The sequence below is a fragment of the Dendropsophus ebraccatus genome, chromosome 4 (genome assembly GCF_027789765.1).
Source record: "Dendropsophus ebraccatus isolate aDenEbr1 chromosome 4, aDenEbr1.pat, whole genome shotgun sequence".
NCBI lineage: Eukaryota > Metazoa > Chordata > Amphibia > Anura > Hylidae > Dendropsophus > Dendropsophus ebraccatus.
Window position 1 is genome coordinate 153,040,708 of NC_091457.1, and position 72,089 is coordinate 153,112,796.

A 72,089-nucleotide genomic window follows, 5' to 3' on the forward strand; every position below is an offset into this window, starting at 1 on the left:
GTTATCCAGGAAGTGACATCACTATGTTATCCAGGAAGTGACATCACCATGTTATCCAGGAATTGAAGCCTTGATGCAGTAGTAAGTGCAGAGAAAAAACGCACTTTATAAGCGTTTCCCGTAATAAGTGTATATTGGGGACTTGTATAACTTTTGGTGGGCAATACAATACTTAAAAAAAAATTTTCACTGGACTTCTCCTTTAATTGCAAACCACGCCTAAACTGGAGACAAGAGTCGTGCTGTCTCTGGAAGAAAGTGGCCATGTTTTTGTAGCGCCGGATAACCCCTTTAAAGTGATATTGTCACTCTGTTGTAACAGATGACGATCTCAGCAGCATGAGGCCCAGTGGCTGATGTACATAACACAGGTGTTGATGTGATGTCGCTAGAGGGAGGTCCAATCCTAATGATCTAATGAAGGAGAGGGGTCTCAATGGCTGAGAAGCCCCGCCTCTGTGACACTGTCCACCGATGATCAGAAGCATTTTTGCACATAACCCCCCCCCCCTCATCTATAACCAAAGTACTTGTGCAACATACAGCAGTCTCTGTGCCTCGTGCAGCTGAGATTGTCACCTGTTCCAACAAGGCTTGAAGAAAAGGGAGGTTCAGCACCACCAATGGTCCCTTAATTTACCAGTAGTGGATGGATACACTGGGGGAGATTTATCAAACATGGTGTAAAGTGAAACAGGCCCAGTTGCCCCTAGCAACCAATCAGATTCCACCTTTCATTCCTCACAGACTCTTTGGAAAATGAAAGGTGGAATCTGATTGGTTGCTAGGGGCAACTGGGCCTGTTTCACTTTACACCATGTTTGATAAATCTCCCCCTACTCTTTTTATCATTTGTTCATAGAACGGATACCTTAAACGGATAGCAAAATTGTGATATGAACCTAGCCTAACAAACAAAAAACATCATGTATGGCGTATAATATTATCCCTATTGACGCTTAGCTAACATCCGGACCCACCATTTCTGAGCCAATTTTGCCATTTATATTTATATATTGCCGTTTATAAAGGCCCCCCTTTCACTTGGTGGCCGAAACGCGTTGCGATTTATATAATAAATCTGTTTTATGGACTATACCACGTCAATCTGTGGTTTACTCTGCACCAGCGCCCGTTACAAGCCGGGATTTCCACGGTCCTTTACTACCTTCTTCTATATTACTGACTGCACAGTGTAGACCTCCTCCTAATATCTCCATTCTACTATATTACAGACTGCAGAGTGTGGACCTTCTCCTCACATCCCAACTGTACTATATTACTGACTGCAGAGTGTAGACCTCCCCCTAACATCTCCACTGTACTATGATACTGACTGCAGAGTGTAGACCTCCTCCTAACATCTCCACTGTACTATGATACTCACTGCAGAGTGTAGACCTCCTAACATCTCCATTCTTCTATATTACTGACTGCAGAGTGTAGACCTCCTCCTAACATCTCCCCTGTACTATATTACTGACTTCAGAGTGTAGACCTCCTCCTAACATCTCCATTCTTCTATATTACTGACTGCAGAGTGTAGACCTCCTCCTAAAATCTCCATTCTGCTGTATTACAGACTGCACAGTGTAGACCTCCTCCAAATATCTCCATTCTACTATATTACAGACTGCAGAGTGTGGACTTTCTCCTCACATCTCTACTGTACTATATTACTGATTGCAGAGTGTAGACCTCCTCCTAACATCTCCACTGTACTATATTACTCACTGCAGAGTGTAGACCTCCTCCTAACATCTCCATTCTTCTATATTACTGACTGCAGAGTGTGGACCTTCTCCTCACATCTCCACTGTACTATGTTACAGACTGCAGACCTCCTCCTAACATTTCCATTCTTCTATATTACTGACTGCAGAGTGTAGACCTCCTCCTAACATCTTCATTCTTTTATATTACTGACTGCAGAGTGTAGACCTCCTCCTAATATCTCCATTCTACTATATTACAGACTGCAGAGTGTAGACCTCCTCCTAAAATTTCCACTGTACTATGTTACAGACTGCAGAGTGCAGACCTCCTGCTAACATCTCCACTGTACTATATTACTGACTGCAGAGTGTAGACCTCCTCCTAACATCTCCATTCTTCTATATTACTGACTGCAGTGTAGATCTCCTCCTAACATTTTCATTCTACTATATTACAGACTGCAGATTGTAGACCTCCTCCTAAAATTTCCACTGTACTATGTTACAGACTGCAGAGTACAGACCTCCTCCTAAAATTTCCATTGTACTATATTACTGACTGCAGAGTGTAGACCTCCTCCTAACATCTCCATTCTTCTATATTACTGACTGCAGAGTGTGGACCTTCTCCTCACATCTCCACTGTACTATGTTACACACTGCAGACCTCCTCCTAACATCTCCATTCTTCTATATTACTGACAGCAGAGTGTGGACCTCCTCCTAACATCTCCACTGTACTATATTACTGACTGCAGAGTGTGGACCTCCTCCTAACATCTCAATTCTTCTATATTACTGACTGCAGAGTGTAGACCTCCTCCTAACATCTCCATTCTTCTATATTACTGACAGCAGAGTGTAGACCTCCTCCTAACATCTCCACTGTACTATATTACTGACTGCAGAGTGTGGACCTCCTCCTAACATCTCAATTCTTCTATATTACTGACTGCAGAGTGTAGACCTCCTCCTAACATCTCCATTCTTCTATATTACTGACAGCAGAGTGTAGACCTCCTCCTAACATCTCCACTGTACTATATTACTGACTGCATAGTGTAGACCTCCTCCTAACATCTCAATTCTTCTATATTACTGACTGCAGAGTGTAGACCTTCTCCTAACATCTCCATTCTACCTTGCTCTATACTGAACAGGCTAGAATACAGATTCCAGGCGAGGAATCTCCTTCTATCATCTCCATTCTAGTCCCCGCCCTACAGTTACTGAGACCCGGCCGCATGACGTACAGCCATGACGTCATTAGTGTGAGACGGAAGACTTGCCGACGCCCGCCCACCATGCTGAGTCTCTATAGTGATTGCTCTGCAGCACAGCGACCCCTGCTGACCGGAACCGGAGTTACTATAGAGGAATGACGGCGGATCACCGGGCGGCGGGGGAAGATGTTTGTACCGAGAGCGGTAAAGAGGCGACAGGAGAGCGGGGGAGCCGGGGGCAAGAGGAGGGGGACGGAGGCCGCGAGGTGTCAGTCTGCTGTCACTGATACTGCACCAGGGCCGCCATGTGCGGACTCCCGTGTGGCTCCTATGGTGCAGCCTGCTGTCACTAATGCCTCCCTGCCGGACCCCATCACTTCTCCACCCGGCTCCTGTCATGTCTCATCCCATCACCTGCCTGCAGCACAGGCCACCCCTCGTAATGCTGCAGCACAGGCCACCCCTCATAATGCTGCAGCACAGGCCACCCCTCATAATGCTGCAGCACATGCATCACCAGCTGAGTATGCAGCACATGCATCACCATCCGAGACTGCAGCACATGCATCACCATCTGTGACTGCAGCACGTGCATCACCATCTGTGACTGCAGCACGTGCATCACCATCTGTGACTGCAGCACGTGCATCACCATCTGTGACTGCAGCACGTGCATCACCATCTGTGACTGCAGCACGTGCATCACCAGCTGTGACTGCAGCACGTGCATCACCATCCGAGGCTGCAGCACGTGCATCACCATCCCAGGCTGCAGCAAATGCATCACCATCCGAGACTGCAGCACATGCATCGCCACCCGAGGCTCCAGAACATGCACCGCCATCTGAGTATGCAGCACAGGCATCGTCATCCGAGACTGCAGCAGATGCATCACCAGCTGAGTATGAAGCACATGCATCACCATCTGAGACTGCAGCACATGCATCGCCATCCGAGACTGCAGCACATGCATCATCAGCTGAGTATAAAGCACCTGCATCACCATCTGAGTATGCAGCACCATCCGAGACTGCATCACCAGCATCACTATCCGAGACTGCATCACCAGCATCACCATCCGAGTATGCAGCACATGCATCGCCATCCGAGATGGCAGCACCTGCATCACCACCAGAGACCGCAGCACATGCCTCACCATCTGCCTTAACAGAAGATGCAGAAATGCATGCATCATTGTCTTCTTCAGTGCAATCCAATCTTGCAACCCCATCTGGATGTACAGCATCATCTGCCCCTGTAGATGCATCATCTTTATCCTTATCTGCCCCAGCCTCTGCCTCTCCACCCCTCCTGCCTCATCCTGTACCTCCGCTTACTTCATCCCCACCACCTGCTTCTGATGAAGAGAATGAACCCATCAAATCCTACAGTAAACTCCAGCGCTGGCCCGTCCAGGGGGAACCGGCCTGTGTTATATGCGGGAGATATGGAGAATACATCTGTGACCGGACTGAGCATGATGTGTGTAGTCTGGAGTGTAAAGCCAAGGACATACTGCGGTGTACAGGGAAGACGTCTCCTGAGGATGCGGCGTCCTCTCAGCCATCAGTTACTATAACCTCAGGGAGCACGGCCGCAGATCTGTCACCTTATGCAGGGGACGTTGTGACGTTACCCCCTGTACATCATCCTATGACATCAGAGGCTTCACCCCCCAATGATACAACTTACACCTATAGAGAACACGAGTTCATCGCCCAGCTGGGACAGGATCAGATTAACCATTTGCGGCAGCAGCTCGGCCTCTCCGTCCAGGGTGGAGCGGTGTGCCGGCCCATTGTAGAGTTCGACCATTGTAACTTTCCTCCTACACTTTGCACAAACCTGAAGCGGTCGGGATACGAAGCTCCGACCCCCATCCAGATGCAGATGATCCCCGTGGGGCTGATGGGAAGAGACATCCTGGCAAGTGCCGACACTGGATCCGGGAAGACTGCGGCGTTCCTCCTTCCGGCTGTAGTCAGATGTATGGAACAGGTATTCCGTGTACACATGGGAATAAGACCACATGGAGACTAAGAGGGGATCTTCTCACATCATCTTACAGTCTATTGGTGTCTCCATTGTGTTTTATTCTTGGTTTTGCATGAAACTTTAAAGGGGTTGTCTAGGCCTAGAAGAACATGGCTGCTGGATTTCACAAACCGCACCACTCTTGTCCTTGGTTTGGGTGTGGGGTTTGTACCGCAGTTCCATTGAAGTGAATGGAGCCAAATTGTAATACCACACACAACCTGAAGACAGGGGTGGTGCTGTTTCTGCAAGAAAGTAGCAGTTTTTTTTTTCTAAAGATATAGTAGAACAAGATCCCCTCATCTGTGGGTGTAGGAGACAACTGATTTGTTCCCAACCTGTGACTCGAAAAATATTGCAATACTCCCAGCATTCCCCATTAGCAAGATACATTGGTGAAATTGTACTATTATAACGTATAGGACAATACATGTAGATACCAGGAAACTGGCCTCAACGTCTTGTATACATTATGTTTAGAAGGAAGCCCCGGCTGCACTTATTCTGACGCCCACGAGAGAGCTGGCCGTGCAGATCGAGAAACAGGCGCAGGAGCTGATGTTTAAGCTTCCCCAGATGAAGACGGCATTACTGGTAGGAGGGATGCCGCTCCCACCGCAACTGCATCGGCTGAGACAAAACGTGCAGGTAACCCAAGACCAGACCTGTGATCATACACCTGCCCTGTATCCTGTGCATAGGGGATAATTGTTATTAGACAACAAAGGGGCACTCTGACTCTGTTTAAAAATCTTGAGTCTTCCAGTACTTATCCCCTGTTGTATGTCCTGCAGGAAGTGGTGGATTCTTTCCAGTCTGACACAGTGCTCTCTGCTGCCACCTCTGTCCATGTCAGGAACTGTCCAGAACAGGAGAGGTTTTCTATGGGGATTTGCTACTGGTCTGGACAGTTCCTGACACGGACAGAGGTGGCAGCAGAGAGCACTGTGTCACACAGAATACACCACTTCCTGCAGGACATACATCAGCTAATAATTACTGGAAGACAAAAGAAAATGACAAATCTGTATAACTTACTGGCACCAGTTGATCTGAAAGAAAAAATAATCTGAGTACCCCTTTAAGCATAGGACGCAGTGATATTTAGTAAACTCTCCCCGGATTGAGTTGGATCTGTTATTCCATTGATTTTTGTGTAAGACTTTTTCTTCCTACAATCTTTTCAGCTTATTATTGCAACTCCTGGAAGACTTATAGAAATCATCAATCAGAATGCTGTAAACCTCAGAGAACTGAAGATCCTGATCCTGGACGAGGTAAGTGAATATCGGTACTCGCCCCACCGCCATCCGCCATATTTATTGTTCTGATATACACTCACCGGCCACTTTATTAGGTACATCTGTCCAACTGCACGTTACCACTTAATTTCTAATCAGCCAATCACATGGCGGCAACTCAGTGCATTTAGGCATGTACACATGGTCAAGACAATCTCCTGCAGTTCAAACCGAGCATCAGTATGGGGAAGAAAGGTGATTTGAGGGCCTTTGAACGTGGCATGGTTGTTGGTGCCAGAAGGGCTGGTCTGAGTATTTCAGAAACTGCTGATCTACTGGGATTTTCACGCACAACCATCTCTAGGGTTTACAGAGAATGGCCCGAAAAAGGAAAAACATCCAGTGAGCGGCAGTTCTGTGGGCGGAAATGCCTTGTTGATGCCAGAGGTCAGAGGAGAATGGGCAGACTGGTTCGAGCTGATAGAAAGGCAACAGTGACTCAAATAGCCAACCGTTACAACCAAGGTAGGCAGAAGAGCATCTCTCAACGCACAGTACGTCCAACTTTGAGGCAGATGGGCTACAGCAGCAGAAGACCACACCGGGTGCCACTCCGCTCAGCTAAGAACAGGGGTCATGGTGTGGGGAATATTTTCTTGGCACTCTTTGGGCCCCTTGGTACCAATTGAGCATCGTTGCATTGCCACAGCCTACCTGAGTACTGTTGCTGACCATGTCCATCCCTTTATGACCACAATGTACCCAACATCTGATGGCTACTTTCAGCAGGATAATGCGCCATGTCATAAAGCTAGAATCATCTCAGACCGTTTTCTTGAACATGACAATGAGTTCACTGTACTCAAATGGCCTCCACAGTCACCAGATCTCAATCCAATAGAGCATCTTTGGGATGTGGTGGAACGGGAGATTCGCATCATGGATGTGCAGCCAACAAATCTGCGGCAATTGTGTGATGCCATCATGTCAATATGGACCAAGATCTCTGAGGAAGCTTCCAGCACCTTGTTGAATCTATGCCAAGAAGAATTGAGGCAGTTCTGAAGGCAAAAGGGGGTCCAACCCGTTACTAGCATGGTGTACCTAATAAAGTGGCCGGTGAGTGTATATGAGCCACTCTTTCCTCCTCATAGGGATTTAGGGGGAGATTTATCAGACATGGTGTAAAGTGAAACTGGCTCAGTTGCCCCTAGCAACCAATCAGATTCCACCTTTCATTCCTCACAGACTCTTTGCAAAATGAAAGGTGGAATCTGATTGGTTGCTAGGGGCAACTGAGCCAGTCTCACTTTACACCATGTTTGATAAATCTCCCCCATAGAGTCTTATTGTGCAGAATGATGACGCTGATGTCAGACATACGTTCACTTTCTGCAGGCGGACACGATGCTGAAGATGGGGTTTCAGCAGCAAGTGCTTGAGGTTTTGGAACACACCCCGGTAGATCGCCAGACCGTGCTGGTGTCGGCCACCATTCCTGATGGTATTGAGAGGTTTTCCCAGCAGCTTCTGAGGGACCCGGTGCGGATAGCTGTCGGCGAGAAGAACCAGCCGTGCGCCAATGTCCGTCAGATTGTACTGTGGGTGGAGGAGCCGTCCAAGAAGAAGAAGCTATTTGAGATCCTGAATGTAAGTGTGCCCACTGTGCCTGGGCATTCTTCACATCTCGTAGGGTTATCTGTGTCTATGGATAGTATAGATAGGATAGCTAATAAGTAGTGTTGAGCAGATCTGTCAATCTGTTCGGGTTCGGCGATTTAAGGTGCTATTCCACGGGCCGATGGGGGCCTGATCAATAATGTAAATGAGCGCCGATCTGCTAGATCGGCGCTCGTTTACTGGGCCTATTCCACGTCCCAATAATCGTTTAGCAAGGGCTGCAGGGACATCCTTGCTGATGTCCTTGCAGCACTTGTTTTAAACACCATATATTACCTACACATGTTGCAGGTCTTCTCCTGCGCTCTTTCTTCCTCCCGGTCCCGTGTGCAGCAGCAGCTTCAGTGCGGCCTGCCTTAGCCGACAGACCTCTCAGCCAATCACAGGCTGCGGCGGTCCCAACCAGTGATTGCCTGAGCGGTCTGTCAGCTAAGACAGGCTGCACCGAAGCTGCTGCTGCACACGGGACCGGGAGGAAGAAGGAGAAGACCTGCAACATGCTTAGGTAATGTATGGTGCTTGTGAAATTGTCGGTCGCCGCTGCACATCGCTATTCCACACGGCGATGAGCGGTCGGTGTCTGATGATTTTAGCTTTGCACCTTAATAAACAATCAGCCGATGACACGATCATCAGCTGATCGTTGCCTCAATTCCATGGAACGATAATCGGCCGATTTAAACGATTATCGCTCCGTGGAATAGGCCCCTTACTCCAAGCCTGAACGCTCAGCATTTGATTCCCCGCCACTACAGAAGTTGGATGCTGCCAGGAAAACATCTAAACGGCTGTATCCATGTTTTCCAGGACTAGGGCGGTATCCAACAAATGTCAAATATTTTTCCCTTGCATTAGGGATGGGAAGGCTGCGGTCCTCCAGCTCTTGCAAAACTACAATTCCCATCATGCCTGGACAGCCAAAGCTAAAGCTTTGAGGCATGATGGGAATTGTAGTTTTGCAATAGCTGGAGGGTCGCAGCTTCCCCATCCCTTCCTTATGTGACACTTTTTCTCTCGATAGGACTCAAAGCTTTTCCAGCCTCCTATACTGGTGTTTGTGGATTGCCGTCTGGGTGCGGATTTACTCAGCGAAGCCATCCATAAGATTACTGAATTACAGTGTGTGGCAATTCATTCAGAAAAGTCCCAGTCAGAAAGGACTAAGATACTACAGGTAAAGTGATGGAGATGAACACTTACCATTGAATGGTGGAAGGTGACTTCTTTAAAGGGGGGAAAAGTTTTTACTTTAAAATCAACTGGTGTCAAAAAGGCATATAATATTTGTAATTTACTTATATTCAAAAATCTCCAGTCTTCCAGTACTTATCAGCTGCTGTATGTCCTGCGGGAAGTTGTGTATTCTTTTTAGTCTGACACAGTGCTCTCTGCTGCCACCTCTGTCCATGTTAGGAACTGTGCAGAGCAGGAGAGGTTTTCTATAGGGATTTGCTACTGCTCTGGACAGTTTGACATGGATAGAGATGGCAGCACTAGAAACAATACACCACTTTCTGCAGGACATACAGCAGCTAATAAGTACTGGAAGACTTGAGATTTTTGAAGAGAACATTTTCGCTGTAGAACTCCTTTAAGTACCATATGTCCCTCTCTTCCTAAAGGGATTACTGCAAGGGCGGTATGATGTTGTGGTCAGCACCGGAGTCCTGGGCAGAGGTCTGGACTTGGTTCATGTAAAGTTGGTTGTAAACTTTGACATGCCGTCAAGTATGGATGAATACGTCCACCAGGTGAGTACAGGGATGTTGGCAACATAGTAAAATACGCAGCTCGGTTCAGTTTCCATGTGGATATGATTTGCTGTGTAAGACTTCGCTGATCTCCTGTTTTCTTCCAAGATTGGCAGAGCAGGAAGGCTGGGTCACCGAGGAACGGCCATTACATTTATCAACAAAAACAACAAGCACCTCTTCTGGGATCTGGTGAAGCGAGTGCAGCCGACAGGGTCGCTGCTCCCCCCGCAGTTGCTGAACTCACCCTATGTCCAGGAGCAGAAGCGGCAGGAACAGAGGAAGCATCAGGACGACAACAAGATGGTGACCGGAGACCAGATCCTCAACCTCATCCGGAAACATGACAAAAAGAAACCGCGCAAGTGATGCACCTGCTCGCTATCCGGACACTGTGTGACTTCTATACAAAGGACTTCTTTCTGTTCCCCTGCATTTTGGGAAATTTTTGCAAATATTTTTCTCTCATTTTCGAGAGTTTTTCACTGATGTAATGAATAAAGCCTCAGGGTTCTTTGTTAGGGTTGTATATACTGGATGTAACACACATGCTTTGTCGCCATGGGGGATATTGTGCTGATAGGAGGCAGGTAGTGCATTGTCCTCCTCTTTTAATAGAAATTATTCATATGGCCAGGTGAGCACACGTATCGGTGGTCTGAGGGAGATCGTCTCTCTGACATGTGTGGAGACCTTTATATGTGTTTTTTTCTTCACATGCACTGAGGACTGGGAGCATGTAAGCAATGTGGAGTAGTCAGTGCCTGTATCAGTGTAGAGGGGAGGATGGGTAACACTTTATGACCACCTTCACTTCAATTCTTCACCTTCTTCCATGTCCCACAATGCAAGTTAAAAACATAGAAGATTGTTAGCAGAAAAAGCCCCCCCCCCCCCCCCCCCCCGCTCCATCTAGTCATCTGCTCTTTTAGTATTTTTGTTTTCTTATTATCTTAGCATAGATATATGTATATACCAGGCAGGTTACATTCAGTGATTGTAAATTTACCAACCACATCTGCTGGAAGTTTGTTCCAGGCATGTACTACTCTTTCAGTATAATAATATTTTCTCACGTTGCTTCTGATCTTTCCCCCAGTAACCTCTCACTGTTTCCTCTTGTTCTTGTGTTCATTTTCTTCCCCCTGTAACATATATAAAGGTTTCCATCATGTCCCCCCTTTCCCTTCTTCCCCCTGTAACATATATAAAGGTTTCCATCATGTCCCCCCTTTCCCTTCTTCCCCCTGTAACATATATAAAGGTTTCCATCATGTCCCCCCTTTCCCTTCTTCCCCCTGTAACATATATAAAGGTTTCCATCATGTCCCCCCTTTCCCTTCTTCCCCCTCTAACATATATAAAGGTTTCCATCATGTCCCCCCTTTCCCTTCTTCCCCCTCTAACATATATAAAGGTTTCCATCATGTCCCCCCTTTCCCTTCTTCCCCCTGTAACATATATAAAGGTTTCCATTATGTCCCCCCTTTCCCTTCTTCCTCCAGACTATACAGATTCAAGTCCTTAAGTCTTTAGGATTGAGGAATTGGACAGAGTAAAACATACAAGAAAGTCTCCTAATTTATATGCCAAGTGGCTGTCATCAAAAAACATGATAGAGATGTATAGAAATGTCATAGAGATGTATCAGTAGGTTTGCTCGGTTTGGGGTGAGCCATTGCTGGAATGAGCTGGCAGCAGTGTGAGCTTAGCGTCTTCATTCCCGGCTTCATGTCACATGTCTGAGGAGGTATCCGCTCACTCTTATAGACACAGTGGCATCTCACTTTTGGGAAATACACAGCTGTGGATCTCTCACTGCTGGAGTCTCAGCACCTGGACCCTTTTGATGTCTTTGTGATAAACCTAGTGCTTTACACAAAGTACCTTTTAAAAGGTGAAAAAAATGTATATATTCTTTTAATCAACAGGTTTGTAATTTACTTCTATATAAAAATCTCCAGTCTTCCAGTACTTATCAGCTGCTGTGTGTCCTGCAGGAAGTCGTGTATTCTCTCCATTCTGACACAGTGCTCGCTGCTGCCACCTCTGTCCATGTCAGGAACTGTCCAGAGCAGTAGCAAATGCCCATAGAAAACCTCTCCTGCTCTGGACAGTTCCTGACATGGACAGAGGTGGCAGCAGAGAGCACTGTGTCAGACCACTCCCTGCAGGACATACAGCAGCTGATAAGTACTGTAAGACTTGAGATTTTTCAATAGAAGTCAATTACAAATCTATATAACTTTCTGACACCAGTTGATTTAAAAGAAAAGTTTTTTCGTCAGAGTATCCCTTTAAATGTGTATGTCATATGGAATAAGAACAATATCAAAATCTTATAACTTTCAGTGAAAGGATACTTGTCATACACTCTTTTATGCTGATTTTGCGGGAAAAAAAGAGAACTTTTTTGAAGGACATAAGTTCAGGTATGGGGAGCAGAAGTGCATTATGGGAATTGTAGTTTTGCAGCAGCTGGAGCTCTATCCCATTAGCTCTGTGTGGATTTGTTGAGGCTTGAAGTAAATAATTGACTTTGAATGTTATATTTACACCAAATATACAGAGCAGTGTTGCAATGGAACATATAATGCAGACAATACACAGCTTATGTTCGCTATAAACGGAGTCTCAGCTGTGGCTGAATAACCACAGCCGTTTTGCCCTTAACAAAAATGGCCGACATCCGCTCCATTACCTGCGTGGTGCGTGTGACGTCAGCAGGAAGACGACAGCCATTCCACCAATCAGAATGTGTCTGAATAACCACAGCCGTTTTGCCCTTAACAAAAATGGCCGACATCCGCTCCATTACCTGCGTGGTGCGTGTGACGTCAGCAGGAAGACGTGACAGCCATTCCACCAATCAGAATGTGTCTGAATAACCACAGCCGTTTTGCCCTTAACAAAAGTGGCCGCCATCCGCTCCATTACCTGCGTGTTGCGTGTGACGTCAGCAGGAAGACGTGACAGCCATTCCACCAATCAGAATGAACGGAGGGGAATTCGAAATGAATCGCCAGCTGGCAAACGGAAGCGAGACGGGGGATGCAGCTACGGATAAATACAGGTACCCCCTCCCCGTGCTGGTGGTACAGTCTGCGCCTAGATCGGGCGCAATGCTTCCTGAGTCCGATCAGACCGCTCAGGATCAGTCAGTATAATGATACGCGCTGTTTCTGCGCCTGTTTCCTAGCCTGTAGCTATAGTATGGCAGTGCTCTCCTGCTGGGGAGCTCTTTCTCTTAAAGGGGTATAACACCTTTAAGGAGTTCAGCTCTGGAGAGCATACTATGATTATGTATCCATTAATAATTTAATTCAGCATGCTACAGGATGATTACAATGTGTTCCAGCAATAAACATGGAATCTGACAAGTGGGTCCCTGTATGTCAGGGATGGGGAACCTCCTGCTTTCCAGCTGTTGCAAAACTACAATTCCCATCATGCCTGGACAGCCTTTGGCTGTCCAGGCATGATGGGAATTGTAGTTTTGCAACTGTAGGGGTCCGGAGATTCCCGTTCCCTGCTGTATGTTATGTAGTGGAGGCTGCTGGGTAGATCACAGACCTGTTATGGCGCCCCCTGTTGTATTGTATAGTATTAATCTTTGATATTCTTGTCCAGACGCTGCAGAATAACCAAATGATCCCCTTATAAGTCCGTGGGATTCGTCGTCTGACAGGTCAGAGACTTAGAAACATAGAAAAAAAATTTCTTCCAGAAACAGCGCCCTCTGCTCTTCAGTTTAGGTGCGGTATTGCATCTCGGTTCCATTAAAGTGAATGGGGACCAGTTGTAATACCCCACACAACCTGAAGACCAATGGTGGCGCTGTTTTGGTAAGTTTTCCAGGTTGTAGTTTTGCACCAGGTCATAGGACACCGGTGTGATGATCACAGACCCCACAGTACCAATAAATCTTCCCTATCTAAGGGCCCTATAACACGGGATTAAGATCGTGCGAAAAATCGTTCGTATTTAAACTATAATCGTTCTGTGTAATTGCAGGCAACAATCTATAAAATCGTTTGTATGTCGCTGATCGTTGATTTAGATCTGAACCTAAAATTATCGTTACTCGTTCGCTGTAATTCCGCATTCGTTCACTAATCGTTTAGTGTAATTGCACATTGTCCATTGTTTTGCTGGGATCAGAAGGAATAAACGATTATAGTAACAATCGTAACTAACGATTATCGTTCTGTGTAATATGGTCGACGATTTCAGGTTAACAATAAACAATCTCGTTTATCGTTAGTCGTTAATCGTTAAAAATCGTTCCATGTAATTGGACCCTAAGTGTTGGCGACTTTCTCTCTTTCAGAATGATGGCGTCCTTGCTGTTCCCTCTCCATTCTAAGGAGATGTGATTTTATTTTTTTTTTTTTTTTCACTATTAAAAGTTACAGTAAAACTTTTTAAAGTGGTGATAAAACTTTTTGGGGAGATGTCGCACAGGACGCCCCATCTCGCTCCTATCAAGGAGATAAACAGAACGTACGTCGTTTCCGCCTGTAAGAACGTCCGGCCTCCTGCCAACCTGAAGCTGCAGAGGAGGGAGACGATGGCGAAGGGTTCTCCGCAGGTGGAGCAGCAGCCGGGTCAGGAGGAATCGGAGAAGCGTCTGACTTTACAGAGACGGCCCAGGACCGGATCCATAGAGAAGGACGAGGCCGAGAAGAACGCCAAGGAAGCCATGACGCCTAAAGAGACCGAGCCCAGGACTAGAGTGATTGGTGGACGGCCACTCCAGCCGAAACTTCTCATGGGACAGAGAGCGGGAAACCTGCAGGGGGGCGGATCAGCTGATCCCGGGAAGGGTCAAGGCTTAAAGAATGAATCGGATAAAAGTGGCCGCAGCTTGGGCCAAGAAGCCGCCAAGACACCGGGGGCCAAAAGCGGAACCTTGGAGAGGCAGAAGACACCCAAGAGCGGGACGGCTGGTCTGATGAGATCGGCCTCAACCCGGGAAATAAAGAGCCCAGTGGTCACCCCAAAACGTCCAGTCGGAACCCTGCCCGAGGCCTACAGGAAGGCGTCATCTCTGGTCGGTCAGGCTGACAAGAGTCGGGAATCCGGCAATCCAGCTGAGGATGAGACCAGCAGTTATCATGTGACCAACATGGACGACAGTCACAAGGCTCAGAACTGTGCGGTGACCGTAGCGGTGAGAGTCCGACCGTTCAGTGCCAGGTTAGTAGGACGCCCACCTCACATGGTAATGTTCTCCTGTTCTCCTCTTCAAGGGAATTTAAAGTGGTTTCTGGTATTTTTAAACTAAAATTGCACAGGGGCAGGGAATGGGGTGACCCAAAAAATTCCACTTGCCCCTATCCCAAATACCCCCCGATATTGCTTGTTGCTATTCTAGCGTCTCTGCTGCATTGGCGTCCCTGTACATGGATCATGTGACACTGCAGCCAATCACTGACCTCTGTGGTCATATGCAGAAAAAACATGGAGGTCTGAGATTGGTTGCAGTGTCACGTGATCCATGTACGGGCATGTACATCATTGCAGCAGTTGGAAATAGTAGTTTGTTTTTGTTTTGTAAACACAATAATGCCTCACTCTCATAAAAAACGTCCCACGGACATGTCCTGATTTGTCAGGGTTTAAGTGCAGAGACCATTCACCCTGTACCTGGGAGAAGAGCCTGAATATGTGCTTCTCTCCCTGGCTCACTGCTCCGTTTGATTCCTGGGGCTCACCATAGTACACTCATACAGCACAGCTGGGACAGAGCATATGGTATGGCAGCTTTTGGCCACCAGGGGGAGCTCACCACAGTACACTCGTACAGCACAGCAGGGACAGCGTACAGTATGGCAGCAGGTGACGGGATAACAGCAGTCTGTGTGCAGTTCTACATCTGGCAGTAGGGGACAATGGAGATGACGGCAGTCAACGGGCCTCTTGATGCTTTGCCTGCACATTTACAAGTGACAGCCGCGGAAGGGAACACCGGGGTTGGCGGCAGGTGGTGGTCTTCATGTCCTGCATGCAGCTGCTCTGCAACAGACAGTGAAGCTTTAGCTTTGGCTGTCCAGGCATGATGGGAGTTGTAGTTCTGCCACATTTCCCATGACAGGTGTGTGAGCTACACAAGGATAAGAAGCATCATGTTACTTTGCCATTGACTTGTCATCTTGTCGCTTTTTATGCTTTGATCGACCACAATGTGTTTTACTCTCCCAGGGAGATGAATGAGGAGGCGGCCCGGGTGGTCTTTATGAACGGACAGGAGACGGTGGTCCAGCATCCAGACTCCAGGCAGAACCACACCTTTCTCTATGACTTTTCTTTTTCATCGTTCGCCAAATCCGATCCCAACTACGCAAGTCAGGAAAAGGTGTACGAGAAGCTGGCGGCCCCCCTGCTGGACTGGTCACTGCTGGGATACAACACCTGCCTGTTCGCCTATGGTCAGACTGGATCTGGGAAGTCCTATACGTAGGTGTACAACCTCCTGTGGGGCAGGGTTATCATTGTGCTCAAATACAGAGGGCTAAGAATTTGTCTTAAAGGGATTATACAGGCTTAGAAAAACATGGCCACTTTCTTCTAGAAACAGCACCTCTCTTGTCCTCAGATTGGATATGGGTTTTGCAGCTCAGTTCCATTGAAGTGAATGGAGTTGAATTGGTGGTGCTGTTTGTGCAAGAGAATAGCGGTGTTTTTCTAATTCTTGATAACCCCTTTAAGCCGGCCATACACTTTAACCTGCCAAATGAATTGGAATTGACTAACTGTGTGATATGTATGGGGGTCTTTCTAATTCCCCCCTCCCCTCTCCTTTTGTCCTTGTTGAGATAAGCTGCTGATGGAGGAGTCTGGAATCGGATTTCTCTACTTAGGACACATGGACACTCCAGCAGTGGGCATGTCTATCAGGAAAGAGCCTAACAAGTGTTTAACTGACATATATCTTATCTGTATGGTCAGGGAACATCACCTGGGGTTGTAAATACATGAATATCTGCTTCTGTTGTCTGGTATGATTTTCTTTGGGGGGTCTGACCCCTGACACTTCCACTGATCACCTGATTGAGGAAGCTGTGGCTGCAGACCCCTCATTATTCACCAGGTACAGCTCCATACATTGTGGATTGGCTTCTCCTGGTACTGCAGCTCAGTATCATTGAGCTTATCTGCACTTAGTTGCAGAACCAGGTGCGGCCACTACACTGCGTATGGAGCTGTACCTCGTAAACAGTGGAGTGCCTGCAGCACTCATTAGGGTGCCGCTCCCCTTTAGTAAGCTAATCATCAGGGGTGCTTGGTATCAGATGCCCACCGATCTGGGGTTGATTGTCTATGCTAAGAATACTTTCTTTTCTCTTGCAGTATGATGGGTTTTGGTGAAGAGCCAGGAATTATCCCCAGATTTTGTGAGCGTCTGTTCTCCCAGATTCAGACCGTGAAACAGAAGGTACAGGAATCCATCTTACATTAGTTACTTTACTAACTTTACGGTGAGTTCCATAACTTAGGATGACTCTCCAGGTCCAGTGACATTGCTTTGCAGTCACTTTAAAGGGGTATTCCACATAAGCAACTTTTGATTTGTTGCTGCCCATGGTGAGACTAACAATTCCTTCCATACTAGTTATTACCTGTTCAGTCTCCTTCTCCCAGTTCTAAGCTGCTGCTTTCTGCTGAAGACACAAAAATCTGTGTGTGAGCTTTTCTCTCTGTCTCCCCCTCCCTTCTGAGACAGCTGATGTAAACAAGTCTCTGGCAGGCTTTATCTGTAACATTGTAGCTGCTTTGTAATGCTGGGAGGAATAATCACAGTGAGTTTATTAGCAACTTGACCTCAGAATAATCCTTCCAGCATTTCAAAGAAGCTAAAATGTTGCAGATAAAGCCTGCCGGGGACTTGTTTACATCAGCCGTCTCAGAAGGGAGGAGGGAGGAGGGGGAGATGAAGAGAAAAGCTCACACACAGGTTTTTGTGTCTTCAGCAGAAAGCAGCAGCTCAGAACTGGGGGAAGGAGACTGAAAAGATAATAACAAGTATAGAAGGAATTGTTAGGCAGCATAGGCAGCAACTTATCAAAAGTTATGTGTGAGTGGAATACCCCTTTAGGCTGGGTTCACACTACGTATATTTCAGTCAGTATTGTGGTCCTCATATTGCAACCAAAACCAGGAGTGGATTAAAAACACAGAAAGGATCTGTTCATACAATGCTGAAATTGAGTGGATGGCCGCCATATAACAGTAAATAACGGCCATTATTTCAATATAACAGCCGTTGTTTTAAAATAACAGCAAATATTTGCCATTAAATGGCGGCCATCCACTCAATCTTACCATTATGTGAACAGAGCCTTTCTGTGTTTTCAATCCACTCCTGGTTTTGGTTGCAATATGAGGACCACAATACTGACTGAAATATACGTAGTGTGAACCCAGCCTCAAGGATTTCAGTACTCAGCATTACTCATTGTAATCTATGATCCCCTGATGCTTTATTAGATGCCTTGATGTAGGTTATTATTACTGAGGATCTCTTATAATACTAATATATAGGACATCATTGTAATCTCTCTGTTCTGCACAGGTCTCCTTCCATTTGGAGATGAGCTACTTTGAGGTCTACAATGAGAAGATACACGACCTTCTGGTTTTTAAGGCCGATAATGGACAGAAGAAACAACCGGTAAGCGTCTTCCCGGTTCTGTCCACACCCCCTTCCGCTCTATTATATATCTGGATTCTTCTCATTCATGCCATTACTGATTCATCACATCATAATAATTCATAGCACATCAGTTCTGGTGCAGGATGACAATTACCGACAGCCGCCCTCCAGCAGTAATGGCCGGGATCAGAGAAAACTCCCAGCCATATATCCTGCAATTGAAGGGGCTATCCAGCGTTAGAAAAACATGGCCACTTTCTTCCAGAGACAGCACCACTCTTGTTTTCAGTTTGGTTGGGGTTTTGTAACTCAGTTCCACTGAAGTGAATGGAGATTAACTGCAAACCGCACCTGAACAGGAGACAAGAGCGGTGCTGTCTCTAGGAGAAAGTGGCCATATTTTTCTAACACTGGAGAACCCCTTTAAAGAATTTGCTAATATTTTAAACGTATTTAGTTTGCTTCAGAAAGTGAAAATATATATAAGTGTAGTCCTATCGCTTTAGGTTCACTTGTGTTTTACCTAATTTTAATATCATTATTATGTCTTTAACCATCGTTTTCTACTGACAGCTCAAAGTCCGGGAACATCCGCTGCTGGGCCCATATGTAGAAGAACTGTCTACGTAAGTAGTAGCTCACACGGTAGGAAGAGTCTTTTCTATTAAACTGTACCTGTCACCAAAAAAACAAACTTTGACATGTCAGAGAAACGTGTCAAAGGTTTTAATCTGTAGAAAAAAGTCTTTTAGGGTGGGTTCACACTGCGCTTTTGCAATCAGTTTAACCGATCAGTTTTTTTTTTTACGGTCAAAAAAGTAGTGTCAACAGTATTTTATTGTGCGTAAAAAAAAAAAAAAAAAACATCCATTTTGATCCGTTTTTTTATATAATGGAAGTCAATGGAAAAACCAGTCGAAAACGGATGCACTCAAATGCAAAAAACGGATCAGTTAAACGGATGCTGAAAACGCAGTGTGAACCTAGCCTAAGACGGCACATCTGTGTCTAGGGTGGTGCTCGCAGTAAGAAAAAATTCCAACAATATTTTAAAAGTTCATTCTCGGCACTCACCATAATGCTTCATAATTTTTATTGTAGAGAAAAGCCAATCAAAAAATATACAACGGCAACAGGACGTTTCGGCGTCAAGCCTTCCTCTACTGTTTTAATTGGTCCGGGTGTCAGTGTTCACACCCGTACCGATCGAAAGAACAAACCAGGAGAAGTCCCCACACAACCTATTCCTTTCCCGGCTCTGTGTCATGGGAGGAGATGGCTGCATAATGATAGTTTATGGGGCATGTCTCTTCACACTGTACCGTCCTCACCCCACTCATTCCTCTAATTGGTCCCAGTCTGAACACTCAGACCCTGACCGATAAAAACTTTTGACATGTCAAAAATATTTTCTGGTGACGTGTACATTTTCAATCCTGAGGTACTATCCTGGGTGCGTTACTAGTTCTAATTCTTTTTGTAAATTTAGCATTTTTCTTTTTCTTTTTCTTTTTTTTTTCAGGAATGTTGTTTCTTCTTTTCAAGACATTCAGGTAAGTGTTGCCGCTTTCTCAGGGATCAGCGTGTTTAGCTTATAGCAGGGCCCTAGCGGAATGCGATTCATTTATATTTGTCTGCCATATACTCCGTATAGTTACTAAATACAAATTTTTTTCAATTTCCATTTTGTTCATAGAATTTGTGTCCATTCATGTTCCCCTCTTGCTGTGTGTTTCAGGGTTGGCTGGAGCTGGGGAACAAGCAGAGGGCGACCGCCGCCACAGGGATGAATGATAAAAGCTCCAGATCCCACTCGGTGTTCACTCTCAATGTGACCCAGACCAAGGTAAAGACTGTTCTACTCTAACATCAGCGCTTACCCTAGACACCGATGTCTGCAGCTTAAAGGAGAAGCCCTGTGAAATTGGGGAAAATGCGTGAAAATAAGTAAATTTACCTATACTCGCCCTCATTAGCTCCGCTCCTGTTACCAGCTGACAGCCACCGGCCTCCTGCAGCTCTCCCAGCTGCAACGTCACATACCTGGCTGATTGATTGCCTGTTTAACCAATCAGTGACTGGGGTGGGACACTGCCCCAGTCACTCACTGGCTGAGCGGACAAACAGTCAGCTGGGCTATGATGTTGGCACCGGAAGAGCCGAAAATGACAGCCGGCGTCAGTCAGTGGGACCCAGGAGCGGCGCTACGGTGGTACAGATACCTGCGCCCCCGACCTTCCTCTTGTTTTTAAATTTCGTTGGACTTCTCCTTTAAGGAATGGTGGTGTAGAAATGTTACAATTTTTTCTTGTAATTAAAATTTTAAAGGGGTTATCCGAATTTGAAAAACTAAGCTTGTGTCTTCCAGAAACCGCGTCCCACTTTTCCTGTGTGTTGTATTAAAACTTGTCTCTGTTGACTTCAATAGAACCAAACTGCAGTACTGCACCCAAACTGAGGCCGGGAGAGGCGCTGTTTATACTGCACACATAGTTTGTTCAGCGAGATACGTAGCTCAGTTTTAGATATATAAATCATAATAAATAAATGTATCCAGCTGGTTGTTACGCTGGGATATTATGGCGCAGTTTTCCTGGGATAGGGCGCGGTTTTTATTTCACGATTTTTTTGCTCACAGACAGAGATTGTGGATGGGGATGAGCACGATCACCGGGTCACCAGCAGGATCAACCTTGTGGATCTGGCAGGGAGTGAGCGGTGTACTTCAGCAAAGACCAGCGGCGATCGGCTCAAGGTGCGACCCTCTACGTACGCACACAGTGGTATACAGAAATGTTTGGCCGTATATAGGATTATTATAAGGTCTCTAATCCTCGCAGGAAGGAGTCAGCATCAACAAATCCTTACTGACCCTAGGAAAAGTGATCTCTGCTTTATCAGAAAGCTCCCAGATGAAGAAGAAAGTCTTCATTCCCTACAGAGAGTCCGTCCTCACCTGGTGAGTAACACTGTGAACATGGTGGACAACCATCTAATGTATATAAGCCTTATATTTATGAGTAAGTAACAGTAATAATGGCGGATTATTCTCATGCATCTCCTTCTGATTCTATTAAGGTTGCTAAAAGAGAGTCTAGGAGGCAACTCAAAGACAGCGATGATCGCCACGGTCAGCCCCGCCATCAGCAATGTGGAGGAGACCCTGAGCACCCTGAGGTACGCGAAACAGGCGCGGCTTATCATCAACGTGGCGAAGGTGAACGAAGACATGAACGCCAAACTTATCCGAGGTGAGTTATACACAGCCCATTCTGTTTTCTGTTACACTAGCACCTGGCCATATAGGAATACACACACTCAATTACCACTTTATTACAAGTCACTCTATGGACACTAAAGAGAACGATGGTTGGCCTCAGGGAGATCAACCAAAATAGAACCATCACGTATCTCTTAGCGTCAGATAATCTAGGAAAATTGCACTCTGGGAAATATGCAAAAATACTGCGGAGACACTATAACTTTTTTCACAACATCAGTAAGCTAGCCAGACCTTCTACCGGGAAGGAAAAACCAAGCCGGGGGGGGGGGGGGGGTTTGTCATGGAAACCACCTTCCAATAAGCCACAGTCATGCATGACAGGACTTGGGAGCTACCCAAGCAAGGTATCCATCCACAGACAGCTGTTTTGGGGTATTTGCCCCTCATCAGTGTGGAGTAGGATTCTGGCTAGTGGGAGCCTAGTAAGTGCATTCAAGAGAATGATGGTTGACCATAAGATCAACCAAAACACTTCAGAAAAACCATCATGTGTTTCTCAAAGTCAGTAAGCTAGCTAGACCTTCTACCGGGAAGGGACAACCAAGCCCAGGCAGAATCCTACTCCACGCTGATGAGGGGCAAATATTCCAAAACAGCTGTCTGTGGATGGATACCTTGGTGAGGGATTTCCCAAGTCCAGTCCTTTTTGAATAAGAGTTACTGTTACTGAGCAGCAGGAAAACATGGCTGGTCAGATGGATCCAGATCTCTGAGGAGAAACATGGCCGGTCAGATGGATCCAGATCTCTATGGAAAAACATGGCTGGTCAGATGGATTCAGATCTTTGGGGAGAAACATGGCCGGTCAGATGGATGCAGATCTCTGTGAGGAAACATGGCTGGTCAGATGGATCCAGATCTTTGCGAGGAAACGTGGCCAATCAGATGAATCCAGGTTTCTGTGAGGAAACATGGCCGGTCAGATGGATCCAGATATCTGTGAGGAAACATGGCGGGTCAGATGGATCCAGATCTCTGAGCAGAAACATGGTCAGTCAGATGGATCCAGATCTCTGTGGAGAAACATGGCTGGTCAGATGGATTCAGATTCCTGAGGAGAAACAAGGCCGGTCAGATGGATCCAGATCTCTGTGAGGAAACATGGCCGGTCAGATGGATCCAGATCTCTGTGAGGAAACATGGCCTGGTCAGATGGATCCAGATCTCTGTGAGGAAACATGGCCGGTCAGATGGACCCAGATCTCTGTGGGCCACAATGAATGGTTTATTACACTACTCTTTGGGGGTCTCCTTCAGTATGTGTCTGTATTATATGACTGCTATATACTCACATACATTGATCTGTGAGGACCACCATCGCTGTCCTGGCTGCGGACCGGTCTCCACACTTCTTTGCTGCTCTGATCTTGTGTGAAGCGTCTGGTTATTTACAGCCTGGCGGCTTCTTCATTGTGGACGATCAATAATTCTTTAACGCCACAAGGACCGACTCCACCATCGATTTCTAATGAATAAATAGCTCTCACTGTACAAAGGGAAATAGATTTCTGTACACATTGATGCGAGACAATAAACTTCTGTCAGAGAATCATTCAATAGCTTATATGTGATTTCTTTATACATTGACGCTGTGTGAGCGATGGATCCTAGAGGCCGGGATCTGAGGATTATTTACTACAGGCTGTAAATACTTCATCCGGCCCGGCTATTGTCTGAGGGGATTTCTGTTACTATGTTTTTGGGTTGTTTTATGTTTCTGTGTTACTTATACTTTTATATATATCTTGTCATTTAGAACTGAAATCCGAAATAGAGAAATTAAAAGCATCTCAGCTCTCGGCCAGAAGTATAGACTCGGAGAAGTATCGACGCTGCCAGAACGAAATCACATCTCTGAAGCATAAACTGAGCCAGCAGGAGAAGGAGATGTCAGAACTGCACAGGTACAGGGAGCCGGAAATCTACTCATTTCTATTTGCATTTAAAGGGGTTGTCCAGCGAAAAACTTTTACTTTCAAATCAACTGGTATCAGAAAGTTATATAGATTTGTAATTTACTTCTATTAAAAAATCTCAAGTCTTCCCATATTTATCAGCTGCTGTATGTCCTGCAGGAAATGTTTTATTTTCAGTCTGACACAGTGCTCTCTGCTGACATCTCTGGCCGAGACAAGAACTGTTGTCTCGGTTTTCTATGAATCCCCATAGAAAACCTCTCCTGCTCTGGACAGTTCCTGTCTCGTCCAGAGATGTCAGCAGAGAGCAGTGTGTCAGACTGAAAATAAAACATTTCCTGCAGGACATACAACAGATTGAGATTTTTTAATAGAAGCAAATTACAAATCTATATAACTTTCTGGCACCAGTTGATTTGAAAGAAAAATATTTTTGCAGGACAACCCCTTTAAAGGGGAACTTTGTGAAGAAAAAAATTACTTCTATTTAAAGATCTCCAGTCTTCCAGTACTTATCAGCTGCTGTATGTCCTGCAGGAAGTGATGTATTCTTTCCAGTCTGACACAGTGCTCTCTGCTGCCACCTCTGTCCATGTCAGGAACTATCCAGAGCAGTAAGAAATCCCCATAGAAAACCTTTCCTGCTCTCCAGACTGGAGATAATATCACTTCCTGCAGGACATACAGCAGCTGATAAGAAGTGGAAGGAGTGAGGTTTTTAAATAGAAGTAATTTACAAATCTGTATAACTTTCTGACACCAGTGGAATTTAAATGTTTTTACCTTCAGAATATCCTTTAAAGGTCATATTTGTATGGTGTTGTGCCGACTCAAAGACAAGGATCGGGTAGATGGATTTCTTATGAGAGATGAGCCTCCACCAGAGGTTTTTGGCAGCAGCTTAATCCCCTTGCCCCATTCACTATACATGCATGATCATACAAACTGAGTGTGCATGTAGAAGGAAGAGCTATCAGACAGCACCTGCTGAAGATTTATGGGCACCTTTTAGAGGAATTGTTGATATACTCAATATAGTCTCCATGCACCTTAGTCAAAAGTCGTCAGCACCAGCTGAATGTTCAATGTGTATGGGGAACCTCCTTAGGATCAGGCATATTGGATTTAAAATGGCCGACCCTTTTGTTCTAAGAATGATAAGCCACCACCAGACATGTCTGGCAGCAGCTTATCCCCCCTCTCTCTCTACTGGGAGAACATAAACGACTGGCCACACCAAGTGTTTGTAGGTATTGTGAGAAAGAACATTCAGCTGACAGCTATTGAAGGGGTATGGTCACCTTAAAGGGGTACTCTGACATCAGGTAAAAAAACAAAACAAAAAAACAATGCATTGTTTTCTCTTATCTCTCCATAACAGCCCTCCTGCCATGCCTACCCCCCTCTCTCCCCCAACAGCACACCCTGCAGTTCCCCGCCCAGACCTGTTGCAGAACTTTTCAGTACATGGCTGACTATTGCTCTGCAGCACCTGCTGCATTAAATTTCTGTCTGCTCCTCTGTGTGTGGCATTGCTCAGCACAAAGCAGCATGCTGTAAACACAGTTGATTCTTCCTTTAATATTCTAAAAAAGATATATATGTATATGACAGGGAGGTGGTAATGTAGGTTATATGGGCTGGTTAGAGGTGATGTCATAACTCAGAGGTGGTGTTAAACTTCACCAAGCCTCCTAGGACAGCAGAGACCAATGCGTTGTCTTGAGACAGGGAGGAAGACCGAGACCGGCTGAGACAATACCACATTGAAAATGAGAGAACCACACAACTTCCCGTCAGTACTGAAGCCAGTACTGTTGGTGATAACGCCATATCAGTAGGTTATATATCTTGAGGTGATACAATAAAGTTTTCTGAGAGCAGAGTACCCCTTTAAGGGAGACCTAACTGTAGTCAGGGGTTATCCAGAAAACATGGCCGCCTTCTTCCAGAATCAGCACCCCTCTTGTCCCCAGTTTGGATATGTAGGTTTTGCAGCTCAGTTCCATTAAAGTAAATGTAGCTTATCTCCAATACCAAACACAACCTGAAGACAGGGGTTGGCGCTGTTTCTGCAAGAAGGTAGTGGTATTATTTTCCAATCCTGGATAACCCCCTTAAAAGATCATTCAGTATTCAGCCATCAAATAGCATTTATAAGTCTTCCTTCTGTCTTCTTTTTTTTTGCAGCCTACTCAATAAGTGTTATCTAGGGGATAGAGACAGAGGCAAAGTCCTTGCTTGTAATGGACCTGGTGATCATGCAAACACCAGATACCTTCCGACATGTCAGTGCTGCCGGCGCTTCTTGTTCTGTTTCCAGCAGTCTTCTCCTTCTTATCATCACAGACAGGAGTACAGTGACAGGTGACACCAGTATATAGATAACACAGGCAGGAGTATAGTGACAGGTGACACCAGTATATAGATAACACAGGCAGGAGTACAGTGACAGGTGACACCAGTAAATAGATAACAGACAGGATTATAGTGAAAGGTGACACCAGTATATAGATAACACAGACAGGAGTACAGTGACAGGCGACACCCGTATATAGTAGAGATGAGCGAACCTGGAGCATGCTTGAATCCATCCGAACCCGAACTTTCGGCATTTGATTAGTGGTGGCTGCTGAACTTGGATAAAGCTCTAAGGCTATGTGGAAATCATGGATATAGTCATTGGCTGTATCCATGTTTTCCAGACAACCTTAGAGCTTTATCCAAGTTCAGCAGCCACCGCTAATCAGATGCCGAATGTTCGGGTTCGGATGGACTCTAACCCGAACCCGGTTCGCTCATCTCTAGTATATAGATAACACAGACAGGAGTACAGTGACAGGTGACACCAGTATATAGATAACACAGACAGGAGTACAGTGACAGGTGACACCAGTATATAGATAACACAGACAGGAGTACAGTGACAGGCGACACCCGTATATAGATAAAATAGACAGAATTATAGTGAAAGGTGATACCAGGATATAGATAAGATAGGATCAGATCAGCCCATGATTACAGCTCCCCTGCACAGATCACAAAGCATGCCCACAACCCTCTTCTATAGAAGTTAGTGAATCAACTCCACACTATAGTTTCCTATGGACAATATGGCTGTTGTAAAGCGGATCTCTAAGTGTGTGGTGACCCCCTGAGGTGTTGTGTCGGAGAAGCGGACGGTCACTTGCTAGGTGTTGAAGTGTAACGCCACTTCTGTGATGGTTGGCCGAGATACAGCCGGACCTTAGAGTGTTGTCTCATGACGCCAATGCCTGGCACACCTGCTTTTAGGTGACATGGCGGGTTGTACCCTTTATCCCTGTGGTCAGTGTCCTGTCGGGTTGCTACTGGATCCCTTAGGGGGGGGGGGGTATAACGGATGGCCAGAGCTGTGTAGTGATCCTCACGGAATGTAGGACCTGCCATCCACAGAAAGGGGGAAGTGTCCCAAGGTTGCGGTGTGTGCTGTGTCGGTGGGTAGTGAGAAATCACAGAGTCTCTTGAGTGGGGATAAGCCGGTTTACTAGTTGCAAATGTGCAGCAGGTCATACAGATTCAACAGTATGAAGTTTCTCTGGATAAAGCGCTTGAAAACACACTTGGCAATAGTTCCAAATAAATACTTGACAATACAGCAACCTGATCTGTAGTAGGAGTGTAGTGTAGGATATAGTAGTGTTGACTGAGTAGTGTTCTGAGTAATACAAAGAAGCAGAGTAGCAGAGAGGAGGATGCCGTGAGAGTCTCAACCCATGTAGTACTGTGCTCTGCCGGGATGTTGGAAGATGAGGTAGAATACTTAGAAGAAGAAGAGGAAGAACACCTGTGCCCGTGTATTGACCTTGAATTAGTCTTCACACCACCTTATGCCCACTAGACTCAGCTGAACCTTCCTAATGGGTGACACAGGCCCCAGACCTTGTTACCTGGAATGAGCGGAATGCTGAGGGTTCCCCGCTGACACCCGTGCTGCGAGACAGAGTTCATAGGCTTACTGCAACTTTGCTCCACCGGATCAGTTCCTTGCTCTTTGGCTTTTGGTGGATACTGTCCTGCTGTGTGACTTCTCCTTGTCCTCGGCGTCGGTTGAGGTTTTCTCCGGCTTGTCCTCTCCTAACAGTGCATAGTGCAGTGTAGTGTTTCTAGTAAGAAAGTTGTGAGAGGTCTACTGTCTTGCATCCTTCCCATACGGGGGTCTAGCTAAGACCGCTTTGAGGGTACGGGGACCTGGCAGAGGGACAGGGCCCAGATAGGACCACTGTAGAGAGCTATCTAGCTTGCGTCCTTCTTCCACAATGCCTAGCACGGAAGACCTTTGCACCTCCTCCACCCATGTGACTTACTACCCTAGCGTAACTACCGTGCAACAGAAAAAAACAAGAAGATAGTTAATAGAAGAGAAGAAAACAAAACTCCTACTGGTCTACAGATTCAGGTGACACATAAAGAAACAGTAACCCTTTACATCCTTCAGCTATGCAGCTTTCAAATACACATATACAATACAGAGACATCTAGTGGCAAACTTTAGTACTACTTTCATCAACACAATAGTACTATAAGTACAGACTTTTGTGAGGGGTGTATATATCCGTAACACCCGTGGTAGGACACCACAAGTGCTCAGGCAATATGGCTGCCGCCATAATCATGTGCAGAATGTAGAATTAAAAAAAATAATTATAGTAAGACAGTAGAAAAAAAGAATGGTATGATATATATCTCCTTACTCTTAATAGCCATGTGAAAACAATGTTTTTATACTAGTTTTATGTCTTGCATGGTTCCTATCAAGGGCTTGGAGAGAAAAGCTGGAGCTAGCCGAACAAAGGAAGAAGGAAGAAACCAAAGAGTTACAGGTGAGACGTCTGATGATCCTTATAAATAGATAGAGGCCATGGGGGAGATTTATCAAACATGGTGTAAAGTGAAACTGGCTCAGTTGCCCCTAGCAACCAATCGGATTCCACCTTTCATTTTCCAAAGAGTCTGTGAGGAATGAAAGGTGGAATCTGATTGGTTGATAGGGGCAACTGAGCCAGTTTCACTTTACACCATGTTTGATAAATTTCCCCCCATATGTATATGTGTATAGGTTATAGGATGGCCAATAACCTGCCAAGCACACACATCATTACCATATAATTTTTCTGATCCTGGATAACCGCTTCGGTTAAAGTAGTTTCCCAGAGACACCTTTTTTTTAAGTGACATGACCCTCATTCCAAATGGAAAGCGGAAGGAAAATGTAAGACACTGATTAACCCCATTAAAGGAAATGTACCAATTCACTTACTGAATGTTTTCTTTCCAATACCTAATTGGGGGCGGAGCACAGATCTCGATGATGTGGTCTATTTTTCAAAACACCGCCTGCTTCCTGTGATCGGCACTGGATTCTTTATGTGCACCGTGTACTGATATCCCCTCGGTGACGCACCTCCATGTGAATCAAGTCTGGCCACTGGCCATGGGAGAGAATATCATTACAATGGGGGTGGGGCCCATCTCCACTGCATAGAGCGGGCTGGTGCACATGAAGAAAACGGCGCCGGTCTCGGGAACCGAGATGCTTTTTAAAAAATAGCCCGCACTGGCGCCGACCAAGTAGTGTAAAAAAAATAATAAGTAAAAGTAAGTGAATTGCTACATTTGCTTTGAAGGGGTATTCCACGAAAACATAACTTTTGATATGTTGTGGCCCATGGGGAGACTAACAATTCCTTCCATACTTTATTATCTATTCAGTCTCCTTTTCCCATTTCTCGGCTGCTGCTTTCTGCTGAAGACACAAAAATCTGTGTGAGCTTTTCTCTCTGTCTCCTCCTTCGCCCCCTCCATTCTGAGACAGTAAACAAGTCCCTGGCTGGCTTTATCTGCAACATTTTAGCTTCTTTGTAATGCCAGGAGGATTGATCAGTGAGTTCCTTAGCAACATGACCTCAGAATAACCCTCCCAGCCATACAAAGAAGCTACAAAGTTGCAGATAAAGCCTGCTAGGGACTTGTTTACATCAGCCATCTCAGAATGGATGGGGGTGGAGGGGTAGACAGAGAGAAAAACTCACACACAGATTTTTGTGTCTTCAGCAGAAAGCATCAGCTCAGAACTGGGGGAAGGAGACTGAATAGATAATAACAAGTATGGAAGGAATTGTTAGTCTCACCATGGGCAGCGACATATCAAAAGTTATGTTTGAGTGTAATGTCCCTTTAAATGTGTCCAAATAGGGTCAAAATACAGTCAGAATTCTGAGGATATTCCAGAATGTCCACCACTTATTTCTCTGTGTATTTTTCCACCACTGGATTCCCCTCTTAGTTCTGTTCACTGAGCGTTGACTATTTCTTATGTGACCAACTCTGCGCCCATCTGCCGTGTCTTCTAGAAAGCGGGCATCACCTTTAAGATGGACAATCGTTTACCAAACCTTGTGAACCTGAATGAAGACCCGCAGTTGTCGGAGATGTTGCTTTACATGATAAAAGAAGGGAAAACCACGGTAGGGAAGTATCAAGCAGGTTCATCGCATGACATCCAGCTGTCGGGGGCGCTGATAGCAGAAGACCACTGGTGAGTTATGGGTTGGTATTGTTCAGAGCCAATCTGGGAACTGGTCTGGTTTAATATACAGTTAACTCTTGCCAGTTTGTTAATATGTAAATAAGGTTCAAGAGCCCAGGGTTATTCACCAGGGAAGGAGGGGGAAATGATTGAAAAATTTTTTTATATATGGTAAAGGACTAAATAAGGTTTAGGAGGGAAGAAACTGAACACGGGAACACAATCTGAGGTTATTGGGGAAAAGGTCAGAAGCAACATGAGAAAATATTACTTTACTTAAAGTGATTTTTTGTAAAAATCAATAAAACAGGCGATTTTAAGAAACATTGTAATTGGGTTTATTAGCCGAAAAATGCATTTTTATAATGAAAAAGCAGTTTGAAGACCTCCCCCGTCTGCATTATTCTCTATGGAGAGGGGAGGAGTGGAGGGAGATGAGGCACCAAAATAGGACAACAAAGAGTTAATTTACAGCTACATCACTGAGCTATCTCCTCTGAAGTCAGCACTGACCTCTAAATAGAGGTTTGCTGACTAACCTCCCTCCTTCCTCCTCCCCCCTCCCCTCTCCATAGAACAGACAGGCAGACAGGGGCACGTCTGATGCAACAAGACATCATTTCCTGATAACGAGCAGTTAAAGAGAGAGGGGGGGGGGGGCTGGGGAAAGTCTCTTTGACTGCAGATAATGGCATATTTGCCTAATAAACCCAATTACAAAGTTTCTTAAAATCACCTGTACTATTGATTTCTACAAAAAAAACACTACAGTGACACTTTAAGAGTAGCAGATACTTGAAACAACCTTCCAGCAGATGTGGTTGGTAAATCTACAGTAAATGAATGTAAACCCACCTGGGATAAACCTATATCTATCCTAGGATAATAAGGAGGGAAGTAATATAAGGGCGGACTAGATGGAGCAGGGTTTTTATGTTGTATTTTTTTTTTTTTTAGCACCATCACAAACATTCACAACACGGTGACCATCATCCCTACAGGAGACGCAAAGACTTATGTGAATGGGAATCAGATCTCATCCTCCACCGTTTTGCATCATGTAGGTTCAGGTTTCGTATTGTATTGGGCACATTGAGGGGTCCGGGGGGAGTAGTAAATGGTATTATAAGACAATCGTCTTGTTGCCCTGCTGTGATCACTAAGCTGACGGTTACCTCTCGTGGCTTCACCATACACATGACCATGTCCAGCACAGCCACATGTCCATGTGTTCTCTATAGAGAGGGGAGTGATAGCAGCCAGGCAGATCTGGTGGTGGATTATCCATCTGAAAACAATAGGGTGCGGAAAATCCAACATACCCAACACTTACCAACATCATCTGTAAGTGAGTTGGGAGGCGGCCATACACTGTCCAGCAGGTTCAGCTAGTGTAAGGTGTATAGGCAACGTGTTTAGGATGGCAGCCTGGGGCCTAAAGTGTATAATACTGCTAACTTAGTACTCCTACTACATCCTATCTAAGTGCTATACACTGCCACTAGAGCACCTAAGTATTGTACGTGATAAAAAAGGACAAACAAATAAAACCATTATATATATCTTGTATGTTGAATGCTATACAAGAAAAAAATCCAGTACAAGAATTGCTGTTTTTTTGGGGGGTCTCCTTTCCTCTGAAAAAGTTTGGATTAAATTCTTGTTTACCCGAAAATTGCACTATTAAGAATACAGTTCACCCTGCAAAAAACGAGCCTTCACACAGCTCCAAATTAAAAAAAATTAAGTAATGGGTGTCAGAATATAACACAGCCAATTGGGGAAAAAAAAAGTTTTGTTTTCAAAGTAGTAATAGAAAAAACTAAATGAATCTGGTGTTGATGTAGTCAAACCAATTCACAGAATAAGGTTAACATAAGGTTGCTAGCATAAGTGAACTCTGTTGAAATTTTTTTCCCCCTCCTCCCCAATACGCTGATACATTAAATTGTACGATTAAAAAAATATAAGTAATCCCACAAAAAGCAAGCAAATTTAAATTAAAAGGTTATGGCTCTTGGAAACAGTGAATTAAATGGCAACTCAGTTGAGAAAAATTTTCTTTCAAATCTACTTGTGTCAGAAAGTTATATAGATTTGTAAATTACTTCTATTTAACCCTTTAAGGACAGGGCCACTTTTCGTTTTTGCATTTTCGTTTCAAAGTGTGGTGAAATTGAAAACAAAAACGCATTTCTTTTATTTGGCGGAAATGTGGGGTAAAACTGCCTTGTTGTGCATGTTCCTCAAGTCGTTACGATTAAAACGATATATAATATGTATAACTTTTCTTGTTTCTGATGGCCCGTAAAAAATTCAAACCATTGTTAACAACAACCATTAAATAACCAACAAATATACGTTCCTTAAAATCGCTCTATTCCCAGGCTTATAACGCTTTTATCCTTTGGTCTATGGGGCTGTGTGAGGTGTCATTTTTTGCGCCATGATGTGTTCTTTCCGTCGGTACCTTGATTGCGCATATACGACTTTTTGATCGCTTTTTATTACATTTTTTCTGGTTTTGATGCGACCAAAAATGCGCAATTTTGCACTTTGGGATTTTTTTGCGCTTACGCCATTTACTGTGCGAGATCAGGAATGTGATTTATAGTTCTGGCGATTACACACGCAACGATAGCAAACATGTATATTTATTTACTTTTATTTAAAACATGGGAAAAGGGGGATGATTCAGACTTTTATTAGGGGACGGGGCTTTTTTACTAATAACAATATATATATTTTTTTTACACATATACTAGAAGCCCCCCCTGGGGTTAGGGTTATTCCCCCTGGGGTTAGGGTTATTCCCCCTGAGTGACTTCTAGTATATACACTTTGATCTCTCATTGAGATCTTTGCTGTATAGTTATACAGCAAAGATCAATGAGATCGGCACTCGTTTGCTTTCGGCTGCTGCAGCCGAAAACAAACGAGTGCCGAGCCGGGATTAGCACCATTTTGGAGCGGTCCCTGGCCGGCAGCAGTAATGGAGATCGCTCCCCTACTAGACACCAGGGAAGTGCTGCATCCGGTAATCGGCTGCAGCTGTCATGTATGACAGCTGCATCTGATTACTGTATTAGCGGGCACGGCGATCAGACCGTGCCCGTTAATACCCGCGGTCCCGGGCTACAAACGGCACCCGGAACCGCGGCGGTTCAAAGCGGGGTCGCCGCGCGGCCCCGCCCTGAACACCTCTTACGGGCGCATGCCATATGGGTACGTCATGCGTCCTTAAAGTGTCACTGTCCTATTTTATTTATTTATTTTTTTGCAGAAATCAATAGTCCAGACAATTTTAAGTAACTTTGTAATTGGGTTTATTAGGCAAATATGCCATTATCTGCATTCAAAAAGACTTTTCACAGGTCCCCCCCCCTCTTTTCCATTCACTGCAAAATATCAGGAAATTGTGACTTGTTGCATCAGACACAACCCTGTCTGTTCTATTGAGAGGGGGATGAGCGAGGAGGGACATGAGTTGGCACCAGAGAGCAGAGAACAAAGGATTACACTACACTGAGGTGGGTGACTGTATTCAGAGGTCAGTGCTGACTGTCAGAGGAGATAGCCAGGTGATTAACTGTAGATTAACTCTATGTTGTCCTGTTTTGGTGCCTCATCTCCCTCCACCCCTCCCCTCTCCATAAGCAAGCCATGAAGACAGGGGGGAGAGCTTTAAACTGCTTTTTCATTATAAAAATGCATTTTTCGGCTAATAAACCCAATTACAAAGTTTCTTAAACTCGCCTGTACTATTGATTTCTGAAAAAAATAAATAAAAAAAAATTAAACGACAGTGACTCTTTAAGTATCTTCCAGTAGCAGCTGCAGTACGTGCTGCAGTAAGTGGTGTATTCTTTAACAGTCTGGCACAGTGCTTTCTACTGCCACCTTTGTCCATGTCAGGAACTGTGCAGAGCAGGAGAGGTTTTCTATGAGGATTTGTTTCAGATCTGGACAATTCCTGACATGGACAGAGGTGGCAGCAGAGAGCACTGTGTCAGACTGGAAAGAAAACACCACTTCTTGTAGGACATACAGCAGCTGATAAGTACTTGAGATTTTTAAATAGAAGTGATTTACACGGAGTACCCCTTAAAGAAAAGACAGGAAGGGGCTAATTATATATGTATTTGTGTTTGCTTTCTGTGTTTGGCCTCTGGTCATTGTCAGGGTGACCGGGTTATCCTGGGAGGCGACCATTACTTCAGGTTTAATCACCCGGTTGAGGTTCAGCAACTGAAAGGACCATCGAGAATTTCATCGCTATCATCAGAGCGGCCTAAGGACTTTGAATTTGCAAAGAATGAACTTCTGCACGCCCAGAGAGCCATGTGAGTGACAACCTTCTAATGTATGGGATAGGTGACGCTATGGAGAACTGACCACTAACCTGAGCCTCAACCTCTGACCCTTACGTCCTAGGCTGGAGGAGGAGATCGAGGAGGCGCGACTGAGAGCAAAGGAGGAAATGATCCACGGAATCCAGATCGCAAAAGAGATGGCGCAGCAGGAGCTGAACTCCCAGAGGTCGGCGTATGAGGACAGGATCCGAGCCTTAGAGGCCGAGCTGGTGAGCGTCATCATCCGCCTGGCCTCACGGGTGTCCATAATTTATGTTTGTGTCTTCTAGTAACTCCTCTGTAACCTTTATATAACTAGAAAGAGGAGGCGCTAAAGAAACAGCAGCAGGAGATGAGCCGGAAAAGAGCGGCCAGCAAAATCCAGGAGCTGGAGGAGGCCAAGATGCAGCTGCAGCAGGAGGTGCAAGCCAACAAGAGGAGGCTGGAAATGGAGACTATAGCAACCAAACAGGTAGGCCGTCACTGCTGAACCAGGCCAGAGACCATGACAATATCTAAATTAGGCTGGGTTCACACTGCGTTTTTGCAATCCGTTTTTTCATCCGTTTTTTGAAAAAAACCGGATGAAAAACAGATTGCAAAAAAACGGATCTATTTGTGTGCATCAGTTTTGATCCGTTTTTCCATTGACTTCCATTATAAAAAAAAAAAAACGGATCAAAACGGATCCGTTTTTTTGGACGGACACAAAAACGTTGCTGACACTATTTTATTTTGTCCGTTAAAAAAAAACGGATCCGTTAAATGTATGCTGAAAACACAGTGTGAACCCAGCCTTATGGACTGTAAAAGTCATTTCACTGTATTAAAGGTGATGTTCCCATCTGACAATGTTATCCGCTATCCACAACAGTTGGATTATGGGGGGTCCGAACACTGGAGCCGCTGTGATTTCAAGAATGGGGACCCCAGTGCCTCATTAGAATGGATCACATGCTCCACCATCACTGATAGAATGAACAGGAGACTTGGGCCCCCGTTCTCGAGATTGTAGACAACCCCAGTGGTTGGACCCCCACAATCAGCCAGTTATCCTAATGGGTAGGGGGATAACAAATAGAAATAACCCTTTAAAAAGGTATTCCTATCTCATAAGGTGATGGCGTATCACTATAATTATACAATGCCTGGGACCCCCCCCTCTACCTACTGGTGCTGGGAAATGTAGCCAGCCCCATTTACCTTAATAGAGTTGTTCTGCAGCTTCCATGCACAGTGGTTGGCTCGAGTAGTCACAGCGCAGGATCGGCACTGCAGCCCCTTCATACCCAGAGGTTGGCCTTCCACCAATAATAGCTTGCATTGTCCCTGTGGTATGCCGTCACTATACTGGGGTCATACATGAGAAATATGTATAGTAGTAGCTATATCTCCTAACTCCTCAATAAGTATGCTCATTTGTTTCTGTGGGTAGAATATAAAGGATCAGGCATGGGGACATTGAACACTCCTGATCACCATCACTAGTCATACAGCATCATTCTTCAATCCCAGCAATGCTGCAGCCATAGGTTTTGTAACTGGGTCATGTGACGCTCCATCTTCATTGCAGCAGGGATTTACAGATCATATTGGAAGCTTAGATTCCTATTATTCCATTAAAACAGGGATGGGGGACCTTCGGCTCTCCATTGTTCTAAACTACAATTCCCATCATGCCTGGACAACCAAAGCTTAGGTTTGGTTGTCCAGGCATGATGGGAATTGTAGTTTTGCAAAAGCTGGAGAGCCGAAGGTTCCCCATCCCTGCTTTAAAACATTTCAGATTATTTAAAGCATAGTTATATCTGGGGGGTAGGTTATATACTCCAGGTCATGTGACACCAGTAGTGACTACTCTGTCCTTTGGAACAGGCTTTAGAAGATCACACGGTGCGGCATGCCAAAATCCTGCAAGCACTCGAGATGGAGAAGCAGAAAATAGCCAAAGAGGTGGAGACACTTCAGCAAGAGAAAAACAGCAGGGACAGAGGTATATCCGATAGCTGCAGATGTGACTGCAAGGAGAATATAGTGAGTCGGCCACGACGCAACATGAAATACTGCCACAAGATGGCGGTATTTTCACTGTCTGCACAGCAATGTGTGTTATTTTTAGAAGATGGTGTGTGGAGAGGCTTTCACCGGCATTACTCCTAGCACTTAGTCAGTGAGTATAGCTGGACGTAAAGTGGACTAATGTAATTCGAGGCCGGGGGTGCTCCTTATATAGTATAGAATAGAACATCGAGATGCAATTTCATGTAGAGAAAGAAGAAGCCAAGGGCACTCACCCGTCGATAGTGAAGATTCCTTTATTTCATAGTGCAATAAAATAGCAGGATTGCACACTTGATCGGGACAGACGCCATCCTATTCAAAGCGTGGTCATGATGGCCATTTCGCGCGCATGTGCGCTTCGTCAGATCTGAATTACTACAACTACGGCCACTGTCACGTCTATCGCTGTGGTGCAGGCAGAACAACACTTTGGGGGAGATTTATCAAACATGGTGTATAGTGAATCTGGCTCGGTTGCCCCTAGCAACCAATCAGATTCCACTTTTCATTCCTCACAGACTCTTTGGAAAATGAAAGGTGGAATCTGATTGGTTGCTAGGGGCAACTGAACCAGTTTCACTTTACACCATGTTTGATAAATATCCCCCTTTGAGTTTATGACATGTATCATGTCCCAAGGCACAAATATTATAGGAGAAGTCTGGCTAATATTTTATTAATGTATACAAATCCCCAATATACACTTTTTACGGGAAATGCTTATAAAGTGCTTTTTTTCCCTGCACTTACTACTGCATCAAGACTTCACTTCCGGGATAAAATGGTGATGTCACTTCCTGGATAACATGGTGATGTCACTTCCTGGATAACATGGTGATGTCACTTCCTGGATAACATGGTGATGTCACGACCCGACTCCCAGAGCTGTGCGGGCTGTTGCTGCTGGAGAGGATGATGGCAGAGGGATGCTCAATGTCCCTCCAGTGCCCTGTGTCCCTCAGTGTCCCTCTGCCATCATCCTCTCCATGAATTGTTATCCATGTTATCCATGGATTGACATAACTATTTTATCCAGTAAGTGAAGTCTTTGGCAACAACGGCCATAATTAATAGAAAATTCATGTTGTGCCAGAGGCACATCTCCCATCTCAAGCTGGAATGTGCAGCCAACTATGATGAATTTATTAGGCCGCGCAATTGAACATTGTAAAGGCCCTGTAGACGAGTGTCGATCATCTCAGTTGGGATCTGTTCAAGGGCTCTAAGGAGGCATAAACACAAGATATAGCCGGCTGCATGCAGCACCTAATAGCACCTAATTGTGTGGTACTCCAGCAAAAATAAAAAATTCTTTCAAATCAATCCGAGATTTGTAATCCAAGATTTGTAATTTACTTCTATTAAAATAATCTGCTGTATGTCCTGCAGGAAGTGATGTATTCTTTCCAGTCTGGAGAGCAGGAGAGGTTTTCTATGGGGATTTGCTCCTGCTCTGGACAGTTCCTGACATGGACAGAGGTGGCAGCAGAGAGCACTGTGTCAGACTGGAAAGAATACATCACTTCCTGCAGGACATACAGCAGCTGATAAGACTGGAGATTTTTCTTTAATAGAAGTAAATGACAAATCTCTGGCACTTTCTGACGCCAGTTCATATGAAAGGGAAAAAAAAATTGCTGGAGTACCCCTAACGTCTCTGGAGGTGATGGTGGTCGTACACCTTAGGTATTATCAAATATTATCCCACATGGTAAAACTGCATTTTTAATCCTAACATTATAAAACTTTCATGGACTCTTGTAGTTCAGCCCACTTGGAACGCTTTAAAACTTTCTGTGATGGTTCAAGAAGCGAACACCATCAGCGCCAAACTGCGGAAGCATACGATATTCAGCAGGTAGGTGCTTCGTGGCTGCCCTCTGAGTTACTGGACTCTTGCTGTCTCATCTAGGGAATGCAGTTTGTGTATCAAACATATCGATGAGGCAGAGAAATAATTACCCATGGTCCTTCTCTGTATTGGACATGGAGGGCATGTACACAATGTATGGATGTTATGTGCATGTTTTCCTATAATATTTTGTTGAAAGGAATCTGTCACTAGGTTTATTCCACCTTGAATTAGGGCAGCATAAACTAGAGACAGAAATGCTGAACAGATCGGTGTATTACTTACATCATTCTGTTCAGCCGTTCTCCAAATATGCAGGAGAATAGGATTCTTGCCACACCCCTCCCCCCGCCCTCCAGCTGCTGATTGACAGGTGACTACCTATACACAGCATGGATAGATAACTGCCAATCAGCAGCTGGTGGGTGGAGTTTTCTGCTTCTCATGAATATCCAGGACTACTGGGCTCATGCACATAATGGAGAGGACTACTTATTGTCCATGTTATTCAGCAGGATTTTTCTGGATCAGCCGCACAGAACAATGTAAGTGATACATCATTCTGTGCAGCTTCTCTGTCACTAGTTTATGCTACTCTGAGATAGGCCAGCCTAAACCTACTGACAGAGTCTCTTTAAAGGATTTATCTCATGACTACAACCCCTATCCATAAGCTGTAACATGACCATCATAGAGGGGGATCCTCTCTCTACCCTGGGTGCTGGGAGGGGGACACACAGTAGTTCCTGGCTGCCCCCTTTGATACATGTTTCCTAAGCCCATTTGTTGTTTCCCATGATGATCTATTATTTCGATGTATTTTTCAGGCACGACTTATCAGAACCGGACAAGGAGAACCAGCCAGGAGGTTCTGTACAGATCCTGGTTAGAAACCTTAAGCTGGGCATTGTGACCTTCTGGAGTCTTGAGAAGTTTGAGTACAAGTTAGCTGCGATGAAGGAGCTGTACGAGGTGACCAATAACCTGAAGGGTTTTTATTCAATCATAATTTATGTATTGAGTAAAAGTTTGTGCTTGACTAAAAAGTTTTGATTAGTTGTGGTCTAAATGCTGAGACCCCCACAGACCCCTCAGATCTAGCTGGGAGAAGCCAGTGGCTAGCAATTCTACTTGCAGGAGTAGACTAGATGCATCTTATGTGATGAGATGGGGAGTGAAGCACTTAGCTGTGCTCTTCTCCCGGGCCTGTTCAGCTATTGATGGGCATCCGATCATCCAGACCCCAACTGATCAAACCCTTTGAGGCTCATGTAGCTAAAATAATCCCGTCCTTGTTACCAGTTGACAATAGAAGAGGACCATGTATAGGTCACTGAATGCTCATATGGCAATTTATAGTTTATTTTACATGCTAAAGAGTTTGGCTTTGCTTTCTCTATCCTCAGAGTAATGGCAGCATAAAGGATGATGATATATTCTATGATCCAGGAGATGAATGGGAACCAGATCTGTCAAAATCATCAGCGTCAAATTTCTCGAGGCGCAGGTAACATGCTATGTGATGTAGGCTCTGTTCACACTGCAACAGAAGCCATGACTGCGCCGACTATACCTAACAGACCCCAGTGGCTTATAGTATTTAAAGGGGAACTATTAGCAGGTTAGGTGAATCTAACCTGATTATATGTCCCTATAGCACAGGAGATGCCGAGGATGAAGGTCTGTCTCTTACCTTCCTTCTTCAGTGCAGTTAGTCATTTGCTGCACAGTCCGGTGAGACTGTTAGGAGCACTTCCCGCCCCTATATTGTCGATCCGCCCTCGGCCACCCTGTCCCTTTCATTGTAATCAATGGAACATCGCTGATCACCGCTATTAGGCTGGGGCAGTGCTCTTAAGGGTCTCACCGGACCATGGAGCAAACTACAGCAGGAGAACGGCGACGAAGAAGAAGGTAAGAGACACAGCTTCCTCCTCAGCGTCTCCTGTGCATTAGGGACATATCGGCAGGTAAGATTTGTCTAACCTGCTGATAGTTCCCTTTTAATAATTGTCCGAATAGGTCATATATGAACGCCGAGGGCATCACACCACTGGGACCCTCACTGATCACTAGAACAGGGGTCTTCAAGACCCCTAACATCACTGAAGAGGAGTCTCATCAGAGTCGGCATAAAGACCTAATTACACATTGCAGATTTGATCAGTATTTTGCATAAATCTGTTGCCAAAAATAGTTCTGGATCCTAAAGACAAAAAAATATTTTTTAAAAAGTATGTATATATATATATATATATATATATATATATATATATATAATCACACACACAAACACACATATATACACACACACACACGGTGCAGCTTCTGACTTGTAGTGACCACTTGTACAATTGTGGCTAAGGCCTGGAGTCTTGGGGTCTTGTAGGTCAAGCTGTTCAGGCCATTACAGGGGAGCAGTCATGGTGCCTTCCAAGTCACGGGTTTCCAGATCGGATGCCAACATATCTGTACACGGACCCCATTTACTAGTATCACCCAAATGTAGTCATTTAGTGACTACATTTACCGTATTTTTCGGACTATAAGGCGCACTTAAAATACTATGATTTTCTAAGAAATTGTAAGTGCGCCTTATAGTCCGGTGCGCCTTATATGTGGACCGGGACAGCTCCGGCCTCCATGGCACAGATAGACACAGCACAGCGCAGCGCTCCCTCACCTGGACTCCTGTGCTGTCCCGCTCTCTCCAGACGGGGCTGAGCGCTGCTGTGCTGAGGTGTCTGCATTCCGAAGGGGAGGGGGAGCCCGAGTGGAGGCAGAGGGAAACTAAGGCCCTGTTCTCACTGAGGAAAGGTAGCGGAATTCCGAGGCGGACAATTCCGTCGCGGAATTCCGCTACCTTTCCTCAGTGGGAACGGGGCCTAATGCTGCGGCTCTGCGGTAAGCTCGGCAAGGGTCCGGGGGAGACGGTATTTGCAGGCAGGCTGTTCTGTCAGGCACTCTTACCTGTCAGATGAGGGAAGAGTACGGGCTGCCATGGGCTCCCTGCGTGTCCCCGCTGATGCTGTGTGTGACGGAGCAGTCTGCCACACCGCTCCGCCGCCGGCATATGAGCTGGAGGGAGAGGGAGCCGCAGGGACTCCGGCGCCATGTTGCTTTGACCGGGCAGAGGGGAGAGAGGCTTCCAGCTTCCTCTGTGCAGCTTCCTCCGCCGCTCGCCTGGATCAATGAAGGGTTTAGAGTAAAATAAAGCCTTGCTGTGCAGTACAGCAGCCGTTCGAAGCGGGAGCTCGGCCAGGACACAGCCGCTCTCCTCAGTGGCTAAACCACGCCCCCTCTCTCCCACTGTCCCGCTCTCCCTGCTCTGAGGCTCCTAACTATGGTGGCCACAATGCTCCATGCAGAATTCTGACAACGGGATTCGCTGGCAGAATTCTGCCTATCCTGCATGGTGCATTAGGGCCACCATAGTTAGATTCCTCAGTACTGTGACATAAGGAGCTTCAGTAAGTACTGTGACAGGTGACAGGTGACAGGTGACTTGCAGCAGACCCCAAAAATGCCTCCTGTTAAAAGACATGCTTATAATGCTGATTTTAAGCTTAAAGCAATAAGCTATGCAGCAGAGCATGGAAATAGAGCAGCTGCAAGGGAATTTAACATTAATGAATCTATGGTGCGTAACTGGAGGAAACAAAAAGATGCCCTACGCCAGGTAAAGAAGAGCACACTGAGTTTCAGAGGACACAAAGCAAGATGGCCAAATTTGGAGGATAAAGTAGAACAGTGGGTTATCGAACAGAGAACTGCAGGGAGAAGTGTCTCCACTGTCTCTATCCGACTCAAAGCCACAGCGTTAGCACGCGACATGGAGATCAAGGACTTTCAAGGAGGTCCTTCATGGTGCTTTCGTTTTATGAAAAGGCGTAATCTCTCCATCCGCGCCAGAACAACTGTCTGCCAGCAACTGCCAAAGGATTATGAAGAGAAGCTGGCCATGTTCCGCACCTACTGCAAAACCAAAATAAATGAAAAGAATATTCAACCAGAACACATCACTAACATGGATGAGGTACCCCTCACTTTCGACATCCCTGTACAACGTACTGTTGAGAGAACAGGGACCAGTACAGTATCTATACGTACCACAGGACACGAGAAGTCTTCTTTCACTGTAGTCCTCGCCTGTCAGGCTAATGGCCAGAAGTTACCACCCATGGTCATTTTCAAGAGGAAGACTTTGCCAAAAGAAAAGCTTCCTGCTGGTGTCATCGTCAAGGCTAACCCAAAGGGCTGGATGGACGAGGAGAAGATGAGTGAGTGGCTAAAGGAGGTCTACGTCAAGAGACCGGATGGCTTTTTTCACAAATCCCCATCCCTATTGGTCTGTGACTCCATGCGCGCCCATGTGACCGATGCTGTCAAAGCCCAAGTGAAGAAAACTAACTCGGAGCTTGCCGTCATTCCAGGTGGATTAACCAAAGAGCTCCAGCCGCTAGATATCGGCATTAATAGGTCATTTAAAGTTAAATTGCGAGCTGCATGGGAGCATTGGATGACAGAAGGTGACCACACATTCACCAACACAGGGAGGCAACGCCGGGCAAGTTATGCTACTATGTGCAAATGGATCGTGGATGCCTGGGAGAAGGTATCAGTCTCCAGTGTCACCCGAGCTTTCAGGAAGGCTAGAATCATCACTGAAGAGCTAAGCAGCAACGAGACCGACTCAGATGATGATGATGATGATGATGATGAGGGGGACCAGAGAATGCTTGATGCCGAAATCGCCCAACTGTTAAACTCCGACACTGAAGATGAAGAATTTGATGGATTTGTAGTGGAGGAATGAATTGAGAATATACCGCAAGTGTACTGATTTACAGTTACAACTAAACAAGTTGTCAGTTAGTGTTAAAAAGTTAAATAAAGTACGGTATGATTTATGGTCTGAGTTTTGTTTCATTTAAAGAGAATCAGCATCAGATGCACATTATTGCCATAATTTTTTTTTTGTTTGTATGATCGTTTTTCGTTTGTTCAAACTAGATGCGGTGCGCCTTATAGTCCGGTGCGCCTTATAGTCCGGTGCGCCTTATATATGAACCTAGATGGCTTAGCAGGCTAAAATTGAAGGTGCGCCTTATAGTCCGGTGCGCCTTATAGTCCGAAAAATACGGTAGGTAATTTCCCACATATATAAATTTTTACTTGGTTACAAAAGCATAGTTTGCTGCATATACTTGGAATATAGTCACTAGGTGACTACATTTGGGCCATAGATTTAAAGGGCTTGTTCACAAAAAAATAATTCTTTCAAATCAATTGGTACCAGAGATTTGTAATTTACTTCTATTAAAAAAAATGTCAAATCTTTGAGTACTTATTAGCTGCTGTATGTGCTACAGGACATGGTGTATTCTTTCCAGTCTGGAGAGCAGTAGAGATTTTCTATGAGGATTTGCTGCTGCTTTGGACAGTACTTGACATGGACAGAGGTGGCAGCAGAGAGTACTGTGTCAGACTGGAAAGAACACACCACTTCCGACAGGATATACAGCAGCTGATAGGTGCTGGAAGACTTGAGATTTTTTAATGGACTTAAATTAAAAATCTCTGGCAACAGTTGATTTGAAAGGAAACATTTTTTTTTTGGTGAACAACCTCTTTAAATGAGGTCCATGCGCAGATACATTGGTCCCCGATTTTGACAAGATACCTTGGCAGGCACAATCGTAGTGTGATCCCTATGATTCCCTTGAAATCTCAGGGCACACGCACTTGAAACTTTGGGCGCAGCAGATGTTACATGGTGACCTCTTTATATAGATAATAGGCGGAGGGAAACATATCTACTTTTCTTTTAAAGGAGCAAAAGCCTGATGAAGAACAAGAGGATTTCGGGCTGTCTGTATGAGATCCGAGTCCACCCTATCCAGAGTCTCCAGTCCGGACATACATCAGGTCTCTTCTCCCATCATCTTCTATGGTGGAATAAGCTTGGGCATATCTTCTTCTTTATAACCTTGTCTTATACTTCCTGCCTCTCTCCAGGTTTAATGAACAAGTCCAGCAGTTTCCTGAGTAAATCCAGCAGTGTCTGCTCCAACCCCACAGATTCCCACCTCCCTGGGATCTGTAAGGATCTTATAGGATCTGCTCTGGATTACCTGGGTCAGAGTCATGCGGATGAGAGCAGTATGGCGGATAGTGTGATCCGCTCTCTGTATACGGTGTGCTGTGGCGTCCACGCTCTGTCCCGGGCCTACGACCAGCAGGATGATGACGGCACAGATGCCTGTGAGTGCGGAAAACCCTTAGGTTACATTTTCCTTATATTTAGGTCATTGTGGTGGGTGGTCCGGGTGCTGAGACCCTCCACCATGGACAGAAGTCTAAGCTGAGCACTGTGCCCCACTGCGTTGGCTTTTCCTTTTTGGATGTGGTTATTGGTGTATAGACTAGTGTAGTTAGCATTTATATTACATCCTTACTCCAAAATACAGAAGAGACAGCGGTCATAAGTTTCACGGCAAACATGCATAATGTCGACTGATCAAACATGACCTATGATAACAATAGCGACAGCCAGCAGGCCGTTGCGATCGTTATCATAGGTCATGTTTTAAATCAACAATCAGCCGACATTGTGCATGTTTGCTGATCGTTGCCTTAAGACTTATTACACCAAACGATTATCGGCCGGAACGTGTAATAGTAGCGGTGGCAGCAGACTGACACTCTCTTCTGAGATCCCCCCCCCCTCCCCTCTCTTCTGAGATCCCCCCCACTCGAGATGGCGGCAGAGAGCACTGTGTCAGACTGGAGAGAATACACCACTTCCTGTAGGATATACAGCAGCTAATAAGTACTGGAAGACTGCAGTTTTTTAAATATTTAAATAGAAGTAAATTACAAATCTATGAAACTTTCTGACACCAGTTGACTTGAAAGAAATTTTTTTTTTGCCGGAGTACCCCTTTAAAGTGAGTGGAGCGGAGTTGTGGTCGAGGACAGGGGTGGTGCTTTTTAAAATAAATAAATAAATAAAATAATGCCATCTTTTTCTTATCCTGAATAAGCCCTTTAAAAACAAATCAGTGCAATGGAGATCCCAACCCAGCTCTTCTTTACTAGCCACTAAAGCAAGGACATTTTGGTTGTATGTGGGAGATTGCGGATTCTTACAATGTTTCTTGTTCTTCCAGTGTTCTTAGTGAACCGTGTGGCCCAGTTACACAGCGTACGGATGACCTCGGCCTTCCAGCAGCTCGTCATGTTGAGCAAACATTGGCTGGACCATCTACCTGAAGGCCAGGTGACCTCCCGGCTGGCTGACGGCGTGGTGCTGAGTGTGCGGAAGCTGGGGGGCTACCTGCAGCTACTCCTACAGGTGATCCTCACATTGTATGACCATTACCCCACTCCTGGTAACGTGTCCAGTGTGTAACATTTGTCTGGTTCTTGTGTTGTCTTGTTATGTTTTCTTGTAATATAACAGTGATGGAGAGCCTGCGGCCCTTCAGCTGTTGCCATTCCTTTAGCTTCGGCTGTCCAGGCATGATGAAAATTGTAGTTTTGCAACAGCTGGAGGGCTGCTGGTTCCCCATCCCTGTAATCGGTTTCGGACATTACGGCCACTAACTGCCTTATGATGTCATTAGGGTTGTTGTTCGGATATATCGGCCATGGTTACAGAAGCAAAGGATAAAGCCAACCGCACCACAGAGCAGATATTACAGAGCATAGGGAACCTGGCGGCACTGAATGACACCGAATTACATCTAGCAGAAGAGGAGTCTGCGGAAGAACATGGCCTCCAGGTATAACATCTACACAAACCAGAACACTTAAAACCTGAGCATCTTCTTGTTTGGCTGCTGATCGCTGGTCCTGTCACACAGGGAGATATCAGTAAGCACAGCCAACCCGCCAATTTCTATAAGATTGGCTACACAACCTATGTGTATGGGGGTTACTGACAGATAATGTTGGTAGAAGGAAGCATCGGACTTGTTAAACTTCAATGCCCGATTCTATTGTTCTCTCTGGGAAGAAGCGGCTGTCAGGGATATCTTACCAAGACTTAGTCACCTTTCTACATTGAGAACTTATGCACCCTTGGCTGAACCAATTAAGAGAGAGAGACAGAGTCTATGTCAGGGGTGTCAAACTCGGGCTGAGGTCTTTCCAGGGCTACTTTTTTTTTATGTATAACGCTGTCTGCTCCCATCTTTCACTGAATGCAGACACAGTGGCTTTGGCAAACATATCGACTATACTGAAAGTGTCACTGTCGTTTAATTTTTTTTTTTCTTTGCAGGAATCAATAGTACAGGCGATTTTAAGAAACTTTGTAATTGTGTTTGTGCGAAAAATGCATTTTTATCATGAAAAAGCAGTTTGAAGCTCTCTCCCCTATCTTCATGATTGTCTATGGAGAGGGGAGGAGGGAGATGAGGCACCAAAACAGGACAACAAAGAGTTAATTTACAGCTACATCACTGGGCTAATACGGGCTTTCACACAGCTCCCACTGTGTATCCTTTGTTCTCTGCCCTCTGCTGCCGACTAATCTCCCTCCTCCCCTCTCCATAAGTTACACAGGGCTCGACTGATGTAAAAGAGTCGAGATTTCCTGATAATGAGCAGTGAATGAAAGAGAGGAGGGAGGGGGGGATGTGGGGAAAGGCTTTTTGAATGCAGATAATGGCATATTTACCTAAATAAACCCCAATTCAAAGTTTCTTAAAATCTCCTGGACTATTGATTTCTGCAAAATAAAAAAACCCGACAGTGACACTTGAAGTCCTGGAAAGCCCTTTTAAAGGGGAAGTCCAGTGTCTGGCATTTTTTTTTTCAAAAGAGCCAAGGAGGATGGGGCTTAACATAAGAACATGCACCTACCTCCCTGGATCCAGTGCTAGGGTCCTCTGACCTCCGCTCCGGTTCCCAGTCCCCCAGTGTGGACCCGGGTCGTGACATGTCAGCCCCGCTCAGCCCGTCAGCAGCTGAGGCGGGACCCTGCTATGACCCCTGACCGGCTGAGCGGGGCTGACACGTCAGACCAGGAAACAACCATCCGTGTTTTTCCTTGTTTTCTAATTATTTTTTCATAATAATCTCTTAAAGTGGTCTCCGGGGGCCATTTTTTCAAAATTTACTATCAATAAGTAAGTGGAAAATGACAAGATCTGGTCTATATATTGGGTGTAAAAATGGAATCTGTTGATGTGGAACATAATATCCAAGCCAGAAACCACAGCTTTGTAGACCTGATGTTCTTGCTGTCGTCTTCTCCTTCCAGAAACCCATCAGTGATTTCCTGTACACCGGGATGCGATTAGGATTGGAAAGCCTGATAGACAGCGGGATCCAAGCGTCAGCCACAATGCAGACAGATCTGAAGAGATGCCCTGTGTATGAGAAGGTACTGGGATGTTACTGGGTCCTGCAAACCCAAAGGGAAGTTTAATCTAATAAATTTCCCATTCCAGCTTACTCTCTTCCCCCCAGTTAGAACACATGCACGGTCTGCTGAGCTGAGCATGTATGAGTATATAGAAAGTATATAGCAATAGCGGCCACAGCTGGTATACACATTATATTAGTTATAGACATACAGGTATTTGGTCTTTTAGGTTCTTGAAGAGATAAAGAAGAACTCCGGAACATTATCTTCTTTCATTCGGGACAGTCTAACCGCGTGTAAGAAGGTATGAGCTGCAGTTTTATATAATACAGGCAAACATGTGATTTTGGATTCTTGAATTGATATATTAGGCTACGGCCCTTAACTGCAGCTTCCAATGAATGATCTTAAGAGTTTAAAGGAAATGTGTAATGAAAAAATGACTTATTGTATAAATAATGTTTTTATGTTAAACATTTTTTTGTTGACATTTTTTTTTTCTAATTTTCCATTTTTCTATCTATTATATAAAATAATCCAGAGATCTTGCAGTTCTCATTCTCACCACTGGGGCTTAAACTAAGCTGAGACTTTTTGTTGTGTCTGTGGTGATAAGAGTAGGCTGCTGTAAAGTGATCTTTACAGCATTGCAGCATCATGACACCAGTAGATAGAGGAGGCAATAGCAGCTCCCTGTGGAATGACCTCTTCAAAGGTCACAGAGCGCGCTCAGTAATGACTCGCATTAATCCCAAAAGGACATAATATGTCTATTTTCGTCTATGTCCATGAGTCTTGCTGTACCAGACCAGGCAATTTGGCAGCCCTCCAAAAAGTGATTATAAAGAAAACTAAAGTCAGAAAATAAAAACAGATTAGAATAGGATTCCTACTTTGTCAACTATATGAATAATGGCGGGCTGCCCGAGTTATAAGGTTGTTTGCAATTTGTTATGCATGTTGTTAGTTGTATTATGTTCATGTTATAAGGCCGATTATGGCCACTTGGTTCGAGTGCTTTACTATGTACTTTTGAAACTTTGAAAAATCTCAATAAAAATGTCACAAAAAAAACAACAAAAAAAACAGATTAGAATAAAAGAACAATTTTTGTATCTGACTCTAATCAGTCAAAAGAAAATTTAGGTGACACATTCCCTTTAATAAGGGGTTTCTGGCAGGGGCTCCACTGTGGTTGCCCCTTTCCCCCGGTGCTACAAAGTATACATGTAGCCACCTTTCATTTCTCTTTTATTATTTTCTACTAATATTTTATATTCTATTTTTACCCTCTCCAGCTTAACACTGACCTCCTGACAAAAGACGCCTCCTATAGTGTCCGGAGCTCCCTGACTACAGGCCTGCGCCACATCACACAGAGCATGGACCTGCTGCGACATAATGTTGTGTCTATATTAAGAGGTAAGGACTGCGTCTTTTTGTTCCTTCAGTCTGTATTTGGTTTTACAATATACTAGATTATAACGGCATGCTAAAAATTTGCAGTCATAGTGCAAGGACATATAATAGATTAAAGGGGAACTCCAACTTAACTCTTTTCGTTCAAATCAACTGGTGTCAGAAAGTTATACAGATTTGTAATTTACTTCTATTTAAAAAGTCTCAACCCTTCCACTACTTATCAGCTGCTGTATGTCCTGCAGGAAATGGTAGTTCTTTCCAGTCTGACACAGTGCTCTCTGCTGCCACCTCTGTCCATGTCCAGAGCAGGAGAGGTTTTCTATGGGGATTTGCTCCTGCTCTGGGCAGTGCCTGATATGGACAGAGGTGGCAGTAGAGAGCACGGTGTTAGACTGGAAATAATACACCACTTCCTGCAGGACATACAGCAGCTGATAAGTACTAGAAGACTGATGATTTTTAAATAGAAATAAATTACTAGTTGATTTGAAAAAAAAAAAAAATTCTGAAGTTCCCTTTTAATTATCAGGACATTTCTAATAGATGAGTCAGACTTATTGGCATGTTAGGGGAACAGGCTCATTCTGTAAACTCTTCCTCTTTTTCAGGTTCGGATGTAAATGCATCAGAAATTCTCACCTGCCTAAATGACCTTAATTCTTCATCGAGCCGAGTGAATAAGAGCCTGTCGGTACAGGTGATCGACCTCCCGGAGCTGCAGGCCCTGCTGGAGGCCGTGTCAGGCGCCATTCACAAGAGATACAGCGACAGGCCGTCCCATAAAGCCCTGAGCGGGCAGCATCTACAGGCGCCAGGTGACGGCGGGTTCTCTCCCAGTACCATCCAATGGGTGTGATCCTATAAGTTGATGGCGCCCTCTGCTGGGTGATGCCTCATGTCACAGTGGTCATAGACGTTATATGGATGCTGACCATCTACTGTATATGGTGGCCTCCTGACTCCTCCTAGGGAAGATGTCAGTGGAAGGAACAGACATGGTTGCTTACTGTCCCAGCTGGCAACATACTTTGTACTCTCTTCACCGCCGCCATGTTATCCCATAGTAATGGGGCAGGGGAAAAAAGTTACATCATGTGATTGGAGTCACGTGACATTGCCACCGCCACCACTTGCCGTCCAGTCTAGGGAGAAGTATTACAGGATACTGATTTTGCACTGTATGGAGATTGCTATGTAGAGATTTCGGGGGAGATTTATCAAACATGGTGTAAAGTAGAATTGTCCTAGTCGCCCCTAGCAACCAATCAGATTCCACGTTTCTTTCCTCACAGGATCTTTGAAAAATGAAAAGTGGAATCTGATTGGTTGCTAGGGGCAACTGAGACAATTATACTCTACACAAGTTTGATAAATCTCCCCCTTCATGTATATATTTTTTAGCATTTTTTTATATTCTCTACATCAGGGATGAAGAACCGTCAGCCCCTCCGGCTGTGGCAAAACTACAATTCCCATCATGCCTGGACAGCCAAAGCGAAAGCTTTGGCTGTCCAGGCATGATGGGAATTGTAGTTTTGCAACAGCTGGAGGGCCGAAGGTTCCCCATCCCTCTTCTATAACATAATATTGCTAGAAGTCTCCCGACCTTTGTGTTTCTACACAATGAGCATTGTTTATAACAATCATTTATTGTAAATTTTTTTTGTATGAATTTCACTCCAGCCAATAACTTCAGATGTTTTTTTTTTTTGCTTCCCTGCACTTTCTATGATCCCTTCTTAGCTCAGTGATGTAGTTGTCACTTTACAATTTAACAATCCACATTACAAACCTCTATTCTACTAAAGGAACAAATACTGTCCTGCACCTTAAAGGGGTTATCCCAGGATTAGAGAACCATGGCGCCACCCCTGTCCTCAGGTTGCATGTGGCATTACAACTTATTTAATGGACCAGGACAAGAGTAGCACTGTTTCTCGAAGAAAACGGACGTGTTTTTCTAATCTTGGACAATCAATTTAAAGGGATTATCAAGCTATATAATACAGATTACCTCTTCAGTCTACCTTTGCTCATGCTTGCATTGCAGTATTACTGCAATGTTGACCCATACAGATGGATAAAATTAAGCTGTAGTACCTTGCACCACCACTACTGATAGCACGGCAGCGCAGGGACAGGCAGAAGTAAATTTAAACAGATTACATTTCATTTCAGCAGCAGTGAAGGAACTGGGAGTTGGACCCCACTGATGGCCCATCTGGAGAATACCCCTTTAAGGCCAGTTTTTTGTAAATGAATATAAATTCTAGTTTATGCATATGGACTCAATACAATAGGGCCTTACATAGGTGTACTATAAATCCCAGCCCAACCCAAACTACACAGAAATTTTTATACTGTTGATGTCAACATATCTGAGGTCAGTAGGGGGCTTTAGTCCCTAGTACAGTCATTCACCTGGTGTAGGACCAGCATTATGGGCAGGGGGATTTTCCCATTTCATGGAACTGGTCTCATTGCAGAATATATATTCGGTTATTCCATAAGCATGAAGCCTGAGTTATGGTGGATGTGTATAATAATCACCCGTCCTGAATAGTCTTCCATGTCGGCTATTTATACTGTGTGTACTATACACCTGGGGAATAAACCCGTCACATAAACCGTTCATGGTGTCTGTGTAATGATCCGTCATTCATATATCTGTCCATAGTGACCACATCTCCTGTTACACCGGATAAAGACAGCGATCAGACGAGGCGCCGATCATCAGCTGATCGTTGTCTTTCAGCAGGTTTAAAAATCATCGGCCGCTGACCGCGCATCGCTTTGTGTAATAGGAGGTGAACGGCCAATGAAACTGTAGAGAAAATAATAAAGCTATACTCTACCTCTCTATGCTCCCAGTTGTCCTTCCGGGTCCTTCTGTCTCACCGCAGTCTCTGCAGTGACAGCCCGCTCAGCCAATCACTGGCCACGGCTCTGTCCCATCTCAGCCACTGATTGGCTGAGAGGCTTGTCACTGCAGAGAAGCCTCAGAAGTGGCAGCAGCGGCTAGAGGTAACGTATTGCTTTATTATTTTCTATGCATGCAGCAAGGCCTGCACGGACATCGATAACAATATACATAAATATACAGTTCTTGCTGCATGATCGCAGAGCCGTGTCATAACCACAGCACGTAAGCATGCACCCAGCAGATCAGTGATTGCTCACATAGAATATTAGACCATGTAATACAGCCCTAAGACAGAGTATAGTCTGAAAACCTGTCTTGGTTCTGCAGTCCACTCATTCCCTTAAAGGGATTATCCAGGACGGGAAAACATGTCTGCTTTCTTTCAGAAACAGCACCACCCCTGTCCTCAGGTTGTTTGTGGTTTTGCAACTCCGTTCCATTAAAGGAGAAGTCCGGTGAAAATTTATACAAATCCCCAATATACACTTATTACGGGAAATGCTTATAAAGAGCTTTTTTTCCCTGCACTTACTACTGCATCAAGGCTTCACTTCCTGCATAAAATGGTGATGTCCCTTCCTGGATAACATGGTGATGTCACTTCCTGGATAACATGGTGATGTCACTTCCTGGATAACATGGTGATGTCCCTTCCTGGATAAAATGGTGATGTCACGACCCGACTCCCAGAGCTGTGCGGGCTGTTGCTGCTGGAGAGGATAATGGCAGGGGGACACTGAGGGACACAGGGCACTGGAGGGACACTAAGCATCCCTCTGTCATCATCCTCTGACATGACATCACCATGTTATCTGGGAAGTGACATCACCATGTTATCCAGGAAGTGACATCACCATGTTATCCAGGAAGTGACATCACCATGTTATCCAGGAAGTGAAGCCTTGATGCAGTAGTAAGCGCAGGGAAAAAACACTTTATGTGCATTTCCCGTTATAAGTGTATATTGGTGATTTGTAAAACTTTTGGGGGGCAGTACAATTCTTAAATAAAAATTTTCGCTGGACTTCTCTTTTAAATCAGACATGGGGAACATGCATCCCTCCAGCTGTTGCAAAACTCCAAGTCCCATCATGCCTGAACAGCTGAAGCTAACGCTGGAGGGCCGAAGGTTCCCCCATCTCTATATTAAAGGAGAAGCCCGGCCAAACCCATTTTATTAGCAAGTGCTGGGAAGGGGGAGGATAAAAGAAATAGCATGCTCTTACCTCCCCTGCTCCAGTGCTGGTGGCTGCATACCGCCACTGCGGTCCCGGACGCTTCCTGGTTTGAGCAAGGACACGCGTCATGATGTGTGAGGTCCGCTCAGCCAGTCAGCAACCGAGGCAGGATCCGAACCCACCTGCTCTGATTCAACCATGGCCTTCTCATGTACAGGTGCCTAACGTGCTGGGTGACTAGTGATTTGCATAAAAGGGAACTATATTCTGTTGCCTCTTTGGATGCATACCATTATTTTATTCCTTCCATATGTCTATTTAAAAAAAATCCAATCTTCCAGTACTTCTTATCTGCTGTACATCCTGCAGGAAGTGGTGTATTCTTTTCAGTCTGACACAGCGCTCTCTTCTGCCACCTCTGTCCATGTCGGGAACTGTCCAGAGCAGGAGAGGTTTTCTATGGTGATTTGCTACTGCTCTGGACAGTTCCTGACATGGACAGAGGTGGCAGCAGAGAGCAGTGTGTCAGACTGGAAAGAATACATCACTTCCTGCAGAACATACAGCAGCTGATAAGTACTGGAAGACTTGATATTTTTAAATAGAAAGTTATATAGATTTGCAATTTTTATTTCTGACACCAGTTGGTTTGAAAGAAAGAAAAGCTTTCCCTTGAATATTCAGTATAATTCAGATTTTTTTCCTCCTCCCCTGGAACAATAGAAGACACAGAATGCACAATCCGCCGCTTCCTTTCATTGACCACGTCCCAAATTACAGAACAATTTTTTTTTTCTGTATATGAAATCCTCGGTTTCCTTGCCTGTAATGGCTCCGTCCGGCCGGGGGATTCGCTTTACATTTCTGGCAATTATTTCCCATCTGCTAATGTAATCTCTATGAAGGGAATTGCTGTGAAAACATCGGGCTTGGTTGGCGCTCTGGTCTGCGGAATCGCACATCTGTCCCTTTAATCCTCAGCTTCATTGTCTGTTCCTCACCGGATCCACCAGATACAATAGTCAGACATCGCTCTCTATTCTAATATAAGGGCTTCACCTCACTGATAAATCCCTGCAGCCTTGTCATGTCTGGCGGCCTCTCATGCTGCAGTAACACATCTGAGCCACTACATAGACTGTAAATGTTTTCCCGACCTCCCTAGGGCGGCATCCAACTGCTTCAGCCACCGGTTATCAAAGCCAAACAATCTGACTCGAGCATGCTCCATGCTTTTTTTTTTTTTTTTTTTTTTTACTGTTGGCATCTATTGCTTCAGGTTTGCACATTTCCTCCTAGAAATTTTGCTGAGGTAAGTGGCACTTGCCTATATGCACTCACTTATGTAGATGAAGGCCCAGATTTATCAAGGTGTCTGTTCATAACAACCAATCACAGCTCAGCAAGATGACAGCTGATCTACTGTGGAGAAAAGCAGTGGGTTATGGTTTCAGGCAGATTGCTGATACTACAATAGAAGGTGAGCGCCCAGATTGTAGCATACAGTGCACTGTACTGATAGTATGTATTATGTATCTGCTTTATTATATTCATCGCACTGATCACTTATGTATCTTCTGGGCAGCAGCTATTGTAGATACTGCTATATGGCAGGTATAAGATCACTAAACAGATCAGCTATTTTGTGTGCATTCTCGCAATCGACCACTGGGTGTCAGTATAAACCTTTACATTGCTAATAGAGGTTTTTGCTCTCTCTATATGTATGTCAAAAATCAGGTTGGGTATGGGATGAAGTTCCTAATCTCAGAACGGCTATAAATTAAAAAAATAAAATATTTCCCTTCCCAACTTGGAAAATCACAGACATGCATTAACAGTTTCTAAATTCAGTCTGTGCACTCTTTTCTGTCATTTTTCTAATCAGCATTTACTTAATATGTGCAAAAAAAAAAATGGTTGTGCAAAAATTTATTATTCCAAAGCCTACCTCATGGTATGTTTTAGAGGGCTGAAAAAATGCCCCCAGAATGCATTTATTATTTCCCGTCTTGAGAGCAGGAGAGGTTTTCTATGGGGATTTGCTGCTGCTCTGGACAGTTCCTGACATGGACAGAGGTGGCAGCAGAGAGCACTGTGTCAGACTGGAAAGAATACGTCACTTCCTGCAGGATATACAGCAGTTGATAAGTACTGAAAGACTTTTACAGAAGATTTTTACAGAAGTCGCTTACAAATCTATATAACTTTCTCCAGAGAGCCCCCTGTACAACATGCAGCAGCTGATAAGTACTGGAAGACTGGAGATTTTTAAATAGAAGTCAAATGCAAATCTCTGACACAAGGGGATTTAAAAGAAAATCCCTTTAACCCCTTTAATGTAAATTACTATAGGTGTAAAATTGCAATAAGCTTTTTTCTGTTTTTTTTTTCCCCGCTAAAAAGTCTATGGGAGGAAAAATATCCCTCGTTCTTGAAAAATCATCTGCTTTGATTTTGGAAAACTGTCAAGCCAGATTGGTTGGGGTCCGACACTGATCAGTTCCCATGAGTGCCACTCCCTGCTGTTTCCTTGGTACAGCGCCCCAGATTTTATAGTGGCTGCACTTGGTATTGCACATTAAGCCATTAGGGCTGATGCCAATCAAGTAATTGCCCAAATAGAAGCCATTATCCCCAATGAACACATTGGTAATATGTGTAATATTTTAGTTTCACCACTAGAGGGACACCTGTGCCCAGAGTCCAGCAGCAATGAGCGTTTTGATATCCCATTTATTTCTCATAATCCTGTGTTACACACGTTCATCTATAACTGCTCATTATACAATGTACTCGGTGGCGATATTTATTTAGGCTGTGTTCACACAGTGTATTTAGCAAGGTATACACCGAACACTTCCATGAGATGTTACTGACCATAGGAAAGTGCTGGCATAGCTTGTTTTCAGAAGAAGCTCCAGCAAATGTTGTATATGCTATATACAGATTGCAAACTTTCTATTTTGGGTCATAAATGGTACAAAAAAAAACTTGTTCAAAAAAGTTTTAAAAAATATTTAAAAAAAAAAAAACAGAAACAGCCCTGAAGTCCTGTGTCTTTATTTTTGTGGTTGTTATAATTACAGATGTCACATTAAACTAAGTAAAGTGATGAAAACCAAACTAAGGGTATGTTCACACTACGGAATGGCGATGGAAAATCCGTTGCGCATTCTGCAGCTCGCACCCAATCGCGGACTGTGGCGGGGTTCATTCTTTGGCCGGACGATGGAATCCACCTGTGCATAGAATGGAGTCTATGACTGGCGGAGAGGCGCGCGCCTGTCACAGTCAGCGAGCGGGTGAGAGCTGCAGAATGCGCGACGGGTTTTCCGTCTTTACGTGTTTTAATGCTATTTGCAAAAACTATAAACAGATTGAGGGACGTTTACTAAGGAGTCTATTGTGTGCAACTAATGAGGATTGGTGTGTATTTTGTTGTGACTGATTTATTAACATGTAGCACTGCCATAGTAAATGTATCTCAGTAAAAAGTCACATAAAAAAGTCGCAAAAATTGCGCAAGCATATTTACCTGGTACTGACCAGACTTGGCCTGCACCTGTTTGTGCGACTTTTTAAAAAGTCACAAATGATAAATTGGGCGCTCATCCTGAATTATGTGAACTTTTGGGTGAATGAATACTCAAAACAGGCAGATTAAGAAAAAGTCGCATCTAAAAAATATTCGCCTGTCGAATACTGGTTCATAAAACTTAGACCAAAAATGGGTGAAAAATCCAATTATTCACCGAAAAATAGGTGCAAAGCCCTTGATAAATTTCCCCCTTTATGTTTTCTGTTTACAGACCTACATGTTTCCATAGTAACAGACTGCAAACAACTCTGTGTAGTCTGAACCTGCGGTGTGAAACTAAATGTAAAGGTGCAGAAACACCTTCAATAACTGTTTGGATGAAACTCATCGCTCCCATCCTTACTATACACATGGCCTCCTCTAAAGGGAGGGGTAAGCTGCAATAAGATTGCTCTGGCTCCAACTTATCCCTCCAAGAACATAAGGGTCAGGCAGTGAAATTCCATAACACCTGACCCTTCTCTCCACCTACATCATTAGTCAGTGGAGGCCCCTATACACCTTATACTGTATGGTGTATGGCACAGATGGGGATACTTCAGCCCTCCAGCCGTTGTAAAACTAGAATTCCCATCATGCTTTAACTTTGGCTTTCCAGGTATGATGGGAATTGTAGTTTGCTTCAGCTGGACAGCCGAAGATTCCCCAGCCCTGGTGTATGGGCACCTTAATGGAGGATAATTGAAAAATTAGACTACAGAGGTTGTAGTCTGTAACCATGGAAACGCCTAGGCCGCAAATAGTCAATGGAGATATCAAACAAATGTAGTCACACACAAAGCTAGATTACCTGGAATTATCTCAACCTCCTCTATACAGGAAACCCTTATTAGAACTTTTGACCTTTGTAAAAGATTCGGAGACATTTCGTTTCGATCATTTCATCGTATAAACGAGAAACTAAAAAGCCCGGATCTTGTTTGTTTATCCAAAAACGTCAATGTCACAGCGGCATGGCAGCCGAAGTGTTAACAGGCTACACGCGCGTACAATAGGGGAAGAATTGATGGCGTAGAGAGGCAGTGACAAGTCGTGTATATTACCGCAGATTGGTGTGTGTGTATACAGCGCAGTGTTTATATCACTCACTGATGGCGTCCCCCTGGATTTCATGACAGGATTAGTCAACTAAGAGACAAGGCCTCACTTTTCATCTGTCGTGGTGGCCGATGCCCAATAGGTGGCATATATTGTTGTTCTAATACAGGGATGGGGAACCTTCGGCCCTCCAGCTGTTGCAAAACTACAACTCCCATCATGATGGGAGTTGTAGTTTTGCAACAGCTGGAGGGCCGAAGGTTCCCTATCTCTAATCTAATATATGTACCTCACATGATTTGGTTTTCCCATCTTTACTCTATGTACTATAGGCCAGCCTGGCAGTGTGTGATCCTAGGGGGGCATTCTCCAGGATCTGGACCCCTGCCCGCATTGTATGTTACTGTGCAGACACGGAGGCCGTACTTCCCTCCAAACAATGGCTGACTGCTCTATGGGAGCGGTGTCTATCAGCACCTGGTATAGCACTGGGTGGTAACTCAATGGAAAAGACAGGAGCTTTGTTTCATCTACAGACTTTTCTATTACAAAGGTTAAATTTAACTTTCAATGGTTTTTTATTAACAAGATCAGGTCAAACACCGCTGTCATATACTATATCTGTGCCCTCAAGACCAGGACACAATACCACCATGCCAATGTGAAGGTTAGGGGGTCTTGGGCCTGGCAATTTAAGATGTAAATGGAATTAGGGGTCTGATTTGGGGTAATATTTTGAGGCTGTTAAGTGCTATAAGGGTATACTTATTTTTTGTTAAGATGATTTGCCAGAAAAAGTTAAGCCATAACTTTTATGTACTTGGTATATGTTCATACTCAGGAAAGAGAGGGGCATGACATCACCAATAGATAGCATGACATCACTAATGGGTAGCATGTCATTACCAATGGGTAGCATTACGGTACTCGACCTGTGATGTTATTGTCGTGACGCCAGTGATCTTGGTACCTGTTTTATATATGGCCGATTTGTGTCCCCAAATGGTTGGTAACCTCTGGGTTTCTTGTGGGTCCTGACCCACACAGGATGTTGGTACCACCACCCACAGAGAAGGGGAAAGATAACCCAAGGTGTGCGGTGGTGTGTGTATGGGTGCTGGTGCAGACAGACAGACAGACAGCATATTATGCGTTTCATACAAAAGTATAACAATTTAGTGAGGAGCTTTTGCAAGAGAACAGTACATGTTTTGCAGACAGTAGAAATCTTTGACACAAACTTGAGTGCTTGACGTGGTGCTCAAGATAGGTGCTTGAAAAAAAAAAGTAGAATTAGTAGTGCTTGTAGAAGGTAGAAAGGAGAGACGTTTGCCAGAGGAGCCCTATGCCCAATGTATCCCTTGTACTCTGCCGGAACTTTACTGAAGATATCTTAGTAGTGAAGCGATACTCATACTCACATTGAGACGATTTCTGACCCCCTTCTGCCTCCTAGAGTTGAAGAACCTGTCCTAGGTGGGTAGCATGAGTCCCAGCCATGGTTATCTGGGTGTAGCTAGGTATCCGAGATCTCCCAGTTACCTGCACTGCGCAGTGGGATACGTAGACCTTCTTTTTACGGTAGCTTTGTCCTACTGGGATCAGCTCCTCTTTATTTAGGAGTCTGTCCTGCACTTTGTAGACACGTTCCTGGCATGGGCTAGGGTGCTACTTGATGATTGCTCTCCCCTACTTGTTGCTTAGCACTGCATAGTGTAAGTAATAGTGGCTTTAGAAGAACTCTTGGTCTTTAGCTGCACCTGTTCACACTTAAAGCTAGTCTTAACTGACTTGACTCACTTCCTCCCACACAGAGCTAACTCCTCCTACACGGCTGTGAGTGTAAGTGAGCAAGAACAAGATAGGTAGAAAAGAAAGAGCACCTCCTAGTGGTCAGCACATAACACATGGTATAAATAGACAATTAACCCATAACCTTCCTTCAGCTGTGCAATAGAATATAGACATATGAAACACTGACACCTAGTTGGGAAACTGCATACTTCATCCACCACTTGTTTAACCTGAGAATTTTAGGACAGGTGCATAGAAGAAAACACCAATGGTGGGACACTACATCAAGACATCACCATAGGTAACATGACATCACTAATGGGTGGCATGATGTCACTAATGAGTAGCATGACATCACCTGGCCAGTTTTAATAGTCTAATTTCTGTAAAACACTGCAGTGTGATAAGGAAACCTCCTCCAGCTTTGTGTTGTTCCTGGCAGGTTCCCTTAAAGGGGGCTCTCTGGGAAAGTTATATAGATTTGTAAGCGACTTCTGTAACAAAAATTCTTCAGTCTTTCAGTACTTATCAGCTGCTGTAAGTCCTGCAGGAAGTGGTGTATTTTTTTCCAGTCTGACACAGTGCTCTCTGCTGCCACTTCTGTCCATGTCAGGAACTGTCCAGAGCAGGAGACGTTTTCTATGGAGCTTTGCTACTGCTGTGGACAGTTCCTGACATGGACTGAGGTGGCAGCAAAGAGCACCGTGTCAGACTGGAAAGAATACACCAGTTACTTCAGGGCATACAGCAGCAGATAAGTATTGGAAGACTTTTTTTTAAAGTAATTTACAAATCTTTACAACTTTTTTTGACACCAGTTGATTTATTTATTTATTTTCTCTGGAGTAGCCCCATAATAGATGGTGGTCATCTTTTACTAGTGGATTTATAAATATACAGGCATATGTGCCAACACCCTCCTGTAATGTATAGGGCACATCCGGTAAATCCCAATTATATTCTTTCAACTTATCCTGATAGGTGTGGTGCACCATGACCCATTATTTAAAAAAAGAAAATAAAAAAATCATGTGATCCTCTGTCACGAGTCGTTTACGTTGTATTATCTATATGTGCTCACCTAGTGGTTGTGATGTGAACTGCAACCCCCCAGCAGGTCGCAATATTTATAGTAAATTTGCGTTTTGACAAATTGGGGTCCTTAACACATGTACTTAAAAAATAAATACATTCAAAAACATTTTGAATGACATGTTTGTTTCCCTTGCTGACTTCCTTAGTTATCGGGACTGAAATAATACACATGTATATCCATCAATGGCGGTGACACGTTCCGAGCGGTTTAGCGCTTACATAGTGCAGACCTTTTCCCTTCTTTATTTTCTTGTATGTAGCTTTCCAATCAGCCTCTCCCTCCCGCTCCCTTTCTCACCAGCCGCCGCACAACATCTTTCATTCTCCTTCACTAATGTTTATAGGAACGTGTTGATACCAATTAACCTGCTTCTCGTCGGCTGAGTCAGGGCCAGCGGCTCGGTTGGCAGCTCCTCGCCGGCCGCAGATGGTAACACAGAACAGACTGGCCGCACGTTTGTTATTCCTTGTAATTACAGTCATTAAGTAACCACCTCTGCCAATCACACATCCGCCATCACCACGCCAGCTGGAGAACAAGACTAATTTGTCTTCCTACAAGTCAGGACCTCGGATTGTCACTTTTAGGGTCGTTACTACGGTAATTTTCACGTACGACAAAGTGGATATAGGTAATAAAAGCTGTGGTATTACCGGAGGCCGGGTATCCTTGCATCCCTCTGCATTGAATGAGATCTACCAGTTGCATGGAAGCTAAGATACTAATTCTATGAAGGACTGACCGGCTTAGATACATGTGTCTACCTGGTCTCTACAGCTGGGCTTCTCCATCCTTTTCTACTAAAGTGGGACTCCAGCAAAAAAAACAAACAAACAAACAAACTTTTAAATCAACTGGTGCCAGAAAATGCCAGAGATTTATAATTTACTTCTATTCAAAGTTCTCAAGTCTTCCAGTACTTATCAGCTGACGTATGTCTTGTAGGAAGAGGTGTGTTCTTTCCAGTCTGGAGAACAGGAGAGGTTTCCTATATGGATTTTCTGCTGCTCTGTACAGTTCCTGACATGGACAGAGATGGCAGCAGAGAGCACTGTGTCAGAATGGAATGCAGGGCATACAGCAGCTTATATGTACTGGAAGACTGCAGATTTTTAATAAAAGTAAATTGCAAATCTCTGAAACCAGCAGATTTTAAAGGAAAAAAAAAGTCTCATCAACCCAGCCATGATGATAAGAGGGTCTCAATGTGCAATGTCATACCAGGGTGCAGCACCACATGCAGCTTTACTTGCCCTATTTCCACTCCTCACCTATTAGTAGCAGTACTGTATCCATCCCTCCCCCTCCCCCACTGGCAGCAGTACTGTATCCATTCCCACCCCTCCCCCACTGGCAGCAGTACTGTATCCATTCCCCCCCCCACTGGCAGCAGTACTGTATCCATCCCCCCCCAAACTGGCAGCAGTACTGTATTCATTCCCACCCCTCCCCCATTGTCAGCAGTACTGTATCCATTCCCACCCCTCACCTATTAGTAGCAGTACTGCATCCATTGCCACCCTTCCCCCACTGGCAGCAGTACTGTATCCATTCCCACCCCTCCCCCATTGGCAGCAGTACTATATCCATTCCACCTCTCCCCCACTGGCAGCAGTACTGTATCCATTCCCACCCCTCCCCCACTGACAGCAGTACTGTATCCATTCCCACCCCTCACCTATTAGAAGCAGTACTATATCCATTGCCACCCTTCCCCCACTGGCAGCAGTACTGTATCCATTCCCACCCCTCCCCCATTGGCAGCAGTACTATATCCATTCCACCTCTCCTCCACTGGCAGCAGTACTGTATCCATCCCCACCCCTCCCCCACTGGCAGCAGTACTGTATCAATTCCCCCCCACTGGCAGCAGTACTGTATTCATTCCCTCCTCTCCCCATTGGCAGCAGTACTGTATCCATTCCCATCCCCTCACCTATTAGTAGCAGTACTGTATTCATTGTCACCCCTCCCCCACTGGCAGCAGTACTGTATCCATTACTACCCCTCCCCCATTGGCAGCAGTACTGTATCCATTCCCACCCCTCACCTATTAGTAGCAGTACTGTATCCAATGACACCTCTCCCCCACTGGCAGCAGTACTGTATCCATTCCCACCCCACCCCCACTGGCTGCAGTACTGTATCTATTCATACCCCACCCCCACTGGCTGCAGTACTGTATTCCATTCCCACCCCTCACCTATTAGTAGCAGTACTGTATCCATTGACACCTCTCCCCCACTGGCAGCAGTACTGTATCCATTCCCACCCCACCCCCACTGGCAGCAGTACTGTATCCATTCCCACCCCCACTGGCTGCAGTACTGTATCCATTCCCACCCCCACTGGCAGCAGTACTGTATTCATTCCCACCCCACCCCCACTGGATTACGCACTGTAGACATTGTACAGGACAAAGAGATCAAGGTGGTGTCTCGTCCTCCAGATTCCCCAGATCTCATCCCATCCATCATCTGTGGGATGTGCTGTACTGTATCCATTACCACCCCTCCCCCACTGGCAGCAGTACTGTATCCATCCCCCCCCCCCAAACTGGCAGCAGTACTGTATTCATTCCCACCCCTCCCCCATTGGCAGCAGTACTGTATCCATTCCCACTCCTCCCCCATTGGCAGCAGTACTATATCCATTCCCACCTCTCCCCCACTGGCAGCAGTACTGTATCCATTCCCACCCCTCCCCCACTGGCAGCAGTACTGTATCCATTTCCACCCCTCCCCCACTGACAGCAGTACTGTATCCATTCCCTCCTCTCCCCCACTGGCAGCAGTACTGTATCCATTCCCACCCCACCCCCACTGGCAGCACTACTGTATCTATTCATACCCCACCCCCACTGGCTGCAGTACTGTATCCATTCCCACCCCTCACCTATTAGTAGCAGTACTGTATCCATTGACACCTCTCCCCCACTGGCAGCAGTACTGTATCCATTCCCACCCCACCCCCACTGTCAGCAGTACTGTATCCATTCCCACCCCCACTGGCTGCTGTACTGTATCCATTCCCACCCCCACTGGCAGCAGTACTGTATCCATTCTCACCCCCACTGGCAGCAATACTGTATCCATTCTCACCCCCACTGGCAGCAGTACTGTATCCATTCCCACCCCACCCCCACTGGCATCACTACTGTATCCATTCCCACCCTTACTGGCTGCAGTACTGTATCCATTCCCACCCCCACTGGCAGCAGTACTGTATCCATTCCCCCCCACTGGCAGCAGTACTGTATCCATTCCCACCCCCACTGGCAGCAGTACTGTATCCATTCCCACCCTTCCCCCATTGGCAGCAGTACTGTATCCATTGCCACCCCTCCCCCACTGGCAGCAGTACTGTATCCATTCCCTCCTCTCCCCCACTGGCAGCAGTACTGTATCCATTCCCACCCCACCCCCACTGGCAGCACTACTGTATCTTTTCATACCCCACCCCCACTGGCTGCAGTACTGTATCCATTCCCACCCCTCACCTATTAGTAGCAGTACTGTATCCATTGACACCTCTCCCCCACTGGCAGCAGTACTGTATCCATTCCCACCCCACCCCCACTGGCAGAAGTACTGTATCCATTCCCACCCCCACTGGCTGCTGTACTGTATCCATTCCCCCCCCCACTGGCAGCAGTACTGTATCCATTCTCACCCCCACTGGCAGCAGTACTGTATCCATTCCCACCCCACCCCCACTGGCAGCACTACTGTATCCATTCCCACCCTCACTGGCTGCAGTACTGTATCCATTCCCACCCCCACTGGCAGCAGTACTGTATCCATTCCCCCCACTGGCAGCAGTACTGTATCCATTCCCACCCCCACTGGCAGCAGTACTGTATCCATTACCACCCTTCCCCCATTGGCAGCAGTACTGTATCCATTGCCACCCCTCCCCCACTGGCAGCAGTACTGTATCCATTCCCTCCTCTCCCCCACTGGCAGCAGTACTGTATCCATTCCCACCACACCCCCACTGGCAGCAGTACTGTATTCATTCCCACCCCCACTGGCTGCAGTACTGTATTCATTCCCACCCCCACTGGATTACGCACTGTAGACATTGTACAGGACAAAGAGATCAAGGTGGTGTCTCATCCTCCAGATTCCCCAGATCTCATCCCATCCATCATCTGTGGGATGTGCTGTACTGTATCCATTACCACCTCTCCCCCACTGGCATCAGTACTGTATCCATTCCCACCCCACCCCCACTGGCAGCACTACTGTATCTTTTCATACCCCACCCCCACTGGCTGCAGTACTGTATCCATTCCCACCCCTCACCTATTAGTAGCAGTACTGTATCCATTGACACCTCTCCCCCACTGGCAGCAGTACTGTATCCATTCCCACCCCACCCCCACTGGCAGAAGTACTGTATCCATTCCCACCCCCACTGGCTGCTGTACTGTATCCATTCCCCCCCCCACTGGCAGCAGTACTGTATCCATTCTCACCCCCACTGGCAGCAGTACTGTATCCATTCCCACCCCACCCCCACTGGCAGCACTACTGTATCCATTCCCACCCTCACTGGCTGCAGTACTGTATCCATTCCCACCCCCACTGGCAGCAGTACTGTATCCATTCCCCCCACTGGCAGCAGTACTGTATCCATTCCCACCCCCACTGGCAGCAGTACTGTATCCATTACCACCCTTCCCCCATTGGCAGCAGTACTGTATCCATTGCCACCCTTCCCCCACTGGCAGCAGTACTGTATCCATTCCCTCCTCTCCCCCACTGGCAGCAGTACTGTATCCATTCCCACCACACCCCCACTGGCAGCAGTACTGTATTCATTCCCACCCCCACTGGCTGCAGTACTGTATTCATTCCCACCCCCACTGGATTACGCACTGTAGACATTGTACAGGACAAAGAGATCAAGGTGGTGTCTCATCCTCCAGATTCCCCAGATCTCATCCCATCCATCATCTGTGGGATGTGCTGTACTGTATCCATTACCACCTCTCCCCCACTGGCATCAGTACTGTATCCATTGCCACCCCTCACCTATTAGTAGCAGTACTGTATCCATTGTCACCCCTCCCCCACTGGCAGCAGTACTGTATCCATTCCCACCCCTCCCCCATTGGCAGCAGTACTGTATCCATTCCCACCCCTCACCTATTAGTAGCAGTACTGTATCCATTGACACCTATCCCCCACTGGCAGCAGTACTGTATCCATTCCCACCCCCACTGGCAGCAGTACTGTATCCATTCCCACCCCCACTGGCAGCAGTACTGTATCCATTCCCACCCCACCCCCACTGGCAGCAGTACTGTATCTGCGATGCCCTGGCCCCTGGGGGCCACTTCCGCAGTGCTGATGTTATGAGCGGGCAATGACTGGGGCAGTTGCAGGGGTTATACTTGTCATGGTATAGGCCTGAGGGCGGCACAGCTGTAGGGCCGGTCTGTGGAATCTGCGGGTGATGATGGGCATGCGATTCTTCGCTGCACTTAGTCAGGGCACCAGTTAGTGGACACCAATGCCAGGGTTCAGTAACAGCGGTTTTATTATAGATGAGGTAACTAGTAGCAACAGTTCTGTCCGGATGCAACCGGGTATATAGCAGGCTTTGACAAATAAAGCAGGAGTGGTGCTGCATAGGCTGTGAGAATACGTGCCGGATGATGAGAGTAGGAGTACGAGAGAAATAACGTTGCTGGGTGGATTAGCTTGAGAATAATACTTGCTGTGAATCCTTGCAGCGATGAGGAGAGATTACGGAATGACACCCAGATGAGAGAGAAGACTCCGGACACTTGAGCAGGTAGATACAGCCGAAGACTTGAACACAGCAGAGCACCTGATCCACACTTCTAGTGGTGAAGTGGGAGCTGCAGAGAAGAAGCCCAACTCCTCTGAGGTAGGAGAGGGACGACACACACCCTCCTTGCTTGGAAGCAGGGGGAAGACTAACTTGTTAGGAGGAAGTGGGAGGTCACATGGTTGCTCCTGGCCAGAGCTAGTCGGCCATTGGAGCAACCATGGTTACAGGGCACTGGCACGGTCACGTGATCAACAGCCTTGCATACCACTGTACAATGTAATAATACACAGGAATACATGAGAATGCACATTACCAGAGAATACTAGGGGAAAACCAGCAGCAGTTGCAGTGCAAACACTCACCAGAACAGGCATTGACACAGCAAGAGAAATGGCCATAATAGGAGTAGTAGTCCTTGTGTTCTGGGACACTGCATATCCATTCCCACCCCCACTGGCTGCAGTACTGTATCCATTCCCACCCCCATTGGCAGCAGTACTGTATCCATTCCCACCCCTCACCTATTAGTAGCAGTACTGTGTCCATTGCCACCCCTCCCCCACTGGCAGCAGTACTGTGTCCATTTCCACCCCACCCCCACTGGCAGCAGTACTGTATTCATTCCCACCCCCACTGGCTGCAGTACTGTATTTATTCCCACCCCACCCCCACTGGATTACGCACTGTAGACATTGTACAGGACAAAGAGATCAAGGTGGTGTCTCGTCCTCCAGATTCCCCAGATCTCATCTAATCCATCATCTGTGGGATGTGCTGGAGGAACAAGTCCCCTCCATGGAGGCCGCACCGATCACCGCACAGCATCCCCAGTGCACCGATATCTACTCCCTGAGTGACGCGCGGCTTCTGTACTCACCAAGTGCCGCATTCTGTGTCAAATCTGTTAGTGGGACTGCAGAGCTCAAAGGCAGCGCGAGATCACGTGCAGAGCCAGACTGCGGCTGGACTTGGAAATGGGTGAATACAGAAGCCGTGCGTCACCCAGGGAGGAGATATCGGTGCACTAGGGGTGCTAGGCCGCCTCCAGTGCACCAACAGATCTCAATTGCATATTTCGGGAAAAAAAGCGCAAATCTCTTCCCGTATTCCCATCATTGACCTTAGCCTACTGGCTTATCTTAAAGGGGTTGTCCAGGCTTAGAAACAACTTGTCTGCTTTCTTCCAGAAATAGCTCAGTTTAGGTGTTTTAAGTGACTGGAGCTGTATTGTAATACTGGTTGTGTGCTGTATTGTAATACTGCACACAACCTGAGGACAGGGGGACAGATGTTTTTGCAAAAAATAAAATACAGTCTAACCCTATATAATCCCTTTAAGGTGGCTCTATTTGGCTCTTGCCATTCAGCTTCAGGCCATAACTGTTTCTGTGCTTCTACCTCCATCCTAATGGTGAACTTAGGCCTTGCTGCTCAACCCATATATGCACAACAAGGCCTCTCGGGCCCTGCACATGGTCACTAGTGCCGCACTTTTTGGCCTTTCCTGTCTCAACACAATCAATCCCATATTGAAGCTCTCTACCTCCTTCTGCCAGTTGGCAGCCAGGAAGCTATGACGGGTTCCAGTGCCGCCATCTTGCATGGATATAAGTTTAGGAGACAACTATAGGACATTTATAAATGAAAGGGGGAACACACACAACTTAAGGGGTAACTCCCTCACAGACATGTTTCCCTCCTAAAGCTCCTCATCAGGGCTGTCGGCTGGGACCAGTCTTTACAGAAGGATTGTGCCAGAGTCTTTACTTTTATGGTTTAAAGCTTCATGGCTCAGATTGCAGATTACCATGACTATTCATAGACATAACAACCGAGGCAGCAGGCAGAGCGGCTACTAGGGGCCCAGCGAGGTGAGCAGCGGTGATAAGTATAGATGACGGAAAGGAAGCAGGTTGTCACTGAAATCCTAGGAAAACAAGTTATTCCCATACTACTAATATATATCATCTGGTGCACAGCAGGGGGAAGGGCTTCATGTGAGTCTGAAATCCATTGGTGTTTCTGGTCTTTTTTCTATGTATGAAGTTTTTTAGGTAAATGAATATAACCTGAAGATTTTATTCAACCCGCTACGATGGGCAATTTTTCCTCTTGCACAGATAACAATAGTGGTCACATGATAAATGGAGATGAGCGAGCCTCGAGCATTCCACATACGGTGGCTGAAGAAGGTCGATGCAGCCCTAGAATATGCAAAAGAAGAGTCTCGAAACACAGGACTAGCCAGATATCCCTCCGGGAAGGACCCAGCCAGGGGTTGACTCCTGTAAGGAAACCACCATATTAAGTGGCCCTATAAGTCAATATAATGACAAGGGAAAAACCAAGGCTAGGTAACCATCCACATACAGCTGTTTCGGGGTGTTGCCCCTCATCAGTGTGGAGCAGGATTCTGGCTAGGTGGGAGCAATGCCTAGTAGAGCCATAAGAAAAACAGATTGCTGATCTCAGGGAGACCAGCCAAACAACAACACCGCCGGCTGCTAGTGAAAGCGCTCAATGCAGTGAAATCCTAGGTGCATTGCCCCTGGGAAACATGAATATGCATAAGAAGAGCCCGTGGAGCCCTAGGGCATCCATAGGCCATAGGCTGTATTCATGTTTCCCAGACTCCCTGGGGCTGCATCCAACTTCTTCAGCCAGCGGTATTCAAATGCTAAACGCTCATCTTTAATGATAAAGTCACATAACCCTTATATGAAAGGTCCTAGAATTTTTATTTGTGCAACGTACAAGGTAGAGCAGACGCAAGACTAGATGGACCCAGGGGTCTTTTTCTTCTGACAATCTTGTATGTTTCTATGTAACCCAATTATTAAGTGGCTTCACAGTTGTCATGGACCTGATGAAGAAGGGAAAGTGTTTGTAAAACACACTGTCCATTTGCAAATTGACCATCCATTTAATAATTAAATGTCACAATCACGCATGGGGTAAGGGGTAACCTTATTTCCTCATGAAAAACAAAAAGTGCAACAGCAACCTACAGGTGCAAGTGATTACCATAAATAACCCCCCCTGGTGTACTCACCATAAAAACCTGCTCTGCAGACATAAAAAAATGAGGATCTTAGCAAACGATTTAATCAGAGTGTACCATGTCACCACGTTAAGGTGTCCTCAGAGACATGGTCCCTACTCTAGCATTCTCACACTAGCAATGACCTCTCTTGGACTAACAATAAGCCTGTAGCTGCGTAGATGGAATCTAACTAATCTCTATTTATAGCATGGGGCATGGGTGAAGTGCAAGCCAACAGGAGGCAGACACCCCCCGCCATACCACAGAAAAAAGCTGAAATTGGCACCACCTCTATGCCTCTGTTCACACTGCAGGTTGCACGCTACATGTGGCTAAAGTCCAAAAAAAAAAAAAAAGTGCAACAGCAACCTACGGGTGCAAGTGCTTACCGTACATACAGTTTGCTAAGATCCTCATTTTTAAAATATCTATAGAGCAGGTTTTATTTTGTGTATGCCAAGGGTAGTATATACGGTAAGCAACCTGTAGGTTGCTGTGGCACTTTTTTTTTTGTCTGTACTTTAGCCCCATGCTTCTTGCAACCTATAGTGTGAACAGAGGCATAGGAGTGCTGCCTTCTTATTTCCTCATGGTTTTGGTCCGACACCACAGCAAATTTTCCATTAGCAGAATTTGGGTTAAAGAAGATGAATTGGCCATTTGGACTTCCCTATGCCTGATCCTTTTGTGTATGGGGAGGATGGAAGAAATAGCTGTAAGGTGAACCTCTAATGAGAATCCTGGCAGATGTTGGTGGAAGAGAAGGATCAGGCAGTTGCAATCAATATGTCTGATCTTTTTCAGGAAAAATAAGCTTCTGCCAAAGGTGTCTGGCAGGTGCTTATTTCCTTATAGTGTATGGAAAGGTTGAGAGGAGTAGCTGTCAGCTGTGGGTGTACAACCAGCCTAAGAAATTAGTTTAACGCATCTGGCTTCCCTACACTAGAAGAATCAGGAACAATCGTGATCATATAACGGCTTCCATGTAATGACCCCAATAATATTATCATTAGGACTTATTACACGTCATATAATATAAAAATATTTTTCTAATAAATCCGCTCTATTAGTCTCCATGTAGCAGGGCTGCGGACGGCGGTGGATCCTCGATAATGCCGGATTTGTTTACCCGCAGTCCACGGCTCGTCATTAGGCGTACATGGTTTCTATTTTCTTATGACACGCTGCATTAGTGCCGAGGGGTGACGAGCCGTGAAATTGTAACATAAATAAACAGAGCCGGCACAAAAAGATCTTTCTGGAGGCTTTTCATGTGGTTATAAGTAACAGATATGTAATCACAGTCGTGTGGTGTGTGTCAGGGATGGGGTTAACTATTTGTAAGCCACAGGGGGCTCTTCCATAACACAATGACTAAGGAAGCAGTAAAACTTTTTAAAGTTTTGTTTGGCTTTTTTTTGTACTTTTATACCTATTGGTGCTTTATATTTTGTTTTGTTGGGAGGATACGAGGAAGAGCAGGACTACAGCGCTAGACATCACAGGGTTTGTAGCCGGCGGCCATGGAGACATATAGGTCTGCAGAGGAGCTGGAGACACAAAACGGATATTTTGATTAATGACTATTTGAAAAGTTGCAGTTTTTTTTAATTGATACATTGTAGCAATAAACAGTTAATCAAGAATTCTACAGCTATGATGTATATAAAGGAATAGTTCATTTGGTTGCATTTTTTCTTTAGCATTTTAACCCCTTTCCTGACCCCAGAAATTTAGATTTTTGGCTAAAGTTTTCTTCTTCCCCCCTATTTATAACCCATCAGGGTGCGTGCACACTGAGCAATTCTTGCAGAATTTTGAGCGGATTCCGGACCAAAATACGTGTGGAATCCGCTCGACATTCCGCCTGTAAAAAATAAACATTTCACTTTTCTATTGTATTGAATGGGCTTTATGCTCATTCGTTCACCCTGTGGAACGTCCGTCAGGAAAATTCCATTGCAGATCCGCGTTCCGTCCAAAGAAGTGACATGTCCGCTAGAGGAATCCTATAGAGGTCAATGGGGCTTGAATTCTGCTTGAAATTCTGCTCCTTTTCTGTCAGAGCAGAATAGGAGAGGAATTTCAAGCTAAAATCTTTCCTCTTTAAGGAATCCACGAGCATTGCTCAGTGTGCACATACCCTAAGGCTGAAACATGCACAGCAGTTTTTTTTTTGCCAAAACCAGAAGTGGATCCAACAGAAATTAGAAGTACAAGACCATCATCTGTTTAATCTGTTTTACATGTTATTCAGACTAATAAATCATTATTTTTGGGGTGTGGAACCAATTGTCTGCATATCAGTGATTTCTTATGGGAAAATTTGCTTTGGTTTAAGAGTGGATTTGGATTACAAGCACGGCCCTGGAACGAATTATGCTCGTAATCCAAGGCACCACTGTATTTGTAAAAATTATTTGTAGGACAAAATTGAAAAAAAGAAAAGAAAAGAAAAAGCTAACTGCATGGTACAACTGA

The 72,089-nt window shown here is 45.3% G+C and overlaps 2 protein-coding genes across 3 annotated transcripts; both read left to right on the top strand.

The window, feature by feature from the left end:
* Nucleotides 1-2,924: 2,924 nt before the first annotated feature.
* Nucleotides 2,925-10,165, top strand: DDX59 (DEAD-box helicase 59). The gene is made up of 7 exons (XM_069968997.1): nucleotides 2,925-4,936; nucleotides 5,453-5,620; nucleotides 6,160-6,249; nucleotides 7,612-7,863; nucleotides 8,915-9,067; nucleotides 9,516-9,644; nucleotides 9,753-10,165. Exons 1-7 carry the CDS (start codon nucleotides 3,125-3,127, stop codon nucleotides 10,011-10,013), a joined length of 2,865 nt encoding a protein of 954 aa, XP_069825098.1. The 5' UTR covers nucleotides 2,925-3,124; the 3' UTR covers nucleotides 10,014-10,165.
* Nucleotides 10,166-12,646: 2,481 nt separating this feature from the next.
* Nucleotides 12,647-50,352, top strand: KIF14 (kinesin family member 14). Of its 2 annotated transcripts, XM_069968998.1 has the most exons (31): nucleotides 12,647-12,717; nucleotides 13,975-14,843; nucleotides 15,849-16,103; nucleotides 16,998-17,082; nucleotides 18,220-18,318; nucleotides 18,874-18,926; nucleotides 19,823-19,853; nucleotides 20,039-20,146; nucleotides 20,939-21,055; nucleotides 21,141-21,259; nucleotides 21,379-21,551; nucleotides 23,340-23,487; nucleotides 25,690-25,866; nucleotides 28,298-28,361; nucleotides 29,892-30,076; nucleotides 31,025-31,127; nucleotides 34,250-34,410; nucleotides 34,502-34,649; nucleotides 34,739-34,891; nucleotides 36,295-36,412; nucleotides 38,245-38,338; nucleotides 39,160-39,304; nucleotides 39,739-39,839; nucleotides 44,166-44,260; nucleotides 44,351-44,596; nucleotides 45,505-45,689; nucleotides 45,961-46,119; nucleotides 47,604-47,726; nucleotides 47,938-48,012; nucleotides 49,007-49,130; nucleotides 49,739-50,352. In XM_069968998.1, the coding sequence occupies exons 2-31, from the start codon at nucleotides 14,098-14,100 to the stop codon at nucleotides 49,984-49,986; spliced, it is 4,638 nt and encodes a 1,545-aa protein (XP_069825099.1). In that variant the 5' UTR covers nucleotides 12,647-12,717; nucleotides 13,975-14,097; the 3' UTR covers nucleotides 49,987-50,352. The 2 variants fall into 2 exon arrangements, with proteins under 2 accessions (XP_069825099.1, XP_069825100.1); XM_069968999.1 differs by lacking the exon at nucleotides 25,690-25,866.
* Nucleotides 50,353-72,089: the final 21,737 nt, after the last annotated feature.

What these genes read in the sequence shown, in the direction of transcription:
- DDX59 (XM_069968997.1), top strand. Translation starts at nt 3,125, where the DNA reads ATGTTTGTACCGAGAGCGGTAAAGAGGCGACAGGAGAGCGGGGGAGCC. An exon ending in AGATCCTGATCCTGGACGAG is followed by an intron (nt 6,250 to 7,611) that starts GTAAGTGAATAT and finishes CACTTTCTGCAG; the next exon opens with GCGGACACGATGCTGAAGAT. An exon ending in AAAGGACTAAGATACTACAG is followed by an intron (nt 9,068 to 9,515) that starts GTAAAGTGATGG and finishes CTCTTCCTAAAG; the next exon opens with GGATTACTGCAAGGGCGGTA.
- KIF14 (XM_069968998.1), top strand. Translation starts at nt 14,098, where the DNA reads ATGTCGCACAGGACGCCCCATCTCGCTCCTATCAAGGAGATAAACAGA. An exon ending in GAGCCTTAGAGGCCGAGCTG is followed by an intron (nt 34,650 to 34,738) that starts GTGAGCGTCATC and finishes TTATATAACTAG; the next exon opens with AAAGAGGAGGCGCTAAAGAA. An exon ending in TCAAATTTCTCGAGGCGCAG is followed by an intron (nt 39,840 to 44,165) that starts GTAACATGCTAT and finishes TTTCTTTTAAAG; the next exon opens with GAGCAAAAGCCTGATGAAGA.